Source organism: Tenrec ecaudatus, chromosome X (assembly GCF_050624435.1).
Source record: "Tenrec ecaudatus isolate mTenEca1 chromosome X, mTenEca1.hap1, whole genome shotgun sequence".
In the NCBI taxonomy this organism is placed as follows: Eukaryota; Metazoa; Chordata; class Mammalia; order Afrosoricida; family Tenrecidae; genus Tenrec; species Tenrec ecaudatus.
The window spans coordinates 71,469,299-71,530,274 of NC_134548.1; the positions used below are offsets into that span (position 1 = coordinate 71,469,299).

General features: G+C 45.4%; 1 pseudogene; it reads right to left on the minus strand.

Moving 5' to 3' along the window:
• Nucleotides 1-52,232: 52,232 nt before the first annotated feature.
• On the minus strand, nt 52,233-53,007 carry LOC142433413 (heterogeneous nuclear ribonucleoprotein A1-like; annotated as a pseudogene).
• Between the last annotated feature and the right edge of the window lie 7,969 nt (nt 53,008-60,976).

The window sequence follows — 60,976 nt, forward strand, 5'->3', positions numbered from 1 at the left end:
AAGCGGGTCACTGTTATTGAAGTTATTCAAAACGTCAAGAAGACCTCGAAGATTCCTGAGAATGGCGATTGCTGACTGCTGAGATATTTCTTCCATTGCTGACGCTGTCTAAGAGACACTCTGGGATGCTATCATAATTGAACATTTTATACAATGTGACTGGAATATTACTGCAGACTGCTTTGCTGAAAGATCAAGATTTTGAATTTGTCAATGCTATAATGTGATTGGAATGTAACTGATTTCTGTATAACCACTTATCCTTATAATAAGACATTGCATGATTGGAATTTGATTAGGAAACATTTGCAAGGGTTTAAGGGAAACATTTCATTAGATATTGATCAGCTTAAAAAGGATATTTTCTATACATTCAAAGACAAGCTTGAGGCTTCTCCTGGCTCTGATGTGATTAAGCAATTGATGAGTAGCATGGAAGGGTTGGACCCGCGAGCTTGGGGGCAAAGTATTTCACATAGCTTAAGTTCCAGTCTGACTGTGTTTTTTATCATAATTGTGATGCTTGCAGTCTCATGTCACTTCTATAGGAAGCTAATAGATATGAAAAGAGACCATGTTGCCTCCGTGACACTATTGAATCTTAAACATAATGCAGAGAGGGGAAATGTGGGATACTAGCACCAAGGGAAATAATACTGGGACTTATTCCCTGACTGGTACAGAGGGAATCTGGGAGACTAATGTTCCATGGCTGGAAGACCACCACTCTGTTAGTTGGAGATATACTCCAAGTTCATGTTCCTGCGGTAATCTATCATTTCCACAGATTCTCCCTTAAAGCTGTGCTGCCTTAAAGTGAGCGCATGGCTGATACATTCTCCCTATAGAAGCAGACATTCCTATTTGGCTCTATTTCTTCCCACCGCAGTATCCAATCTCTCTCATACCTTCCTCCAATAACAGATGGGAATAAGGGGACTTTACCCCCAGTGCCTGGATTCTAAATGTTTCTATCAAGCCTGAATTTTTGGCTATATTAATTGGATCATGAAGTTTTGCCTTTACAGCTTTAAATGTATAGAAAATGATTTAAAAACACGTCAGTCACGCCCACCACAGGTTTCCCGCTCCTAAAACTCACTTCCGTGCAAAAAGACACCTGAGTGGCAGGCGGGTTGGGCCGCCCGCGTAGACTCCATGGCGCCAACGCCTCTCTCCGCTGAGGCGCCCTCAGGAGGCGCCCGAACGCGCCCCGCCCCCCCCCCCCCCTGTTGGGGACGTCCGGCGGAGCCTCAGCAAGGCATCCCGAGGGCGGCCAGGCTCGGGCTCGTTCTTCGAGCCGGCAGGAAGCGCAGCACCGGCGCCGGAGCCTCCGGCCGGGATCTCCAAGAGCTAGCCGCCGCGACACCCCGCCCTCGGCCGCCCTCAGCCGCGCCGCATCCGGGTCCGCTGCCGCTCTCACCTGCGCGGCGCCCCGCCCCGCGCAGTGCGCTCCGGATCCGTGTGCCGTCAGTAGCCCCAGCCGCCGCGACCGCCCCGCGCGGTCACCTCCCGCCTGCCAGGCGCCGCACTGCGCCCGCCCGCCGCCTGCCGCCCACGGCCAGGGCCTGTTCAGCCGCCCCCGCCGCCCGGACCGGCGGAGCACGTGCGCCCGCGCCTCCCAGCGAGCTGCACGGCCGGCCGGGGCCTCCAGCTGCCTTTCTGGAGCCTCTCCTGGAGGGTCCTGAGGGACCGCAGAGCCCCCGGACCCCTGCCTTCTGGAGCGGCCCGCAGCCGCCTCGCGGGGACCCCTCTGCCTCGGCGTTCCCTCGCAGCCCTTCGCCCCACTTGTGCCCCGTGGCGCCACAGACCCCAGAACCCCCTTCCTGAGCGTAGGAGTGCGGGGATGTTGCCCCGCACCGTCGATGGCCGTTGAAAGGCTGAAGTTCCCACTTCCAAGTTCAAGAATATTCTGTGTGTTCATTTTTGTGATAACAGCTAACACTTTGCTGCAGTTTCATCGGTTAACCAATTCTTTTCGTATTCTGCTCGCCTGTTCGCTTTTGTCTCAACCAGGAAATGTCACGCCCCTCATTCTTGGATCACAGTTGAATTTTTTATTGATTATAAACCCTAATGTCGACTTACTGTAAAGCACCTGTACGAGGAAGCGTCAAAAATTCATGGGAAATTATCTTCTCTTTTCATTCCTTTCTCCCACGATCTTTCCGAAGCTCCCGCGTGTTGTGGTGCCAGTGTACAATTAGTAAAGCCACTCTGGCAAATAATTCAGTAGTCTGGGATATAATTTAGAACTATATGCTATGCAAAGCAAAGGTGGCAAAACAATCCAGTGGTAAAGGAATACTTTGGTTAATGAGTGGTTGAATTGGCTGAATTTACAAGAAATCAAAGGAAGGAGCATACTACATTCAAAAATAAACTCCAGGAGGATTAGAGCGATAAAATATCCAAAGCATTAAAAACTTAGAGGGATTTATTTTCGAGAGTAGCAATTTAGCTTTAGTGAGGTGGAAACTTTAAGCAAGACACGAAGGTTTATGTCTTTAAAGGAAAGATAAAGCTATTTGACTATATACAGATGTTTTTACCTTTTAGCATGGTATCACAATGACAAGAAAAGTGTTTTAAAAGAACAATTGGCTATGCAAAACGCATGGCAATCTAACATAAAGTTTCTATAAATTATTTTTCCAGACAAATTGCTCGGTTCTATATGTTTTTAATACAGGCAATGCATACACATAGACAACTAACAGAAGAGAGGTTCATAAGCATGATTCATAAACATTGAAAAGATGCCTAATGTCATTGAAAGCCCTGGAAACATAAAGGGTTGAGATATAAATATTAAAGTCATTGGGAGCATGAGAGATAGAAGAGATATTACAATAATGCAGTCACACACATATCATGGTAGCATTGCTCACCTCAGCCCCACTTGGTGGTCCACATGGAGAGAGGGGGAAGGGAAGGAGGACAAGGGGAATTGGAAACGGGAGGGTAAAGACATACATCACAGGAAGGACTTGGACTATGTTATACAGCAGTGAGAAGGGGTGGTCTAGGGGCATACATGCAATAGGAAGAGGAGGGATTGGGGGTATACAGGTGACAAAATGGGCGGATCCTACATTTAGAATGGCAGCTTAACTTTGACCTGTTTTCTGGATCTCCATATGAACCATTATCAGTAGGGTGTGAACTCCACCTACTGGAACCAAGCTAATGGTTCCAAGTTTTAGAGAAAAGCAATCCATTGTCTCCACCAGCAGGGAGCAGAGACTGCAGTCTGGCAGCATTGCCTTGAGGGACCTTGCAAGCATCTGGCCCACACACATTATCCCTCTAGTAGGAATCAACCCAGTTAACTTACATTGGGGCTTTTTATCTCCAGACTATATATTTTTATTGGAGTAGAAAGCCTCATCTTTCTTCCCTGGAGCTGGCTGGTGGTTTTGAAGAGTGAAACCTTGTGGTTCACCGCCCAACCCATAACCTTCTATGGCACTAGAGCTCCATGACTCTGAACTAGCAACGTAAAATGCTTTGCCCTCAGGCAGAGTTTGTTTGCTTCCACCCACTCCTCTGGCCAGCCTGGTGAGGAGTAGTCTAGCCCTCAAGAACTTGCCTGAGTATGCCCTTGATGGGAATTGGGGTACTGAGGTTGCACGTTCATGCCCTGACCAAGATGGTTGGAGGGCCCTGAACCAGTCCTGTAAACTTTTCTAATCTGCAATAATGTATTTACTCCAATCATGGTCCCTTTCCCATTTCTGTAGTCACATTTCCAACTGTGATGGTCTGATCTGCTGGGAACTTGACTTTTAAAGGGGCTTCCTTTGTTTTCCATGTGACCGAGCTGTTGTGAATCCTTCAGTCCCCATTATGGCCTCATGCTTACGGTCTCCCTCAACCAGATGATTTGTTTTTTCTGGACTTTGTCCCATTCAAGATTTAACAAGGGGGTCTCTGTAAATTATATTTGAACTTCGAGTCTTCTCCCTGATCTAAAACAATGCACACAAAAATATATACCAATTCGATCATTTCTACATGTACAATTTGCTAACATTCATTATATTTCTGAAATTATGTAGCCATTCTCACTGTCCTTTTCCAATTCCAAATTTCCATCACACACATAAGCTCACTGCCCCTTAAACTTTTCACCTAACCTTCCAAGTTCCTGTGTCAATCTGATCACAGACAGATTATTCTTTAAAAGAGCACAATGTCTAAAGCAGATCTTCTTCACTGATTCAGCTTTTGGTTGGCTTTAAAAAGACTTTACAAAAATCAAATCTGCTGCTATCAAGTTAATGCTGACTCATAGTGAATACCCCCTATGGGCTTCTGAGACTGTAACTGTTTACAGGAGTAGAAAGGCCCACCTTTCTCCTGCAGAGCGGCTGGTAGTTTCAAACTGCTGAGCTTGTGGATCGCAGCCCAACATGAGTGCCCAGCAAAGAGCACCCAGAGAAACTGAGCCCCACATCCTTAAGCCACATGAGCCATGGAGTCGGGCAGAGTTGAGATGCAGTCCTCCCCAAAGCCTTCAGAAACAACAAGAAGCCTTCAGAGACATCAAGAAGGATCACTAACTCTTTTGGTAGCCAAAAGAACGATCAGCCCCATAGTCAAGAGGCAGGACAAGTATCAGTGGCTCTGGCCAGACTGGAGGGGCTCACTCAAGGCCATTCCAGGCCAGGGCCAGGTACCTGTGTCTGGCTTTGAGTACTCCAGGCACAGAATCTCTGACTCATGGGCCTCCACCTTCAGCATTTCACTCAGGAACTGCAATTCGTGGACCCTGCAAAATGAGAAGAGAGGAGAGGCCGTTCAGTGCCAGGCAGCGGGGGGAAAGAATCATCACCCACCCCCTTCCACCTTTTCCTCTCCATCAAGAGCTGTTTTACTTTACCTTTTGGGTTGAACCTTTAGAAAAATGAGTCAAGATATGTCACATTCAACTCTCTCACCTGGTCTCCCTTCGTATTAATGTTTTATGCACTACAGTACACAGTGATAAGGACCACGGAGGTCACACTGGAACAACATTATTAGACTTTATTTAAATGTCACCAGCGGGGGTTGCTCTGAGTTGGAATCAACCCAATGCCAATGAGTTTGTTTGTTTATCCCACGAATGGACTTCTTCTGCTCCAGGATCCTAGGAGCCCCCACGGCACATGGGTGTCATCTGTCCCAGTCTAGAACGGCTTTCAGTCTTTGCTTGTCTTTCCTACCCTGACACCTGGAAGAGTGTGATAAGTTACTCTGGCAGGTGTACCTCAAATGAAGGTTGCCTGATGTTTCCTCATGACTATCCTAAGTTCCTTATACATTTGGGTCAAGAATACCAGACACAATGCTAGGAGGAGGCTGCATGGAAAAACAGAACTAAAAGAAACTTTCCATCAACGTTTGTTGTTGTTGTTCAACATTTTATTGGGAGTTCTTAAGAGTCATAACATTTTCTGGGAACATTTTGAAACCTCTCAGTGTACCCTCTCACCAGATTCATGCTGCTGCCACGGGATGTTAACCTTAATGACTTGGCTAAGAGTGGGTTTTGCCGTTTCTTCATTGTCAAGTTAGTATCTTTCCCTTGGAGATAATAAATTTTGTCCCCAACCCTTTTCAGCTAAACCCTCCTGAACCTCTGTCCTTGGGGGCCTAAAGTTCCCCCATCCTGTCCCCTGGAGGCAACGGCTTATCCCATAGCAAGCAAGTCATAATGATTAGCTCTTGTCTTTAACAAGTAAAGGAATATACATTAACCAAGCACCTAGTAAGTACTAGGCATTCTAAATATCCCACTTACATTGTCTCCTGTTCGTAAAAATCAAATGCATCAGGTATGTCATTTCACAATTGCAGAAACTAAGGTTTGGTCAAGTTCAGGAACATGTCCAAAGAGGCCAAGCTAAGACTGCACAGGGGCATACTGAAAAACGTCTGAGATGAGTCAGCACTAAAATCCCCTCCCATCCTCAGAGCCAATTAACAGATACGAAGGGACCCAGGGGCACAGCTTGGGGAGCAAGGGTGCTGGAGGAAACAAATTCCACACTTGAGGAACCCCAGCTCCTAATGGTAGGCCAGGAAACACGGTCAGTCTCAGCAGACCTGGCCCACGTACCTCTACACTCCAGACGCAGGAGGAATGATAGAGAGCTGAATACACCTTGCCCACTTTCTTGGGTCCTTCACATCCCAGACATAAGTAATATGGTCATTGTACACACAAGACAGCCACTGATTTGCAGGATCAAAGGTCAAGGTGATGGTGTCCCGATACTTCGCATTGGCCACTCCAGCGAAAAGGCGACTGAGGAAAGAGGGGGTCAGGGTGTCCAGGGCAGACAGGGCAAACTGGTGAGTTAGCGCTAATGAAAAGGGGCACTAAAGGGAGGAGCAGCAGGTTGGCCAGCAGTCACTGGAGAAAGAACGCAGCGGCTGGCCTGGCATTCCTTGCCATGGGGCTCTGCAAAAGAACACAAGCTATTTCATAGCCCCCAACATCAGGCGGGGACAGTGTGTGGCCGTGATGCAGCCAAGCAGATGTCAGGCCCTTCTAGACTCACGTCAGAGGAAAAGGAAGGGCACTGTGCAAACCAGTCATGGTCATATATCATTTCCTGCCATTTGCAGATTTAGCCCACTCCTTCCCTGAATGAGAAATTAATATACCCAACTGCAGAACTGCCCCGCTTCCTGACAGCACTGAAACCAGAGCAAAACTTCACTTCCTGCAATCACCCAACCCAAGGCCCGAGGCTACAATAAGACCCTCCTACCTTAGCTGCTACCCAGGACCACCCTGAGGGAGAAAGGCCTGCTCCGTCAGGTTTCCAGCCTCTCTCAGAAACCCTAAGGAACTGCCCGTCTGTCCTAGCTGTGGTGTTTACAGGACAATGCATTACCACACTGCAGACTCAGATTACCACGGTTGCCCACAGTGAGCAACAAATGCTAAAAGACCCACCTGTGCTTGACTGCAAGGGTCTTCCCAGAGGTCTATGTGTGCCCTCCTCTCCTTGCAGCATGCCAGGGACGGCCTGGCACAGAGTGGGGCTCTGACAGGACTCAGGGGCCCACCCACACCGCTCACCTGGCCTCTGTGATGCTGGCAATGTCTGTGCCCAGGGCATGGGGCCGGGGCAGCGTGCTGAGGAAGTGCAGGTTGAAGGGGTTGAAAAGGCACACGGTGCCGTCAGCACAGCCGCAGAAGATGTAGTCCTGGCTCACCGAGATGCAGTGGGCCACTGTGGTCTGTGAGCACAGAAGCCACAGTCAGCAAGGGCGTCTGTCCACTCCTTCACCCGACACCTCAACAGCCATGAGCCAAGAGGCAAGGACAAGCGCAAGGCAGGCCAGCTGCCCTGGGCAGAGCCCCTCAATGCCCCTCCCTCTAACAGCAGCTGGCCAGAGGGCCCACAGCCCCGTGCAATTAGGGGGAAGGAGTCAGCAAGCCTTATAAGGCACCTGAGGTTTGGGCAAAGACACACCCAGAAAAGGCCGGCCCAGAGAAAGGCAGCAGAGGCAGCGGACAGGGCCAGCACACTTACTGTGATGCTGTCTGTGTGCTGAGCAGAAGAGGAAAGCAGAGGAAGAGGCAGAGACAGAGAGGGCGAGCAAGCAGAGAGGTTCCCAAACACCTTCCTCCGCCTGGGGCCTCCCCCTGCGTGCATGCAGACTCAGGTGCCCTGGAGCCCGGAGGTGACAGACGGGAGGGTGCCGACAAAGCATTCACTTACACTCAGCTCCACCCACTTGTCCAACAGTCTCCGGGTCACTGAACTCGCACAGCTGCCCTGAGGATGTGATACAGAAGGTGCTGTCACTCTTCTTCCCGCGGCCACAGGCTACATCAGTGAACAGGTTGTTCCGCAGGTTCCCCCAGCAGCCCGGAGCGGCCCAGCAGGGGTACAGTGGCATTCACCTGTGGAGACCCACCACAGGTGCCACCCACACACCCTGCAGGCTACCCACTGGAAAGCAGGCCCTGGGGAGGGAGGGAGAAGGCTTCCCTTGCATATTGACATAGCACCTGGCCCAGCTGAGACTTCCAAGGGGCTTTTGAGCATGCAGAAGGGGGCGCAGGTGGAACATATCTGGGCAGACCCCACCCTAGTGGCTACTTGCTGCCTCACCTTTGAGGTCTTGCTGTCATCGAGGTACCAGAACTTGATGTGCCGGTTGCCTGCAGTGACAAAGTAGCTGCAGTCCTCAGAGAAGGATACTGCTGTCACCTGACTGGACACCTTGTTGGAAGCCACTACAATGTTTTTCTGGAGAGAAAGTCAAGGGAAATCAAGGCTCTGCTTCTAGGAGCTGAGGGAAAAGAAACTTACACACTGAAGGTTAGACAAGCTGTGAACTTGACCTCTCCTTCTGCCCCTTCTTCAGCATCCTAGATACCCAGTTGCTCCTTTCTGCTCAGAGTTCTCTAGAAAGGGACTGAGGCCAGCAGGCGGAAGAAAAGGCCACCGGTCAGCAGTTTCTTGGCTCCCCTCCCGGCCCCGCCTGTCCTGAGGCCAGCAGCCCACTCACCTTCCAGGCCCAGACATTGACGATCATGTCATGCTGGTAGCCCACTGAGACAATGTACTTGGCACTGGATGAGAAGGCCACACATGCCATGCCATACTTATGCTCCTGAAGCTCCGCCACCAGGCTGCGCTCCGACACGTCCCATACCCGCACAGCAGGCATGTGTCCACTCTGCAGGGACCGAAGACCCCGAAGTAAAGGCCAGAGGCTATCAAAAGAGATAGTGTCTGGGGTCTTAAAGGCTTGAAGGTGAGCAAACGGCCATCTGGCTCAGAAGCAAAAAAGCCCACATGGAATAAGCACACCAGCCTGTGCGATCACAAGGTGCCAAAGGGACCAGGTATAAGGCATTATGCAATATATATATATATATATATATATATATATATATATATATATATATATATATATATGGTATAAGGCATTATGTGGGGTCCCGTGGTGCTGACCCACACGGCGTCACCGTGAGTTGGAATGGACTCCTTAGAAACGGGTTTAGTAAGCAGCACAAAGAGGAAACTCCTTGGTGAACTGGAGGACACAGTAGCTGAAACCATGGGCTCCAACATACTACCCCTGAGGCTGGCAAAGGACCGGGCAGTGCTGCCTTGTGTTGCAAAGAAGGTCCCTGTGATGTCAGAATGACTGGACAGCACTAACAACAACAAAGGATGTCAGGCCCCTTCACTTCCCCAGACCACTGACCAGGTTCAAAGACCCGCATGCGAGTATAGTTTCACAGTTAGACGTGTTTAGAAAAAATAATGTTTGCAAAAGTAAAATCTTGGTTTACATTTTACAGAGCATGCACAATTAGTAGAACTCTTAAGGTCCACCGGAACCTGTTTAGGGTCCCCTCCACTTGCTCACCACCGATAAGTCGATTCTGACTCATATTGATCCTACAGGAGAGGTTAAAATTTCCCCTGTGGGTATTTCTGAAACTGTAGCTCCTTATGGGAATAGAAAGCCTCCTCTTTCTCTGCAGCTGGTGGGTTCAAACTGCCAACCTTGTCTTTAGCAGCTTAGGACTGACTTGTATCTCTATGAAACCAAAATCTACCTCACTGCCAGGGAGGTGATGCTGACTCATAGTGACCCTATGAGGCAGAGTAGATCTGTCCCTGTGAGTTTCTGAGACTGTAACTCTTTATAGGAGTAGACAGACTCTTCTTCCCACGGAGTGGCTGGTGGTTTCAAAGTGCTGACTTTGGTGTTAGCAGCCCAACATGCAAACACTATGCCACCAAAGCTACTTTTGTACCCCTATAAGTAGATAAATATTTCTCTTATATCTGTGTTTCAACCAAAGGCATGGCTATAAAGGAAAAAAGGCCATGAGTGTCAAGAATGATTTGAAAATGTGGAGTTCTTTTGGGAAAGGATATATATATACTTGTGTAAATAAATAGAATTCTGACGGCAAGAGTGGTCAGGAGTTGGACTGTTAATCTCAAGGTCAGCAGTTTGAATGACCAACCGCTCCTCTGGAGAAAGAGGAGATTTTCTACTCCTCTAAAGAATCACAGTCTCAGAAACCCACGGGGGCCATTTTCCTCAGTCCCATGGGCCTGTGAGTTGGAATGGACTTGATGGCAGTGAGGGCATGTAAATATGCAAACACCCACCTCGGACTTAGGATTTGACCTGCTCCCTCAGCCCCGTGAGCATCTGCAGCCATGGACTTGGCCTTCTGTGAAGAACCCATTAGTGCACCACCACAAAGAGAATGAGTTTCCTCTGTGTCAGTCCATTACCCTGCCAACGTTCAGGATGGAGCCAACACCCTTGGTCTCCCAGAGAAATTGGCTCAACATACCCCTGATGTGGTTGCATGACATAGGACACTCATGCAATGCACTGCATGTGCTCTATTTAATGCACTATCACCAACAAGTCTACATGGGTGGTAACTCTGAAAACCTTGCCCAAACAGCTGGCTTCACCAAAGTATATGGAGTCATGTGGAGTCGTCGACCAGTTCGACTCTGCACTGGCTGTACGTTGGCATTGCCAAGGGGGCTTTCTCACTGACCGTGACCTGAATCCTGCTTCCACTAAGCCTTGCTTCATTGGTCTGGGATGGCGCCAGGCCAATGGGAGGCTTGAAAGCTCCTAAGGGATTCCAAAGTATGACCAAGGGTGAACACTACTGCTTTTGGCCATCACATCCGGGAAGGCCCTTGGGACTTTGCCACTCAAAGTATGATAGGTCAAGGAACCAGCAACATCAGCATTAGCTTCTCCCATGCTAATGCCATCGAGTTGATGCTGACTCATAGTGACCCTACAGGACAGGGTAGAACTGCCCTTGTGGGTTTCCCAGACTGTCACTCTTGCCCGGAGTCTACAGCCTCATATTTCTCCCAAGGAGTGGCTGGTGGTTTAGGACTACTGTCCTTGTGGTTAACAGCCCAAGAGTACCAGGGCCTCTAGAACTGCTGGATCCTAGACCCCCCACCCTGAACCCACAAAATCAGAATCTGCCCCCCAGCCCGATTTCCAGGAACCTGGGTAAGTGCATGCATGTGAAAGTTTAAGAAATACTTCCTTAGAAACCATTACTTTCCAGAACAAACTCCTCCTGCCAGAGGTGCATAAATGGAAGCCCATTAGGCCATGCTCGCCTAGAAGCAATTTGAGGTCTCAGTGCTCCTATATCCTGGCTGTCATCCAGATTTCCTTATTCTCACCTGGACTGTTGTCACTGCAGCAGGTATTGGTGAGTCCTCAGCACGAACAGCCCCAAATTAGGTCTAGAGACACAGCTCCCATTTCAGAGTAGTACAATCCACAGTTTACTGTAGAGTTTCTGGCTTTTACTGGCTTGGGGTAGGGTCTAGTGGGAAACGCATCTTAGCAAGAGCCATTATGTATTCTGGATGTGCACAATGAATTTGTCTTGAGGCATATTTATGTCTGATGTTGTTATGTATTCTCTTTCTATCCCATGCAACGTTATTTTTTTTGAAAATTTATATTTGCTTTTAATTACCCAGACATATAAGTGATTTATAGCTAGGTCTGATCGATTGGAATCAGATGACCACGCCTGGATTAACCATGGGTCCTGGTGACCATTAGGCACTTCTTTCCATGAATGATATTTTCACCTGAGTGAATGCATTCACGACTTTTCTTCTCTTAAGATAAATAAGCAGGTGGGTATCATTTTGCTATGCTGGCCCTTCCTTGTGCTGTTTTAAGTTCACCCAGCAATTTTTAAAAAGAGAAACATATTACAACTGTCCCACACTTGATAATTCATGTGGAAAAATTTGGGGGAGAGCTAAATAGAGGTGACCCGTGGTGCAGTCTTACTTACTGCTTGTTAGAAGGTACTGAAATCTTATATACATAAACACTAGAAACCAGGAGAGAGGAAGTGGTAGTTCCATGGCAGAATTCTCACTAGCCATGCAGGAAATTTGGGTTTGATTCTTGGCCAGTGCGCCTCCTGTTACAGCTACCACCTAACTGCTAGTGGAGGCTGGCATATTGCTATGATGCTGAACAGATTTTAGCGATGTTTTCTGCCTACAGACAGACTAGGAGGAAAGGCCTGGTGAACTCCTTCAAGCCATCAGCCACTGAAAACCCCCCAACTGACAAGGGGTCAAATCTACAACCCATTGAAGGAATGGGGCAGGACCAGTGGGCATTGAGTTCTGTAGCGCATGGAGTCCGCATGAGTCAGGAGCTGGCTGACTTGAAGGCAATTGTCCACAGCACTCTCTAGGAGGGCAGTGGTTGGAGCACATAGGCGTCCTTCATGTGGCCCCATGATCATCAAGCCTTAAGTCATGCAACCAACTCTGGGAAATGAAAGATGCCCGGGGAACCAGGAATATTTGAAGGACCTGGTGTAAATTGGTTCAGCCCAGGGGAGTTCTGGAAACCACCGAGGTAAGCTTCCTGCTGAAACCACTAACTTAGCTCCAGTGCGAGTGAATGGGTGTCTGCACATGTACCCAGCCACCATTAGTGCGTTTGTTGTTGTTGTTGTTGCCGTTCACATCCGTAGAGTCGATGCCGATTCACAGTGACCCTATATGACAGGGTAGAATTCCCCCTGTGAGTTTCTCACACTGTGACTCTTTACGGGAGTAAAAAAGCCTCATCTTTCTCTTGAGGAGTGGCTGGTGGTTTTGAATGGTTGATCTTGCCATTAGTCCATTGCGTAACCAGGTGCTGTCAATTTGGTTCCAACTCATGGCCACTCTATGTACAGCAGAACAAAACAACACGCTGCCCTGCGCATTTCTCACAGCCATTCCTACATTTGAGCCACTGTGTCAACCCATCTTGTGGAGGTTTGTCCTCCTTTTGGCTTGACCAAGCATGCTGCCCAACTCCAGGGACTGGTCCCTCCTGATAACACCCAAAGTACATGAAGCCAAATGTCACCATCCTCGCTTCTAAGAATCAATCTGGCTGTAGTTCTTTCAACATAGATTTGTTTGTTCTCCTAGAAGTTCCTTGGTGTATTCAATATTCCTCACCAGGACCATATTTCAAATGCATCAATTCTTCTCGTGGGACTTCCTTATGCATTTTCCAGCTTCCACATGAAAATAATCATGCGTTGGGATAGGATACTCCTGAGTTTTTAAGGTGACAAAGTCACCTTGGTTCAAAAAAATGTTTAAAAGGCCTTTTGCAGCAAATTCACTGAAAGCAATTTATCCAGTGATTTCTTTACAGATATTTCTATGAGCGTTGGTTGTGGATGGGTCCAAGTAAGATGAAATGCTTCATCATTTAAATCTTTTCTCTGTTTATCATGTTGCTTATTGGTTCAGTGGTGAGGATTCTTGTTCTTTTAACCTCGAGTTGTAATCCATACTGAAGACTATCATCTTTGAACTTCATCAGTAAGTGCTTCAACTCCTCTTCCCTTGCAGCAAGCAAGGCTGGTCGCCTGCATATCTCAGGCTGTTCTCAAATCTTCCTGCAATCCTGAAGTCTCCAATTCAGCCATTCAAAACTCAAAACAGCTCAATGCCATGGAAGTCAAGTCAATTCTGACTCGAGCAACCCTGTAGGTCAGGGAAGAACCTCCCAGAAGGTTTCCAAGGCTGTAATCTTTGTGGCAGCACATGGTCACATCTTTCTCACTCGGGATAGCTGGTGAATTCCAAGTGTTGCTCTTTCGGTTAACAGTGAAGTGCTTAAACATTGCCCTACCTGGATTCCAAGTGTGAGCTAGCAGCCACAATTTTCTTATGAGACCAAAGGGGTTGTTAGGTGTGAATTCTCGACCAAGGGTGGTCCAGCAGACCTGCTCAGTATTCGCCCAGGTGCAAAATCCATCAAGAGGATGCATTGTCATTATTTTTAATCACATAACACACCCAGGTGTAGCAGCAACCCAGCTTTGTAATATCACCCTGGTTTTGATAAATATGTCCCATTCCTTGATAACGCTTCCAAATCCTTTAATATCCTGCAGCTCAGTCCCTGATGTCTGGCTGTAACAAAATGTGTGAAGGGAGACCATATGTCAATAAACTCTCCCCGTCTGCCTCAACTCAGCGCATAATCAGCTCCAAGGTAAAATGCATGGTAAGTCAGTTATGCGCTGGCGGGGAGGGCAAGGGGCCCCTTTCAGGTTTGTCCTCTGATGAAGCTGACCAAAAGGACTTCTTATTTCAGCCTATTAGGAGAGTGAGAGTTGCCCCCCCTCGCCATTTTTCTTTTCTTTTCCCTTTTTGTCCCTTTCCCCTTGGAGGGACAGCCTGCTCTGCTATTCTGAAAGGGTTGTCTGTTTTATGCTGCGCTCTCCACTCCATTAAATCACCTTTCCTCACATTAAATACAGGTCTTCAGGGTGGTCAGAGAGCTTTGCTCTGAGGGATAATGATATAATGAGGATGACGTGCATGAAAAATCATTTTTCAGCTAAATCCCAGGCAGACCACGGGGAAGCATGAAATGGGAAGGGGGAGTGGTGTACCTCACTTTAGACAAGAGCCAGGCTTCTGAGGGGGGCAGTCTCGACCTGGAAGGCTGCAGAAGGCTTCTTTACCTCACTCACTCATTCATTCAACCAGCTTGCTACTTACTTATTAAATGCCAGACCTTGGGGCTCTCTCACTGAACAAAAGAGACAAAAATCCCCCTTCTGTCATGAAGCTTCCATAAACAGAGGCATTCAAACACTTCCTAGAGAATGTGTTTAAAGTCCACTTTACACAAAAGCAGAAGAAGAGACTGATGCGAGGGGTTTCACACACACACATGTTCATATATGACTCCCATTGCAGCGACAAAGTGTAGTACTCTTCCAGGAGACACTGGACATTGGAGTTAAATTGCTCCCCCCAAACCCCTGAGCTCTCTCTCTTTTTTTTTCTTTCTTTCTGAGAGCAATTGCCATCGGAAGGGATTAGCTGTTATCACTCTCTAGCACCTTAGTGTGAACTTATTTATTGGCTCCTTCTCCTGCCTAGATAGGAGGGGCCTCCAGGGCTGCTAAAAGCCAGAAAAATCCCCAAAAAGGCAGCAACAAGAGAGGCAGAGGACAATTGGGGCCAGTGTTTCTCATTTGAGTGGGGGGGGGGGCATTTGTTAAAGATGCAGATTACACACACATACAGCACACACACACACTTCCCTGCCGCCCCACCCAATATGGCCCTACTAAATAAGGATCCTACCCCACCATCTGTCCGGGAGCCCCTGAACTGGCCCTTCCCATGAAACAAGCCAGGGCCATTGAAAGTGACTCTTTAGGCAAAAGACCAGTGACTTAGGTTTTCCAAACCAGGATAAAGCCCATTGGTTAAGCACTTGCACATTAACCAAAAGGTTGATGCTTCAAACCCACCCACAGGTTCCTAGGAAAGCAGGCCTGGTGATCTGTTTCTGAAAGGGCACAGTCTTGAAAAGGATCCCTGGTAACATATTGTCCTGCTAGCCATAAGGTCAGCAGTTCAATACTACCAGCTGCTCTGAGAGAGAAAGCTGAAGCTTTCTACTGTACAGATGTATAGTCTCAGAAACCTACCAGGGCAAGTATACTCCGCTGCCATGAGTCAGAATTGACTCAATGGCAGCAAGTGAGTGGATGGGCAGGGATTGATTGGGCACCAACTAACACTAAGAACAACTATTTTGGGTGGCAGTGACATTCTTCTGCTTTATCTAGAATCTGAACTCTCAGCGTCATTAACAGTGGAGGCAACAGACAAATAATTATAAACTACAGAAGGGTAAAGAAAAGCTAAAGAAGTTACTTCTGTTTGGGGTTTAGTTGTGTGATTTTTTTTAGCAGAAAATATGAACTATGAAGAAGCAGGGACATGCTGGACTTAAATATAAACTGTAAGATCTCTCTCCGGGCTAGAGTTACATCTCAGTTCTTGGCTCTGCATGAGAAAGAATTCACGCCAAAGCCTGGCTCGTGATCCAAGTGAGTTTAATGAAAGTTAAAAGAAGTTTCAGGTTTTACGCGGCACCCCTAGGATTCCTCCCCACCATGCAGCCTGGCAGAGACTGCTCGAGGTCACGCAAAGATCTCTCTCCTAAGTTTTACTCCAAAAAAAGACCTGTCTCAAGTTCTTTCTCAAGTTCTCTCCCCAGTTCCTGTCCCCAGTTTTTCCTTTCTCCCCCTCGCTCCTGCCTTTTCAAGGATTCCCGGGGGGAGGCATGGTGAATGACCCCAGGTCGATCCCATTGGCTGAATTGCAATCACCTGGCCCAGGTGGGCTGATCCAGGTTTAACGCCCATCCGTACCCACCAGCGGGAAAACCTAGGCTTTTGATCTATGCTTGGTTCTCCTGGGCATGCGTCAATGGACATCTCATTCCTGCCTATCTGCCTAACAAAACCTATTTTTCAACCCCAAGTCTTTCTTGCCAAAAAATAATGTCCCATAATAGGAATGGCATGAGCATGGCTTCTGCGTTGGATCAGATCAAGAAGATAGCTTTAATGCTCTGTACTAAGATCACAAAAGAATGTAATCCAGTGCCTTGTAGACAGTCTCGTGTACACAAAAGGTTTTCTAAGAGTCTCCAGAAGGCTGTGCTACAGCCTAAATAGGCTGAATTTCAGCCTAAAACAGAGAGGGACCCATTTCAAAGAGACGTGGGGACATGGTTTTCATAAAATGGAATGCATCATGTAATCCAGTGCAAAGGAAACCCAGTAACTTTGGGAAGGAACTGCATTGGCTTGGACTAAACAGCCAGAGATAGTGCTACATAAAAAGAAAGAAGATGATTGATAAAGCAACCCAGACATTATTGTGGAAAAGGAAAAGGGACTTAGAAGACAATCAAAAGCTACAAGGAACCTCTCTTAGGGAGAAGTCTTGTGGTTTCAACTTGTGTGCTCTGGGGGATATTTGGCAGTCACGTATTAAATTGTGCACTCAATTTAATCCCTTTAAGGGATTTTGTCAATGGGCCTACAGCCCAACTATCCTGACAGAAAAATCTATCTTGAAAATCACCCTGCTGTGAGGAAGCTAAAGGCAAGCACATGATATGATCACATGGAGGGAAATTGGGGAGCCAATGCAACAGCAAGAACCCAGGCCCTAGACCTATGAACCAAAGCAAACCCATCTTGCCGGGTCTTGCTGCTTGAGCTGGTTTGGCCAATGCCACGTGGAGTGGAGATGTGCTGCCCCAGCCAAACCTTCCTCAAATTACAAAATTATGAGCAAATAATACACCGAGAGGGATTGAAAGTCACTAAGCAGCAATAGGTAAGTAAAACATATGGGCCTACCATTACCTATCTGTAAAGAGTCTTTGGCAACTGGCTTATGGAAGACGCAGGCCCTGATTACCTCCCATAACACGTATTCTTTATCATAGCCACGGACACTCGTGGAAACATTAAAGTTGTGCTTGAGAGAGGAAAAGGTGAGTTAAGAACTGAGAAAGATGGTCATGTGGTCTGGATATTGCTCAAACACTCCATTCTCCTTGGTCTCTTGGAAGAAGTAGAGGGATGAGAACCCAAAGCTGTAAACATTGTGTGGATTAGAAACGTGTTAAGTTTGGCATGAGGGCTGAAGGCCCAGGTTGGTAAAATTATTTCTGTGGGATTTTCTAGAACCAGAGCTGCTCTGAGGCCCACCCTGGAGAGAATGCCATGGTCATTACCCTTGTATGCTTTATTTTGGCTGAGTCCCTCCCCCATCATGTGTCAGGGCTTACCCAGTGCCCCTTCTCAGCCCTGATACACGGTGTTGCCAAAATGGCTCAGAGATGTTAAGCAATCTGATCAAGGTCATGTGGCTTAAGGTCAGTTACAGAGCCACACACTGAAATGCAAGAAGACTGACTCCTATGCCCAGACCTGGGACAAATCTCTCTGACAGAGCTGGGTACATGCCCCTAAACATCCGTCTTGTGTGTGTGTGTGTATGTGTGTATCCACATATATATGTTTGGTTTATTTGTCATCAACATAATTAGAGTACTTTCTATCCAATTAAAAAATGAATTAAGCCAAGGTTGGTGGTTTACAATTTGCACAAGTGCCTTTATAAACTATCATGGTTTACTTTCTTTCATTGGGAGGCAGCTCCAAGCTTCGGACATCTTCACTCCCCAGGTGAGGTGCTACATTCAGACCAGAGTCAGAGGAAAGGATTGACCAGAAAGAGTCAATTCACTGAATGAGGTTCCTTTGAAAAGGAAGCCAAAATGGCCCGTAAACTCATGGCCATCAAGTCAATACTAGCTCATAGTGAGGGACCCTATTGAACAGGATCCTATGGTACAGGGTAGCTCTGTCCCTGTGACTCTCCAAGAATAACTCCATGGAAGAAGAAAGCACCATCTTTCTGCCACAGGGCTGATGGTGGTATCAAATTACTGGCCTTTGGGATGTCAGCTCAACTTGTAACCACTATGCCACAAGGGCCCTTAGTCAATCTAACAGGTCTGGCAAAATGTAGAGAAAGACATTATATACTGAAAATGGCTCACCACCACAGGCTGTCTTTCTGGTGGGGTCTTCTGCGGTAAGGGTAAGGGTAGGGGTAGGGGTAGGGGTAGGGGTAGGGGTAGGGGTAGGGGTAGGGGTTGGGGTTGGGGTTGGGGTTGGGGTTGGGGTTGGGGTTGGGGTTGGGGTTGGGGTTAGGGTTAGGGTTAGGGTTAGGTTAAATTGATGTGTGACTTGACAGGGCCACTAGTAAGCCAGCATATATAAAAGACTTCCTCCCTCCCGCAACAGAATGGGTTCTTTTCCCCAAGATTTCAGGAAACATGCCATGACCAGGAAAGACAACCAGTCCAAGTTCCTAAAGCCACCAAAGTGGAGGCCCTCCCTTCCCTCCCCTCCCCATCCCCGTCATCTTTATCCCACTTTTCAGTACGACTCAGGAGCGGGAGAGCTGGCTTAAGACTCTTTGTGACCGCTGCCTGCCTATCAGTTCATGGGGGGCCAAAGAGAGAGAAATACCACCCCTTTTAAAGTCACCCCCCAACACGTGCACTAGGGCTGGCATGTCCTCTCCACCCCCCAAGAAGGATCACTGGGCAGCAGCATTCTCTGCTAAGGCAAGCAGCCCCAACACCTGGGGAAACCCCCCGAGTCCCTTTTTGGGTCTATGTCCCCTTTTATCCCTGGGATTGCATATTTGGAATAAACAAAACCCCCTGTCTGAGAAACCACAAGGTCTGATTTCTTTGCTAGACTAGCTTTTCCACATGCATCAGCCCACCTCAGACAAGTGCCAGCCACTTCTCCAGGTGCTGTTCACAACATAGGAACGGGAGCCCTTCCAGAGAGAGGCCCAGAAAGCAGTCAATAGACCTGATGGTCAGCCAGCGGGCACATCCCAGTGGAGAGAAACTCTTTTTACCACTCCACGAATAATGTGGGACCCAAACTCCCTGTAAGGCCCCGAGGGCTTAGCCAGGTATCACCAGTTTCTCTTGCAGGGCCTCCGTGGGACAGCTAGGAAACCTATGCATTTATCTAAGGTCAGTGAGAATTTTCAGGCACCTACAAGAGAATGTCTGCCTGCCTGCGTCCCTGCCTGCCTGCCTGCCTGCCTGCCTTTTTAGAGTGGCTGATGGAAGCCTGCGTTCTTTGTACCCCCAAGGACCCAGAGGCCCCCGAGAACAAGAGGGAAATAAGTATTGCCTTTATTACTCAGCCTGCCTCAGACATGAAAACGAAATGGGAAGCATTTGAAGGGAACAATCTTCATGATTTGATAGAAGTGTCTTAGTGGGTGTATCACAACACAGATGACCCTACCACGACAGAGACAAAGAAATAGCTAAAATACTAGGAATTGCCATGAGACACACCAGAGACTCAGGAAAAGAGATCATGGCCCACTCACGGAGAGACTGACCTGTGGCACCGCCAAGCCCCGAGGAAGGAAGGATCCAGGTGCCTACTACAGAAGAGACAGACATTGGAAAAACCACTGCATTGAAAACCCCAGGTGAGACGGACAAACCTCCACTAGAGAGGACGGGCCTCATCCTCGCCTAGAAAAACCCAAGCGAGAGACAATAACGCTTGAGGACGCTGAAGGAATGTCTCAGGGCTCTGTTTCACTGGCCCCCAGGATCCCGTGCTAACTGTCCAAGTCGGGGGCCAGCCAGGAAATGTCTTGGAAGACACAGGGGCCATCTTCTCAGGTTCAAAAAAGGGAACAGACACATTGTCAAAGGAAAGATTGGAATTACTGTCAGCCTATGATTGCTTCCAAAGTACTCACACCAGAAGGTTTGCATGGAGATTGGGGGGCTTCCCAAGCCATCAAGGTAAAAAATGTCTCTCTGCCCTATGTCCCAGTTAGCCACATGGTTTTCATGGCACTGGATCCCGGCTCGGCTGTTGAGCCAGTGAAACTCTTTTAGCAGGAGTTGAAGTGGCCATCAGCAGAAGGACAAAACCTCCACAGTGGGCTTCCCGTTTCAATACGAAGCCACCTATATCACCTCTTGGACATTATCATTGTCCTGGGCTCTGAATCGCTACCCCAGATCTAGAATGTGCCTGACATGTGCACATGGTTTGAATCAGGTTCGGGTTAACCTCTATCGATCACTTAGTGACATGGGACACTAGACCATGGAATACCTTTACTTTCCAGATGAGAAAACTCACTCAAAAAGACACAGGTACTGACCCACAGGAACACAACTGGTTAACAACAAAGCCACATTCCCAACCAGTGTCTGGAGCCAGAGCTCAGAGCCCAATATGCCTGTGCCCAGCTGAGCAGTCACCCTCTCCTGGACCCTCGAAAGAACTGAGCAGATCCTACCCTCCCGTGTCCCCCTCCCATGCCCGAATATGTTTTTCCATAGGATGGCACTGAATCTGCAGCTCTGGGAGAGGGCCATAGCTGATGGGAGCACACGGAGTAGACAAAGGGGGGTGGAGGGGAGAGTGGAGCATATCTTGGCCCACCAGGCCTTGAGGATGATGTTCCCACTCAGAGAAGACAGTCCACACAGAAGACCACATGGCCAGCCCAAGATGAGGCACGACGTCCCTCAAAGACCCATAGCCCTAGAAGGGACAACACTGGAGACACTGTGCTGGAACGGATCCCACCACACCGAGGCAGAGCAGTAAGGGGGTGCAACAGAAGAGCAAGGAAGTGGAGCAACAAGGTCCCAGGGAATGCCAAAGGAGGACTTTGGGGGCTGGACTTGGTGCCCGCACAGACTGGACTGGAAAACACTCCTAAGGGCCCACAAACAGTCTGTGAACTAACTACGAGCTTTCCTTTCTTGATGAGTTGTGCTTTCTTTTGTGGTCATTGAATTTTGGCTGATTCCTTTTTTTGGTGCTTGCTTTTGCTCTGTCTTGTGTTTGTGCATGTTATTACATCTACTGTATGTCTAAAAAGAGATGGTGGATGCACAATCTGTAGAAGAGAAACAGGGGACCAACACTTCGGGGGAGGGCCACGGGAAAGAGGGAGTTGGGGGGAAAGGGAGTGGTGTTAAGAAACCCAGAGTCAAGGGAACAATAAGTGGATGCAAGTCCGTGGTGATAGCGATGTAGGAATCCTGGTAGGGCGTGATCAAGGGTAAAGGAACCAAGAGGATTTACTGAAACCCAAATGAAGACTGAGCATGGCAGTGGGCACAAGAGGGAAATGAAAGGGAATAACAGAGTGACCTAGGAAGCATGGGCCACTTATAGAGGTCTAAAGAAAGGCACGAACAGATGTAAATATATTTATCTGTGAGCATGGAGAAATACACCTATGTCCACATATTTATAGGTTTCCAATTAAGGTAGCAGATGGCCTTTGGGCCTCCACTCAAGGACTCTCTCATTGCAAGAATACTTTGCTCTATTACATTGGCATTCTATGATGCTCACCTTCCAGACACGTTCCCTGAAATCTAAGCGGTTGCATAAGCAAATGTGGTCAAGAAAGCTGATGGTGCCCTGCTATCAAAAGATATGGCATCTGAGGTCTTAAAGGCTTGAAGGGTAAGCAAGCGGCCATGTAGCTCAGAAACAACAGAGCCCACATGGAATAAGCATACCAGCCTGTGCGATCACGAGGTTTCAAAGGGATCAGGCATCATCAGCATAAAAAAATCTCATCATTGCGAATGAGCGGGGAATGCTGGGTAGAGAGCCAAAGCCCATTTGCAGTCCACTGGACATTCCCTTAAGAAAGGTCTCAGGGAGGAGACAAGCCTACACAGAGTACTAGACAGCAATGAGGAAACACAACTCTCCTCTAGCTCCTCAATGCTTCCTCTCCCCTCACTATCAAGATCCCAATTATAATTTACAAATTTGGCTAGAACAGAGAATGTACACTGGGACAGATAGGAACTAGAAACACAGGGATTTCAAGGTGGATGAGCCCTTCAGGACCAGTGTTATGAATGGGGATGCTGGGAGGGTGGAGGGTGGGTAGGCTGGCACCAGGGAACCGATGGCAAGGATCTACATAAACCTCAAAAGAAAAGGGGTCGAAGGGGGACATCAGACAGTGCAAGATATGACAAAATAATAATTAGTTAATGATGAAGGATTTATGAGGGAGGGGTAGTGAGAATGGGGGCGGGGGAATGAGGAGCTGAGGCCAGGGGCTTGGGTGGAGAGAAGATATTTTGAGAATAATGAGGGCAATGAATGTAAAAATGTGCTTTATATCAGTTATGTTTGCACGTATTGTGGTTATTGTTCTATGAGCCCCTATAAAAGGAGAGAAAAAAAAGAGACCCTGGCTGAGGGCTGATGCTAGGATGATCTCAGGGTGGATTAGACCAGCAAAAGCAGGTAATGCAGTCGCCTCACCCTGTGTCTATTCCTGTGTGAGGCATGAAGCTTAAGGTCCACAGCCCCTTCAGCTGGACAGTGAGAGAGGCGGGCCTCTGAGGTCATTCCACAGGGGGAATGGCCCTCCGGTTCCTCTAGGGCCCACCCTCATTGGTAGTCCTGCTGTGTAGGGCACCTCTTTCACGGAGCCCACACCAGAGGAGCTCTTCAACTCATGGGGGATTAGCCGGAAGCCTCTGTTCATGAACACACACCACCACCTAGCTGGAGGACCTCGGTGAATAAAGCCTGAGGCAGACAACAAGCCCACAAACTGATACTGTGATAGATATAATCAGGATCCAGAAACCGGCAACTGGGAGTAAGGGGCCGCATACCTGGGTCACAGCCTCTCCCACTGCCCTCTGCAAGGAGTGACATTCCAAAGCACAGTGTTTTCCAAAGGCACTGTCAGGACTTTGGAATGGGCAGCTCATTTGTGGACATGGATACTATGTGATCCAGACATACTGCCTCCTCCGATCCTGTCAGCCAAGGCTAAAAACCCTTCCAAGCAGAAAGCCATGCATCTGAACAGTATCCACCAGCCACTCACGTCCACTCCTGCTGCCTCCAAAGAGCTTTCCTGGGTTGGTCAGATCTCTCTGGGGACAGATATCCCTCGGTCCTTGGTTCTGCGTGAGAAAGAATTCACGCCAAAGCCTGGTTTGTGATCCAAGTGAGGTTTAGGAGAGTTAGGGAGGTGTGGTGGGCAACACTGGTCGATCCCAGTGTCTGAATTGAATATACTTGGCCTAGGTGGGTCGTTGCAGGTGCAGCGCCCACCCAGGGGGACCTGCCCTTCCTGGCCGGAAACCTGGACCTCTGAGCACGCACAGTGTGCCACTCCTTCCTGGGCCGCTACCTGGGCACTCTGAGCATGTGTAATGGACACCCCAGTCCCTATGCTAGCTACCTAACATTTCCACCCTGAAGAGATATGGACCCAAATCTTTGGGGTACTGGGCGACGACATCTCTAGCTACTTCCTGCTGGCAAAGGGGTGAGGTGGGGCTTTGGGTCCACACCCTTCCTGCTCTGCTGGGAGGGGTTATCCATTCAGCGCTAGGATGGATAAGCTTGAAGTGGTCCAGGAGATGGTGGTCCTGGAGCTGGCACACTTGGATTAGGGGCCTTGGTAACTTGAGAACTTCTGGAAAAACCAACAAATGCACAAAAGGGTGAACAGTTTAACTGAGACAAGGCTAGGATTGTGAGGTGGGAGTGCCCTTGAAAGTAGGTGAGTATCCTTCAATTCCTATTTTCGCTAGTGTCTTAAACAGGAATTGGTGTTGGATGTTGTCGAATGCTTTTTCTGCGTCTATTGATATTATCATGTGATTCTTATACTTTTTCATGTCAATGTGACGAATAATACTAATGGTCTTTCGTATGTTGAACCACAAGCTATATATGGAAAACCAACAGCCAAAGTCATAGTCAATGGAGAAAAGACTAACACAATCCCACTGAAAAAGGGAACCAGACAAGGATGCCCCTTGTCTCCACTCCTATTTAATATCGTGCTGGAGGTTTTAGCTAACAGCATAAGGCAAAGAAGTGACATCAAAGGTATTCGTCTGGGGAAGGAAGAGGTGAAACTATCGTTATTTGCAGATGATATGATTTTATATATGGAAAATCCCAAAAGTTCCACAAGGGGAGTACTGAAAGCAATAGAGGAGTTTGGCAGAGTGGCAGGATACAAGATCAACAAACAGAAGTCCATCGGACTGTTATACACATCAGATAAGACCACAGAAGAAGAGATCAAAAAGGTGGTACCCTTCACAATAGCCAAACACAAATTGAAATATCTAGGGATTCACTTGACTGAAAAAACAAAAGATCTATATAGGGAAAACTATAGAACACTATTACAAGAAACCAAGAGCGACCTCAACAAATGGAAGAATATTCCATGCTCTTGGATTGGGAGACTTAATATAGTAAAGATGTCAGTTCTGTCAAAGGCACTATATAAGTTTAATGCTATCCCAATACAATTACCATCATCTTTCTTCAAAGAAATGGAAAAACTGATTACCAACTTCATATGGAGAGGGAAGAAACCCAGAATTAGCAGAGAACTCCTCAAGAAGAAGGACACCGTGGGAAGGCTTGCTTTACCTGACTTTGGCACATACTATGCAGCCACAGTTCTCAAAACTGCATGGTATTGGTACAATGACAGATACTCAGACCAATGGAAAAGAACTGAAAATCCAGAAATAAAAGCATCAGCATACACACAGCTGATCTTTGACAAGGGCCCCAAAAAATCAAATGGGAAGCAGATGCCCTCTTTAACAAGTGGTGCTGGAAAAAATGGATATCAACATGTAGAAAAATGAAGCAAGACCCTTATCTCACTCCATGCACAAGAATAAACTCAAGGTGGATCACAGACCTTGAAGTTAAACCCCAAACTATTAGGGCCATCAATGAGGGAATTGGGACCAACTTGAGAACTTTGGCGCAGGGAATACACAGGCTATCAGAAATAGGGAAGGACACAAACACAGAAGAGGCACAAATCGACAAATGGGATATACTGAAGATAAAACACTTGTGTACATCTAAAGAATTCACCAAGAGAGTAATAAGAGAGTCCACAGACTGGGAAAACATCTTTAGCAATGACACATCAGACAAAGGCCTTATTACTAAAATCTACAGTACTCTGCTAGCTTCCAAAAAGAAAAAAACCAATAGCCCACTTGAAAGGTGGGCAAAGGACTTGAACAGAAGTTTCACAGGGGCAGAAATCCGAATGGCCAAGAAACATATGAGAAAATGTTCCCGATCTTTAGCCATAAGAGAAATGCAAATTAAAACAACAATGAGGTACCACCTGACACCCTCAAAGGTAGCCCAATTCAAAAAATCAGAAAGCAACAAGTGTTGGAGGGGCTGTGGGGAGACAGGAACTCTCATCCACTGCTGGTGGGACTGTAAGTACGTACAGCCACTATGGAAATCAATCTGGCGATACCTAAAACAGATGGAAATAGAGTTACCATATGACCCAGCAATCCCCCTACTGGGCATATACCCAGAAGAGGCAAGAAACAAACCAAGACCAGACATCTGTGCTCCAATGTTCATTGCGGCACAGTTCACAATTGCAAGGAGTTGGAAGCAACCCAAATTTCCATCAACTGACGATTGGATTAAAAAACTGTGGTATATACATACAATGGAATACTACGCATCACTAAAAAGCAGTGATGAACGTATGAGGCACATAGCGGCATGGGAAGAACTGGAGGAAATCATGCTAAGCGAAGTAAGTCAGGCACAAAAGGACAAGTACAACATGAGTCCGCTGAGGTAAGAATTAAAAAAAAATTTTTTTTAAAGCAAAAGTGGCATAGGGAAAAAAGCTACTGTATACAAACATTTTAGGGGTGAAGACGGTGTAGTATGGAAGAGACCAGACCACAACCAGGGATGTACATGGTAGACAATGGTGGAGGAGGTGGGGAAAGGAAAACAAAAGGATGAATACAAGGAAGAAAAGGGTAGTGGGGTCATGGGGCATTAATCCACCCAAGTGGAGGGTATTGTTTATATCTCCACAGGGAAAGTGGGACCAGACTTCAACCCAGTGTCGCAAGGTGTGAATGCAATATCCCGGCGTGGAGGAGGGAACCGGTGGAGAGGTCTGGGAGGCTGGACCCAGCACCATAAATTAAGTGGATTCCTGCCCCTCCCCCGAAAAGAATTTGTTCCAAAGGACGACATTGACTCTGCAGCTATGGGAGATGGACATATTTGATCAGAGCACACGGGAGCAGATGAAGGGGCAGGAGGAGAGAGTGGAGCACAGCCTGGCCCACCAGGCCGTGATGATGATGTTCCTGAGTAGAGCAGCCAGTCCACAGAGAGAACAACATGGCTGGCCCTACTATGAGACATGATGCCCCTCAGTGACTAAGGGCGATACAGGGGACAGCACCGGAAACACAGTGTGGGAATTGCACCTGACCTGATCCCACCACACGGAGGCGAATCACTGGGGGAGTGCAGCGGAACAGCAAGGGAATGGAGTGGCAAGGTCCCCAGGGAATGCTGAAAGTGGACTTTGGGGCCAGGGCGTGGTGCCCCAACAGACTGGACTGGAAAACGCTCCTAAGGGCCAGCAAACGATCCCTGAACTAACTACAAGCTTTTCTCTTGTGAACTGTTTTGTTCCGTTCTTTTTCAGTGGTTTGTTTTGGTTGTTTTGTTGTCTGGTTGTATACTGTTGCTTTGTTTTCCTCTGTCTAGTTTTCGTGCATGTTAGTGACTCCACAGGTCTGTCTGAATAGGACAGGCTGGATGAACTATCTGGATGAAAAACAACGGGACCGACAGTTCCGGGGGGACTTGGGGTGGGGGGGTAGGGGGGGTAAGGAAGTGGTGTTAACAAACCCAGGGACAAGGGAAAAACATGGGACCCCAAATGGTAGAGAAGGGGGAGTGGCAGGCCTGGTGGGAAATGATCAAGGGTAAGTTTGCTTAGACAAGAGGTATACTCTAGCCCAGGTGGCGATGAAGCATGGTAGCAGGGCAGGAGGAAGGTCAAGGGAGATGGAGGAAAGAGCTAGGAGTCAAAGGGCATTCATGGAGGTCTAGACAAAGACATGTACATGCAAATATATATAGGAGGATGGGGAAATAGATCTATGTGTCTATATTTATAGGTCAAGTATTAAGGTGGCGGAAAGATGTTGGGCCTCTACTCAAACACTCCCTCAATGCATGAATACCTTCTTTTATTAAATTGGAACTCTATGATGCTCACTCTCCCAACACAATGGCTGGAGCCAAAGTGGGTGAACAAGTAAATGTGGTGAAGAAAGCTGATGGTGCCCGGCTATCAAAAGAGATAGTGACTGGGGTCTTAAAGGCTTGAAGAGAAACAAGCGGCCATCTAGCTCAGAAGCAACAAAGTCCACATGGAAGAACACACCAGTCTGTGTGATCGAGTGGTCCCAAAGGGATCAGTTACCAGGCATCAAAGAACAAAAAATCATATCATTGACTGCACACCTCCATGATAGGATCGCTGAAGACAAATGGGTGCATAAGCAAATGTGGTGAAGAAAGCTGATGGTGCCCGGCTATCAAAAGAGATAGTGTCTGGGGTCTTAAAGGCTTGAAGGTGAACAAGCGGACATCTAGCTCAGAAGCAAATAAGCCCACATGGAAGAAGCACACCGGCCAGTGCGATCAAGAGGTGCCCAAGGGACCAGGTATAAGGCATCATGCAAAAAAAAAAAGATATAAGTGTGTGTATGTATGTGTATATATGTGTATATGTATATATGTATGTGTATATGTGTATATATATCATATTAAATGAAGGGGGAAGTGCAGAGTGGAGATCCAAGGCCCAAGTGTCGGCCAATGGAGATCCCCTCATAGAGGGGTTTAGGAGAGGAGATGGGTTAATTAGGGTGTGAGGTAGTATCGATGAGGAACACAGCTTTCCCCCAGATCCTGGATGCTTCCTTCCCCCAACTACCATGATCTGAATTCTACCTTGCAGGGCTGGATGGGACAGAGGCTGTACACTGGTACATATGAGGGTTGGAGGTACAGGGAATCCGGGGTGGATGATACCTTCAGGACCAAGGGTGTGAGGGACGATGCTGGGAGAGTGGAGGGTGAGTGGGTTGGAAAGGGGGAACTGATTACAAGGATCCACATGTGACCTCTTCCCTGGGAGACGGACAGCAGAGAAGGGGGGAAGGGAGACTCCGGATAGGGCAAGATATGACAAAATAACGATGTATAAATTACCAAGGGCATATGAGGGAGGGGGGAATGCGGAGGGAGCCGGGGGGGGGGGGAAGAGGACCTGATGCAAGGGGCTTAAGTGGAGGGCGAATGCTTTGAGAGTGATTGGGGCGGGGAATGTGTGGATGTGCTTTATACAATTGATGTATGTATATGTATGGATTGTGGTAAGAGTTGTTTGAGTCCCTAATAAAATGTAAAAGAAGAAAAGAGAAAAAAAATGATTAGGGCAAAGACTTTACAGATGTGCTTTATACAATTGATGTATGTATATGTATGAACTGTGAAAAGAATTGTATCAGCCCCAATAAATTGTTAAAATAAAAAAATTAAAAAAAAAAGAAAGAAAGTAGTTCAATATCACAGGAAGTAAGTAAAAATCTTAGGATTATCAGGCGTGTGTGTTTGTTCATTCTAAGTACCCGCATGGTGGTAAAAGCATTCACAATTTCCCCTAGGGGGGTCCAGGGTTTGGGCACTAGTGGGCACAGTGGGATCACCGCTTCACTTATGATCCTAAGGCATTGGCCCCTCTGATAAGAACCATCCTTCTTTTTAACCCTATAACGCCTCACTTTAAAATTTGGGGGCCAAAAAAAATTTCCTTTTGATTCATTACTTTCACAGTTATAAATATATACACATTTATATTCATTAAATATTAGGAAAAGGTCATGCTTGGCGTTATAGGGTTAAATATTAATGTTGGGATACTACAGGCGGAGTCAACAGGGATCAAAAGTAGAGTAATTGCCTGTGTCATTTTTAATTTTCTCGGGTTCCATTTGAGTACCAGGCTTGTAAATTACCCGGGGACCAAATGCCCATGGTTTCTCTACTAGAGGTAGAATGTTCAGGGAGGGTTCAGGGCTGGGAGAATAGTGACCTGAAGTCCAGGATCCCTTAGGGCAGGGGACCTCAAATTGTTTACATAGGGGGCCAGTTCATTGTCTCTCCGACCGTTGGAGGGCCAGACTATGGTTTTCAAAATATCTATGAACAAATTCCTATGCACACTGCACAAGTCGGCTGCTAAGCAGGACAAGCAGTGGCAGCAAAAACACCCCGAGGGTGGGATAAATGGTATCGCGCCACATGTGCCCCATGGACCACAGTTTGAGGACGCCTGCTTTAGGGGTTCCTGGGTGCACTGCGGATGAAGGTCTCCTACTGCTCCTCGAGAGGAGAAATGCTCTAAGTTCTGGCATCTCTGCCCACTTTCCCGGCACTCTACCGAACTGTTCCAGGTGAATCACGGTTGGAAGGGAAAGCGTACCATTCTCTGCCCAACATTCTCCTTTCTCAAAACCATACTGTGGCCAAATAGAGTTGCAAAGGAAATTTATCAGCTTTTGTTTGCCCAGCTTCTCTGTATCAACTCTATCCAAATTGGACAGGATTCATGCAAGGGGGCAATTCCTGAGCATCAAGCTGCTAAGTCCCATCAAGAAAACTCAAAACAAGGAGGCGATTGAGAGCTTGCTGCGTCCAGGTCAATAACCCTCACTTGAGAGCGCACCCCTGGGTTGCCCTGAATCTCATGCCTCAGCCCGAGGGAAGGGGTCAAGGACCAGTCGCCGACGGCGACCTTTAGGTCCAACCATTTTTCTGGACAATAGGCTAGGAGGACCAGTGCTTGGGATGGCCCCAAGGCCCTCCAAGACGCCTGCTGGCGGGGTTGACGCTCAAATCTCTGAAGGGAAGGGACACGTGGCAGCTCAGGGAACCTTAAGGGAAATTGGAATTTCTGGCTGGAACATCATGGCAGAGGAGCTGTGTATTAAGTTAAGAGCTGTCCTCAAAAGTGCCTGAAGCAGCATCGCTGAAAGCCTAAAGGTAACAGTGACTCCGCCTAGGCTTCCGAACGCCATTGGCCTAAGCGTGGGCAACGGAAAACCAGCCTGTAACAAGGAACAAACCTAAAATGGAAGAACACTAGCCCTATAACGCCTCAGGTTTTAAATTCAGGAAATCAATTTTTTTGGTTTTATTCTTCACTTTCATAATTATCAATATATATGGCATTCAAAATATATTTTAAAAGCATAAAATTTTCAGTGTTTTTGAAATGTGACCAAATAGTCCCATTTATAATTTGGGTACCAGATACGTTTTCATTGAGAATTATGACAATTTTGTGCTTGGCGTTATAGGGCTAGAGCAGCTTGTTTGAAAAACCAGGAGAAAGGCAAAGGGAATGGAGGGGAAAAGGGAAACTTTTGGCTCCCGGGACCAGGCAGGGCTAACTCCCAGGCCTCTTCATCCAGCTCCCTAAGCAGCGCCCTTCCACATGTTTGGACTGGTGGGTGCCATCTTGGCCATGGTCACAGAACCTGTTACCTCTCGGCTACAATGGCAACTGTGTAGGGTCTCTGGGAAAAGCTGAAACAGCTTTGACAAGAGTGAAGCCATTTCGGGCTGACAGAAGCCACCATGAAAAGAAAATAAAGTAGCTAGGAAGTGTAAATCAACTAGCTGATATTGGGGAGGTAGGCTGTGCAGACGTCGCCCAAGGGAATGTCACGAAGGAAATGGATGTTCAGAAGGCTTGCGAGAACGACCAGAGCAGTTTTGGTTCAACTAAGAATGGCTAACCCTAATACCCCTCTTCTCACTCGCCTAGTCCTGAGGAAGTATCCATGTACCTACTATACAAAACAGTGACATTGGAAAAATCAGTGCCTTGAAAACCCCAGGAGAGGTGGACGAGCCACCACTAGAGAGAACGGGCCTAGTCCTCGCCTAGAAAAATCGAAGCTACAGACGATAATGCTTGAAGCTGAATAAAGGTGTCCAGGCTCTGTTTCACTTGACCCCAAAGAGCCCATGCTCACTCTCCATGAAGGGAGCCAGCCAGTAAATTTCTAGGTGGACAAAGGGGTCACCTTCTTGGTTTCAGAAAAGACTACAGGTGCCTTGTCAAAAGGAAAGGCTTTCATTACAGGGGCCCCAGGGCAGACCCAAGCACACCCATGGACAACGGCCAGAATAACAGATTTAGCACAAGAGACAGTTACACGCTCCTTCCTGGTAATGCCTCAATGCCCCTTTCCCCTAATTGATTGTGACTTATTATGAAAAATGGCAGCCATAATTACTTTCTCATCTGCTACAACCACCTTAACCCTTGAACTTGAAAAGCCAAAAGTTTTGCTCACCGCTCCAATGTCAGAGTGATATGTGTTTTATCAAGGAGCAGAAGAGACCTCCTCAAAGGAACTTCTTGATAAACCGCTAAAAGATATTCCTTTTGTTTGGGCAGAGAACAACCTGCCAGACCTTTCTGAACTTCAGGTGCCTGGGGTCGTACAACTTCTGAGCTCAGCTACACTGGTGTGTCAAGCTAACCCTACTCCCTGGATAGCAAAGGTGGATCTTTCTGTTCCCATTTGCAGACTAAAGAGGACAGGCATTTTGGTCCTCTGCAAGTCCACATGGAATGCTCCCCTGCTGCCCATGCAGAAGCCGGGAACTGAGGACTTCCAACCGGTGCAGGATCTCAGAGAGGTAAAGGAGAGGATAGAAACTGGCCACCCCACGTACCAAACCCCGAGACCCTCCTGAGTACTATCCCGTCAAACTGAATTTGTTATACTGTTTTGGACTTAAAGGATGCTTTGTTCTCCATACCCGTGTCCCCTGCACATCAACCCAGTGAAGACTTACAGGAACACAAGGAGGAACACCCCCAAACCACCTTGCTCCAGTGTGCAGATGACCTCCTCCTGGCCTCCGAAACCCTGGAGGACTGCCAACGGGCTACCAAGGACCTGATAATAGTCCTTGGCCCATTGGGGTACAGGGTATCTGCAAGAAAGGCTCAACTGTGTGTCCATAAAGCTGTATACCTAGGCTACCAACTGGAGGAGGGAAAACGGACCTTGTCCCCCAGCCACACTGAGACGATCCCCAAAATCCCAGTCCCTGAGACTAAGAGGCAGGTGGTGCAAGTGTTTCTAGGAGCTGTGGGTACTGTCCATTGTGGAATTTGGGATTTGCAAAAATAACGAAACCCCTATATGCAAGTACTGGGGAAGGAAAAAGAACTTAAATGGACTGAAGTAGAACAACAAGCGTTTGAATCCTTTAAAAAGTCGCTCATATGGGCAACCTCTCTTGCCCTACTAGACATAGTAAAGCCCTTCCAATTGTCTATGTGAGGCCAGAGGCACAGCAAAAGAAGTGCTAACTGAGAACTTGCGGCCATGGAAGAGACCTGTGGCCTATCTTTCAAAGAAACTGGACTCTGTAGCTGCAGGATGGCCGAGCTGCATGCGAGCTGAGGCTGCCACGGCCATCCAAGTCATAGAAGCTAGGAAGCTTACACTGGGACAGGATATTGCTGTGTTAGGGGGACCTATGGTTGAACCACTCCTAACCAGTCCCCCGGACCGGTGGATCTCGAATGCCAGGACTATACCACAAATCCCCAAGGTAGTGGCTGTGACCATGCCATCCCCAGTGTTACAGCCACAACCTACATACTAAGAAAATGATCTAAAGATAAGCCAAGAGCTGGCCTGCCAAAAAGACTGGGAGCATCCAGGGTGGCTGGTCCATCCTGATGGAAGAAGATTCATGCCAGAAGCTCTGGGAGAGATCTGATTCAAGGACTACATGAAGGTATGCATTTGGGATCCTCTCTAAACTGTCTCAGTTGCTTCTCAGGCACTTTTACATACCCAGGCTTGGACACTGGGTGGCAGATGTCACCCACCGTTGATTGCACTGGGCTCGGGTAAACAACCCCAGAAAGAAAAGGAGCAACGCCAACCACGAGCTCGAGGTGGTAGTCCTGGAGAATTCTGGGAGGTGGACTTTATGGATATCAAACTTAGAAAGTATGGCTACTGATATTTGCTGGTGTTCGTAGACGCCTATTCTGGATGGGTGGAAGCCTTCCCAACAAAGAAGGAAACTGCTGCCACTGTGTGTAAATTATTAGTAACTAAAATTGTCCCTAGATTTGGCCTTCCCACCACCTTCGGGTCCAACAATGGCCCAACATTTATTGCTCATATTACTAAAGTCTTAGCAATGCTTCTAAATATTAACTGGAAGCTCTCCTGGGCTTAAAGGCCCCAAAGTTCAGGGCAAGTAGAAAAAATAAACAGAACCCTAAAGGAATTGTTCGTTAAGTTGCATTTAGGACCTGGCGAGACATGGGTTGATCCTTACTTTACCTTTTGCTCTATTTCAAGTCCGATGCACTCCGTATGTGAAAAGCATGACCCCATTTGAATTTAGGTTTGGCAGACCTTCCCCAAATCCTCCCAAGATTGAAGGAAGTAGAAATAATGGACGTCACTAATCGTTCCCTCATCGAGTGCCTGCAGGCTGTGCAACAGGTGAGAGACAAATCATCTGCTCTGACACCTTCATTTTGGGCCTAACCAAGGGAAAGGGAACAGGCAGCCAGCAACGTGCAACCAGGAAACTGGACATGGGTAAAGAAGCACCAACCTGACACCTTAGAACCTAGGTGGACTGGCCCATACCAGGTGATACTTACAACACGAACTGCTGTTAAAATAGTGGGGAGGGGGCCGTGGATTCATCAGTCATACGTTTAAAAAAAAAGCCCTCCCTGAGCATATCCTGAAAAGATGGACACCCAGAAAGACGGAAAATCCCTCAAAATTAAGGCTTTACAGAACTTAATTGTTTTTCTCCGAGTATTGCTGACAGCACCCACTGTTTCCCCCAAGCACAAACACATCTGTGGACTGCTATTCTAACCTCCAGCAGTGAATATGTAACCTCTTATACTGAGTATGACCCCCTGTTTTCATTTTGATTTGTTTGATTTGCTAGGAAAGAATTGGCATTCTGGATCCTTTAAAGGTAAAGGGCACAATGGGCCCTTTACTGGAATCCCGTCCTATGGGTGCGGAATACCCTCTATAGAAAGAAGGCTCCAAACAAACCATTTCTATATATGCCCGGCTCATGGACTCCCTAACTGCCAAGGGGAGGGACATTACCATTGTGCAGCTTGGGGTTGTGAAACTTTCATTTTCAGGGTGGAAACTTGTTAAAGACGACCCTATTATTTTTACAAGAATGAGACTCAAGTCGGAAGGGTTTGATCCCACCACGTGTATGGTTTCCAAAAGTAACCCAATAAGAATTGGATTCAAGCGTTATTGGGTTCACTGGGAAAACATGGGGAATCCAACACTATGTAAATGATAGAGATCCCGGGACAACCTTTTCTATCCAGCAAAGTAAAATATGGCAACCTGCCATCCGTACAAAGGCCCAAACCTCGGGATAAATCCTGAAGAGCCACAGCTGGGTGTCATTAAGATTCCTTTGTCGCACCCTCCAGACTCTCCAGTAACTTTCCCGTTCACTGCCAGCCCAACGCACAGGGCCCTTCTCATTCAGGAGCCACCTCAAGGTTCTGTGATTGATTCTCGGGATGCTGTATTCCAATGTATGAACTCAAATCCTCACCTCACAGCTGATTGTTGGCTTTGTCTGAACCCTGCTTCCCCTGACTATGTAGGCACAGGTACAAATAGCACTATTGGTACAGAGTGTAATCCAATTAGACATGTTAGTAAAAAGGATTACACGAAGCAGCAGTCTATAGGTGATGTTAGTATGGACTCAAGTCTAAGCTCACTTTAAAAGATTTGCAAGGGCAAGGACTGTGTTTTTATTCATCTAATTATCCCTTTAATATATCAAGATATCGAGATTTTTGCCTTCAAGCTGTTCCCATTGAACCAAATGTTGATCCTAATTTGTTATCTGCTCCAATGAGTACTTGCTTTACTTGTTCCACAGGACGAACACCCTGTCTCTTTTCCCTAGTATTAGTAGCGGACCCGGGTATTTGTGTGCTAGTGCATGTTAGTCCTCAAGTGTACCTGTGTTCTGGTGAAGGAGGTGTAGGGATAACTTTGGAATTTCCGGATGAGTTAAAAGAGCCCCACTATTGGTCCCACTGGTAACAGGGCTTGGGATTATGGGATTAGCTGCAGTCGGGTCAGTTGCTTTAATACAAGGAAACTTAAACTATCAGACTCTTAGTCAGCAAATTGCTTTAGATCTACAGGGATTAAAGAAAGCCTGCCTCCCATTTAGAAAGATCCCTAGACTCCCTTGTAGCAGTTGTGTTGCAAAACCGCCGAGGGCTTGACTTGCTCTTTTGGAAACAAGGAATGCTGTGCACAGCATTGGGAGAAACTAATTCTATGCAAAGCATTCGGGAATCAATAAAGATAGATGAGCCCTGGTTAGGAAAAGATTAGAACAAAGAGTCAAGAAAAGAAATGGAGGAACCAATTGGTTTGAAAAGCTACTTAATTGTCAGCCTGGCTAATTACCCTATGAACGGCCCTAGCCGGCCCCTAATCCTCCTCCTGCTAAGCCTCACATTTGGCCCAGTAATAACCAATAAGCTAGTGGCATTCCTTACACAGAAAGTACAAGCCACAAAACTCTTAGTGCTGAGCCCACCATACACTGGGCTGGCTACCGCAGATTCAATGATTTGAACTTGGCTAAGAACAGGAGGGGATGTAGCAGCTCTGGGCAAAGCTTAAATAGCCTTGACAAGAGAAGTCATTTTGAGCTGACAGAAGCCATTATGAACGGTAAATAAACTAGCTATGAACTGCCAATGAACTAGCTGATACTGGGGAGTTAGGCTGTGCAGACGTAGCCCAAGGGAACGTACAGAAGGAAATGGATGTTCAGAAGGCTTACGAGAATGACCAGAGCAGTTTTGGTTCAACTAAGAATGGCTAACCACAATACTCCGCTTCTGAGCTCTGCCTGCTTGCACACCTGCACATTGCAAAAGTATAAAAACCATTGGAAAATTAGACTGGGGGGCCGCTCAGTCTCCCCTCAAGAGAGCTGATTGTCTGGTCCCTGAGCAGGAAATGAAACTTGTTCTGCTGAACTTTCCGGCAGTCTGGGCGGTTTGCTGTCTGGGAATGGAGTGTAGCTACAACAGACACAGGTGGCGCCATTCTGCCTGAGAGTGGAGTCACGTGGCTGGGAAAATGGAGGCCGCAGGTGGCGGCCTAGCCGAAAGCCAGCCTGGAGCCGGCCACCCAGCCAGAGTCCTGCCCAAACCAACAGGGTGGACGCAGGCGCCCCCAGGCCTGCTGCTTGCTGGAGCCGCGGCACAACACTGTGTCCCAGTCTTGGCACAACAGACTCCATTTTGAGTCCTGCACCTCCATCTTAGCTCTCAAGGCTGACCCCTAACTGACCTCCCCTCCCCTGCTCAACCCCAAATTCCTGGAACCAGCTCGTCCCAAAGCCAGAATGTTTTCTGAAGATATGGTCACTCCATCCTTCCTTGACATATAGATAAGATTAATGACCTTCTCCCTTCTGAAGCACCTGTGTGTGCAGATCCTCCCCAGCTCTGCCTGCCAACGGTGGGCATAAAAACGGCGCCAGGATTTTTTCCCCCGGCGCAGCTTCAATAGCTTAATATCCTGAGTTGCTGAACCCGCCCGCAAGCTTCTCAATAAAGCCTGCTTCAAAAACTTCGTTAATTGGGTCTTTCATTCTGTTTTCACATCCAAATAGACCTTGTATTTTGGTGCCAAAAACCCGGGATAGGTGTGTGGCTCCCCCCTTCTTTTGGGGTCCCCTAAGAGCCACCCATCTTCCCCAAATCTCCAGGACCTTTAGGCGCGGCGCTTGCCTACGTTCAAAACCAGTCTACGGCTGTCCTGATGAGTCTCTCCCTCTCACTCAGACCTTGTGAAAGAAAAGACTTGTTTTTCTCTCCCAAGTTGCCTGGCCCCAGTCCCAGCTTAACAACCATGCACATTGGCTTCCGACGGGCATTTTTGATTTCAACGTTCTACAGGACCTGGACAATTTCTGCAGGAGGACTGGTAAGGATTCTGAAGTCCCCTATGTGCAGGCTTTTTGGGACATGCGTTCCTGCCCTGACCTCTGTAGCCATTGTTCCGCCCGCCAAATATGGTTAGCTCTATCTCCTCAGCAGAAAGAACCTGCCATTCAAACCCCAGAAGAGCCAGCCAAGCTCCTCAGCGCGCCTCTCCCGCTGCTCTATCAGTCTACCCCGCCCGCTGCGCCATCCCATCGCTCTCTCCTGTCCTCACCGCTTGCCTCTCATACCCGCTCCCACAACCCTCCATCTGCCCTTTGTCCATTAAGAGAGGTTGCAGGTGTATAGGGACTCGTTCAAGTCCACGTCCCTTTTTCCTTAAAGGACCTGTCGCAGATAGAGACCCCCCTGGGCTCTTTCTCAGCAGAGCCCTCTAAGTTTATTAAAGAATTTACCTACATTTCCCAAACGTATGATTTAACCTGGCATGACATCCAAGTGATCCTTGCTTCTACCCTTACTGCCGAGGAACGTACACAGACAAAAACAACGCTATCGACCCAAATGTCCGCTTGGGGGCGCATGCCATCCCAATAGAGGACCCCAGTTGGAGTTACCAGCCCGGCCGGGCGTCTGATCTTCCTTATAGAAACCTCATGCTCAGGTACCTCATTAGAGGTCAGGAAACAGTCTAAGTTCAAGATATTCTATGGTTCAGTCTCTAGTTTCATTTGCTCCACATTAAAATGACTTAAAGGTTTTATGATTCTAGGATTCATTAGTGTGCTAAGTTAAAAAGGACTATATCAAGACCTTATATTTTGAGGAATTTATGACCACTATCTACTATGTTCTAAGTCAGTGATTCTCAACCTTCCCAATGAATGCCTTGACCCTTTGTGGTGACCCCCCCAATCATAAAATTATTTTTGTTGCCATTTCACAACTGTAATTTGGCTACTGTTATGAATCGGGTGACCAATGTGAAAGGGATCATGATCCACACGTTGAGAATCTGTTCTAAGTAATCAGTGGCCTAAGGTTTCTATGATTCAAAATTCTTAATCCCAGAGACTGTAGGATTCTAACATTGTGAGATTCCAATTCTCTGTGTAGTCAAAGGGTTCTGGCTTCCTAAGTTTTAAGGTTCAGTGGCTTTCTTGGATTTTTCCACATCCAGGTCCCCATAATCTTAACATTTAATGGATCCTAGGGTTAGGTAGCTGGATAGGGATAGGGGTTGTCCCTGTCTAGGCCTGGATTACCCCTACAGGAGGTTGTTGCGAAGAACCAAGCGAGTTTCAGCCAGCCATAAATGTTACCGGGCATGTACCAATTCAAGCCTGAGCCAGGTGGGCAGTACACCTGAGTGGGCCCAAACTAGGCCAGGTGAGTTTGATTCAGCCAAAACCTTCGACCACACTTCCTAGCCAAAGGCCCCAAATACCACGAACACATTTTTTCTGGCTTTCCCCACCATTATCCTCGCCCTTCCGCTCAGCCATGACTCTGGCTCTCTGGCCTCAGGCTACCATGTGTGGGTATGCAGTCTCACAAGGTTGCCCGTGTTCAGTGACTGTAAAACCTGAAACTTCTTTCATCCTTTATAAAAACTCACTTGTATCACAAACCAGGCTTCAGTGTGAATTCTTTGTTTTGTGAAGCCAAGAACAGACGTATTTCCTACCTGAGAAACCTAACACTAGGTCACATAAATTTATATCCCAGGGTACTGGATTGTGGTGGCTTTATGGACCAAGGGCTGGCTACACTGTCACCAGCCCCCACAACCATATCATTTTGGAGCTCCAAACAACTATGGCTTGAATATTCTGCTTTGAGAAGTTTATGTGTTCATAGGCTAATGTCAAAGCCTTTTTGGTTGTTGAACCATAAGGTCAAAAGAATCTATGGCTCCAGTATTCTGATTCACTGGTGTTCTTGAAAGAGGGTTACCCAATTCAAATTCTCTATAACTCCAGAACTCTATGTTTTCCAAACACTGCAATTCTAGTCAGTCTCAAGGATGACTGGGAAGCAGAGTTCTGAGCTCAGCACTCCATTTTTTCAGCTCTCTCTGATTTTTGGATCTCCTATTTTCAGGGTGCTGGAAGACTCTCAGGGTCTTTGTTACCTGCTTCATCTTGGCATCAAACATAAAGCTGCTCACATCTATAATAAAAATAACATTTTTCTCCATAGGTAGGAGGCCTTTAGGGAAAAAGTAATGAATTAAAAAGCCATCATAAACCTAGACAAAAAGAAGTAAAACAACGAAGGGCTGTGAAAGCCAATCTAAATGAGGGCCTTTCTTATTTTCCTTCAAAAAAAACCCTATTCTTAATTAGGCTTTTGTGCAATTGTTTGTTCAATATTCCAGCTCCTTGACCAAAAACCTCCTTTAAATTTTTTTAATAAATCATTTTATTGGTGATCTTACAACAATCTATACATCAGTTGTATCAAACACATTTGTACATATGTTGCCATCATCATTTCCAAAAGAGTTTCTTTCTATTGAGCCCTTGGTTCCACCAAAATTCTTATTTTAGCTTTCTTCAGAATTCAGCCCAACAGTGTGCCCAGAACTGTGGTGGAATAACATCTACTGATGGTCTAGGGCTCCAAGGTTCATTAATTTTGTAATATATGAGTTCCTGTCTGTGAGAAAGCTGGGCTTGGACAATCTTCGGAGTCTCCAGGGACATTTTTTCCTGGCTCCAGGAACTCTTAAGTATTGTTTTAACCTCCCACTATAGAGTGAGCATGAGGCCTAACTCCAATCCCTGCCAGAGTCTGCCCCTCCTCCTTAACCTTCTTTCTGTTGTTACTGGGCAGAGCAGGGAGGTAAAAGCGAGCAGGGTCTGAGGGAGTTGTCTGTTTAGAGGGGATTGGTTAGATCAGCTATTGATGTTTTGGGATATGATTGGCTGATGATCACCTTCACCGCCTTTCTCAGGTCATTTCTCCCACTTGAGAGGGGGCTAAGATAGGCAGAAAAGTGGAGGGGGAGGTGGGAGGGCACAGATCCTGAAGCCTGACACTTGCTTTGCTTAGGTGCAACTAGATTATCTACCTATCTGCCCACAAGACTGGACACTGCCTCCTCCCTGAAGGGAAAAGGGGAAGTAGGAGAACATGGTGTCCTTTCCTCCATCTGATTTTCAATTAATTCACAAGTGCTTGAGCAGTTTCTGCTTTCTTTCTCCTGACATTAATAGTTTCCAAAGGTCTAGGTCATCCACTCAGTAATAGCTGTTCTCATATCTAAGTAGGTAAGAGCTTCTGGGAAAATCATATGCCTACCCATATAGGGTCCCAACCTCTTATTCTATTGGGGCCCTAACCTCCTATTCTTTGAGCCACAACATACTCTGATTCATCAAACTCACATTCCCTTCTAGAGTCATCTCAAACCTTTACCTCATCCCTTCATTGAAGCCATGACCTAGGTCTCATGTATTCCCCCACCTCTTGTCTCATTAAGAAATCCAACAGCACCAGCCTAAAGGCACTTTGACAACTCATCCCCACCCCTTGCATGGGGCACACATCCCATGTAACTCTTTCTCGTGTTTAAAGCCTACAGAGTGCTTCCCTGTTCCCAGTGCACTCCCGCACCCAGAACCTACTCTACCAATCAGGGGCATTCTCTTCACCACCCCACCCCACCACAAAGGAAAAAATAAAAACACGAAAACCAACACATTCAAACACACACACACACAACTGGGCTTTCCAGTTTGATTAAAGTTTTTTTCACCCACTAAAGCCATCCATTTTTTCCCCACTCAAATATTCAACCAACCTCTCTCTTTTCCTTAGTATCTATCCCTCCTTGGACCATCACTTATGTTTTCTTCAGAATTCATTTTCCTGGGATTCTGATATTATGAACTTGCCTTGTGATCCTACCACTTCTCTAGCTCATTTCATAAGTCCCTTTCACACTTCCCTTCCTATACCTGTCCCTAACTAGTGCTCCCCACTATTTTTCAAGCCAGGGCACAGTCAAACAAGATTATATTGGTATAGAACAAAGGGGTAAACCATGAAGATTAACTGTGGCCTCTTGTGGAGCTGTTGGCAGTCACTATGGGTGCTCAGGGACTGAGGGGATCAGTAGCCCTATGATTTGAGAAGCTCTTGTTCAAGTACTGGCACCATGTATCTTCCTTTTTATTCTGCATATTCTCATTCATGCTCTTGGTTTAAACCACTGAGTTTCCTCTTCTCCTGGTGCCCATGCCTCTTTCTTCAATTCTTAGACACTCTCCTTCTATAGAAATGCATGCTCATTAAATACTGGATAAGGAGATGTCTCCAGACAATTTTACCAAACAAGGAACTAATCATTTTTCTTCCTTCCTTCCCCTATACTATCCTTGTATCCCTTTCTCACTTGAGGGACTACTAGCTACCTGGTTACCTCAGATGGAAAGTAGTGTTGTCACTAACTCTCCTGTGCACCAGTCTCCTGATATTCAGTCAGCCACCAAATCCTGCTGAGTTTACCTACTGGATACGTCTCAGATCCACTTCTCTTTCTTAAACCTTCATGACTCAAGTTCAAGCTTCAGTTCTCTCAGGTCTCCCATCTTCAAATATGGGTCGCCTTTGCATCCATGTATATTCCTATGAGCTTCTGAATATTTCTAAATACAAACCTTATGATGCCATTTCATTGCATGAGTCCCTGGGCACTGAAGGACAAATCCCATATTCCTTATGATTCATCCATAATACTCACCTGCCTTCAGCCTCATCTCTGGCCATTTCTTATGATTCAAATTGATGTTCCAGGAATGACCACCTATTTTTACTTCCCTACATAAACCTAGATGTTTTTCATCACTATTTCTACTGTCTTGCAGGCCCCACATTGCTAAAATACCTTCCCTTTCCTGCTGGGCCTCTTTACTGATCAGGGTAAACTTCTTTTCATTATTGGACACCTGTGCAAGCCTTTGACTCCTTCAAGAAGGTTTCCCTTACTACCCTGTCCCTTGTTTATGGCTTCCATCATAACTTGTATTGTCATTGAAAGAGCACTTCTCTGTTTTAACTGTATACAGTAAGTAGGATCTGCCTGTGTGTCTTTAGAGGGTTCTCAATATCAGACAGCACTGGGCAAGTCTACATAAAATGTGAAAGCCTGTGAGTGTGTGAGAGAAATTGCTGATCAATGGCTCACTGTGAAAAAGTAGTCAATAAGATGGGCTTGATTTAATTGAGAATGGTCTCATTTGGAGCATGAATCAATGGATACAGTTACAGGTCTCCAACCTTTTCAGAGGAGAAGATGCAAAGCAAGGTGTAAAGATGTGTCTCTTAACACCATCATATCAGTGTTCCCAAGTCCTCAGGTGTTCCTGGGGCGAAACTCATAGAAGCCTGTTGGACTCCAAATCCTAATCTCTTCCCACCCTGCTAGGTGCCTCACCTGCACTTCTCCAATAATGTTCTCTATGACCACATCATACTGTACCATGAAGTCTGACACAATGCCTGAGCAGGAGAGAGCTGACTGATCTTTCAGTGATACTGTGGAGGCTCATTGGACAAACCAGAGAAAGGGGAAGCAAAATGAGCACTTTCGGTGGAGGGTGAGAAGTCTGACCCTCACCATTGCTGCTACCAGTTGCTTCTCCCTCAGACTACCAAGTTTCATTTCATCTATCTAAGTCTAACAAAGAGCTCCTTACCTGCCTCCTCTAGGAAGCCCAGTTTCACAGACCCAACCCTTCCTCTAGTCCCCTGCCTAATGCAGTCAGACCCTCACTCATATTCTTTCTGTATCTCATAAAATAACAGGTTAACTGCAGAGAAACACACAGATTTTTTTTCAGGGACTGAATATTTGCTGAAATGGCCACATAGTCAATTCCTCTGGAGATTATGGTTTTAGAAAAGTGTCTAATTAGGCATGCATATGTGCATTCTTTTTACCCAGAAATTAGAAACTGAGATTTCTGCTCTCCCCTTCCCCTTCCTGCTACAGTTGTCAGGAAGCTTAGGGGCAAATGTGCCCGATTATTCTCTGCCTTGCCTGTTTACATACATTCCCTGGATTTCCTTGCTTTCTTTCAAAGGTCTTTGTTTTCTTTTATTTTATCACCACCAGATTGCCTCTAAAGAGAAGGTGGGAGAGAGCTGCTATTTTTAACATAAAATTTAAGAGTGTGGGCCCCAGTCTCTGCTAGTGACAACTTGACCCTGAATAAATTAATTACTCACTTTCCTTATCCATAATATTGAATTCTAAAAATATATTGAATTCTAAGAACTCCTATCTCATACCTGGTGGCTGTTGGAGATTAAATGAGTCCATGTCTATAGAGCATTTGGCACCATACCTAGCTCTGATTAAGTGTTTAATCATGTTACTTAAAACAATTATCACCAAATACTCATTATTCTGCACCCAGCGACTTGGTGGGAGGCAACCAACCAACAAACCAAACAAACAACCAAACAACCAAACAAACAAAAAACCTTACTATTGAATAGTAGCAACCCTATAAAAGAGAGTAGAACTGCTCCCTAGTGTTTCCAAGGCTTAAATCTTCAGTGAAGACAGCTTCATCTTTTTTTTTTAGCTTGTTTTCTTTTTAACTTTTTAAATAATCATTTTATTAGGCTCTCATACAACTCTTTTCACAATCAATACATACATCATTTGTGCCCAGCACATTCATATGTATGTTGCCTTCATCATTCTCAAAACACCTGCTTTCTACTTGAGCCCTTGGTATCAGCTCCTCATTTTCCCCTCCCTCCCTGCTCCCCCCTCGGCTTCCCCCTTGATAATTTATAAATTATTATTATTTTATCATATCTTACACCATCTGACGTCTTCCTCACCCAGTTCTCCGCTGTCTGTCCTCCTGGGAGGTGGTTATATGTAGACCTTGTCATCTGTTCCCCCTTTCTCCCTCACCCTCCTTACACCCACCCGATACCACCACTCTCACCACTGATCCTAAGGAGTTCACCTGTCCCGGAGTCCCTGTATTTCCAGTTACTATCTGTGCCAGTGTATATCCTCCAGTCCAGCTGGATATGTAAGGTAGAATTGGGATCATGATAATGGGGGGGGGGAGGAAGCACTTAAGAACGAGAGGAAAATTGTATGTTTCACCAATGCTACATTGCACTCTGAGTGGCTCTTCACCTCTCCACAGCCCTTCTGCAAGGGGATGCCCACTTTCCCCCAGATGGGCCATGGATACCCACACTGCACGCCCCCTCATTCACAATGCTATAATTTTTTTTGCCTTTGATGCCTGATACCTTATCCCTTCGACGCCTTGTCATCTCACAGGCTGGTGTGCATTTTCCATGTGGGCTTTGTTGTTTCTCAGTTAGATGACCCCTTGTTTATCTTCCAGCCTATGGGACCCCAGATTCTATATATTTTGACAACTGGGCACCATCAGCTTTCTTCATCACATTTGCCTATGCACCCACTTTGTCTTCAGCGTTCATTTCAGAGTAGACTGGTGGGCTTCTTCCGTGTGGGCTTTGTTATTTCTTAGCTAGATGACCACCTGATTGTCTTCAAGCCTTTAAGACCCCAGATGCTATATCATTTGATAGCTAGGCACCATCATCTTTCTTCACAACTTTTGTTTATGCACCCACTTTGTCCTTAGCAATCAAGATGGGACAGGCCGGTGCGCTTCTTACATGTGGGTTTCGTTGTCCCACAGCTAGATGGCTGCTTGTTTATCTTCAGGTCTTTAAGACTTCAGGTGCTATATATTTTGATAGCTGGGCACTATCAGCTTTCTTCACCACATTTGCTTGTGCGCCCATTGTCTTCAGCGACTTCAGGTGCTATATCTTTTGGTAGCCAGGCACCATCAGTTTTCTTCAGCACATTTGCCTGTGCACCCATTGTCATCAGTGATCGCGCCAGGCAGGTGAGGATCTCAGACTGCTGAATTGTTAGAACAAAGTGTTCTTGTGTTGAGGGAATACTTGAGCAGGGGCCCACTGTCCATCTGTTTCCTTACTACTAAACCTATAAATATATGCACATAGATCTATTCCCCCTCGTCATATATAAATATATTTACATCTTTCTATGTCTGTATTTAAATCTCTATGACTACCCTTTGTCCCCTAGTTCTTTCCTCTGTTTCTTTGTACTTTCCTCTTGTCCCACTATCATGTTCTGCCTTCATTTGGGTTTTATGAATTCCTCTCGGTTACATTGCCCTTGACCCCTCCCTGGCAGACCTCCCACACCTTCCTTGACACTGATTTTGGATCACTTGTTATTCCCTTGTCGCCTTCCCTACCCCCATGTCCCCCCGGAACTGCCATCCCGTTGTTCTCTCTTCTGGCTAGTTTATTCTGCCTCTCCCTTCCAGGTAAATATTCTATGTACTATCACAAGACTGAGTACCATGAAGCAACAACAGAAAGTAAAATAATAGCTATTACAACAACAACACACACGCGCATATACACATAAACATATCAATAGTTCAGGGTCTGTTTGTTTTCCTTCACAGGTGCTTTCCAGTCAAGTCAGATGGGGTGCCATGCCCTGGCACTGCCTCTATCCGTGGGGACTTAATTGCTCTGCTTCCCCCGCTGCTCCTGCTGCATGCCCCCAGAGACTGGCTTCGGCATGGTGAGCTCATGGCGACCACAATTCCTGCCATGTGTCTCTAGTGTTGTCTCCAATGGTGCTATGGGTCAATGAGGAACATTGAGTCCCATGGTGGGGCCGGCCCTGTGGTCATCTCTGTGCATTGCTTTTCTGAGCAGGAACATTGTCCTCAGGACTTGGTGAGCCAGGATGTGCATCACTCTTTTCCTTTTTTCCCCCTACGGTCCCTCATTGGCTCGTGTGTGTTCTGACCAAACCAGTCCCTCTTTCCCTCTTCTTGAGCTGTAGCACCCGTGCTGTCCTCTGAAGTGAATTTTTCTTGGGGGGAGGGTGGTGCTGTCCACTTAGTTGCTAATTGGGCCGGCCCCTCATGCCTCTCTATTGGTTCCCTGCTTCATGTCAGTGTAAATCTTGTCTCTCTTTCCCTGTGGAAACACAATCAACACCCTCCCCTTGTATGGGTTAATGCCATCTTTCCCCAGCTACCCATCTTTATCTATCTCACGGTGAGCTGAAACTGCTGATTTTGATATTAGCAGCCCAATATGTAACCCGTCAGGGCTCCCTCTTGTTTGGTGGAGTTATCTCAATTCTCACAATGGCCCTGGGCCATAGATGGCATTTCCCTCATTGTATAAGATGGAAGATAAAATGAAACAGACTAATTCAATATTTTGTCTAACATCTCGTGTTAGGGAAAGGTCAAAACTTATGTTTGAACACAGGTCTGTGTATTGGTATCTCTCCGTTACATACTTATACTGTCTACATTTGTCAGCAGCAGAGTCAAATTAGTCATGATCTCCAATGTTAAATAGCTTTGTAAAGGTGGTCACATGAAGTGGGTGATTTTCCTGTAGGTGTCCACTTGTTTCTCAGATGAAGTGAATAAGTCTTATTGGGCTTCAAGATCAACTAGAAAGTATTTAAAAACACAGATTCCTGAGTCCTACCTCAATTCATTGAACGAGACGCCACAAGGGTAGGGCCCATGAATATGTGTTTTCTAAGTTCACACAGTGATTTTAATGAAGCTACTCTCTAGTATTGGCCTTTGAGAACTTCTCAATGAATTGTGAAGAAGGTCTGGCATTCAGGACAGCAATCTGTCTACAAGGCCTGAGACTGATCTTCAAATGTTCTCCTTACTACACATTCTCTTCTTATCCTTTTTTTATCCTTCTCCATTCACAGTGGTGATTCAGGAAAATATAAGGTTTGGAAATATGGCTACTACCAACCCCATCATTGTTAATACATAATTTCTTTATGCTCACCCAACACCCAATAATTCTACCCCTGCAGTTTACTTCCCTTGTCTTGTTTAAATTACAGAGACCCTGTAATTCAAGTCTCTGGAATGTTATGTGACATACCAGATTCACAACACCTGAAAAGGCCATACCAATGTTGGACCCCAAATACTTCCAACTACAAACATGTTCTTTTCTTGTTCTTGTGTAGGGATAGGACTTAGTAGTGAGCACAGGGTAGAGGGGAACTAGAGTGAGAACAAGATGAAAGAAAAATATTCTCATTATGGAAGGATATTTCTGGTGATTGATCATGGTGCTGCTCACATATTTGTGTGGGTATTTGTTAATAGATGTCTGGTTCACAGGGGTGTCACATTCACATAGACAATGCCTGACCTTTCTGACTGTGGATTCTATGATTATCCTTATCATAATGTAGTCAGGTCTCAAGCTCACCACCAGCTGGTGCCACTGCATCATGAACTTATAGGCTAAGGAAAATGTCACAATCATGCCTACTGCCAGCCTGGTGGATATGTGAAACTACTCTGACTCCTGGTCCCTGGGCAAGAAAGTGAGGAGATCAGGATGGGCATGACATCTTATAAATTTTAGAGGAATTGTTAGATGATCTGGCTCTGCCCTTTTCAATCCTGCTCTCAAAAAGTATGACCAAACCTCTTTTTCAATGTCTCATAGACAATCTATCCCTAAGTCATTTGTCTAGCCGGTCACCCATACATTGATCCAATCATCATCATTCATCCTTGTAAATATTCTGCTGGAGAAATTACATCACAGGCAGCTCACCTTTAAGGAATCCCAGTTTCAAGAAGATAGGTTTGAAATGAATTATTTTAATAAGGTTTTGCATTTATTCATTATGCCTATTCCTCCTCAAAGAGTCATTCACATCTTCCACTTCTCCCTGTCTTAGCCTGAGCTTGTTTATAAGGCACTAACTATTCCATATGAAGTAGGCAAAGCCTAAAGTTTGCATGTTTAATTAAACTCTTTTGGAACCTTGGAGGAAATATTTAAGGAGGCGAATATATTTATTCCAGCAGACTGGAACTTAGTTAAAAAAAAAACAGCATTCAAGTAAGAAAAATCTCATTTGTACATAACCTTGCTTGTTGTTGTTAAGTGCCATCAAGTTGGTTCCAACCTCCAGCGACCTCAGACACAACAGAATAAAACACTGCTTGGTCCTCTGTTGCATCCTCACAATTATTCTTATATTTAAGCCCATTGTTGCAGTGACTGGGTCAATCCATCTTGTCAGGGATCTTCCTCTTTATTTTGCTTCCATGCTATCAAACATGATGTCCTTAAGCTTTCTGGAAGATGGCAATTCTTAAGTAAGACATTCTATGGTAGGAAGAAAGTGGAAATGGGGAAATTAGCTCCCATTTGTTGAACATTTATTCTATTTCAATGTTTGTATTAATTAGATCATATATATGCAATCACATGAAAAGGAACATTGTTTCCATATTACAAAGACATAATCTGAGACACAGAGCTCATGACCTTTTGCCCTTGATCAGTCAAAATCAATTATCCAGGTTTCAAACTGTTGTAAGCATTACCTTATGCCTATGTGAGCAGCTGCTGATGAACTTCCTCATAGGTATTCTTTGCCTGGTACTTCTGTGTGATTTCTGCAAGGTAGATTTTATTATCGATGGATTAATGGGACAAGAAATAGGAAGGGTCAAACTGGGATAAAGAAAGAAAGAAGAGATTGTCAGGAACATAGAGAAAAAGGTGGGGAGTTGACGATTTGGAAAGAGAAAGAATAAAATAGCAGGAGCAAGCAGAGAGAGAAGAAAAGAAAATCAGGTGACCTGGTTTCATTAACTCCATTTGTCAAACTGGGAAATAAGGACTATATAGTAGGTGTGTTAGTCCAGGTACACTAGAGAAACAAATTCATTGACATGCATATATGTGTAAGAGATGACTTTGTATCGAAGAGTAATTAACTATTAAGAAAACTCCCCAACCCAGTCCAGATCAAATCCATACGTCTGATATTAGCCCATTTATCCAATACCAGTCTATAATTTCCTCTTCAGACTAATGCAACACATATAATGACTCCGAGTCCAGGAAGATCACAGGGTAGTGGATGGAAAGTGTGATAGATGCACTGGCAGTGGAAGCATGTCAGTGTTGCCGTGGGTTTCCAGATGGCTCCTCTAGATCCAGGGCTCCGGCTGTCATCAGTATATCCCCATGTGGCTTGTCAGCAAGAAGATAAAACAAAGAGAGTGTGTTCTACCTCCAGGGAAGAAGACAGGAGAAAGCCATGCCCACACTGAGGCCTCATTGGCTATGACCTGATGGACAGGCTAGACTACACCCCTTTACTTAAATTGACAGATTATGTAACTGCCACAGTAGGCATATGATGGACCTAGTGTTAGGATTTAGTGTTTGACAACTAGTTGAATGAATTCCATGTTTTGACACAAATTAATTTTAGGTGGGACACAACTGGATATTTTTGTTGTAATTGTATTTACTGTGATGTGTATTCAATATAGTGAGCATATTGAGCTCATTTTAGGTATTGCTGGTTAGGTTAAAGCTAATGCATATTACCTTAAAGCTAATGCATATTAACTTATTATCTGTTTGAAGTAACATATTAAGTAAATAATTTGAAGAATGATACAGGAGATAAAAGCCTCTGGGTCTAACTGGGAAAGTAGCCTTGTCCTCAAGAAGCTCAAAGACTGGTGAGACAGAAATTTAGACTTGATCCTCCCATTTCTATAAGGAGGGTTATAAAAGATATAGTCACTTTGGGCCAAATCTTCAAGAAATATTTCTAGAAAAGTTAACTTTGGAGCTAAGCCTGCAAGACAGAACAGTTAGATAAATAATACTCAGGACCAAGTCTTCTCTGCTTCATGAGGGTCTCCTTTTCTATCTGACTTTAAATTCTCTGGAACACTCCAAGGCTGTTTGTGGTAGTTACATAATTTAGTGCCAACTTGAAGTGTAGGGGTGGAATCTAGCCTGTCAATAAAGTCACAGCTTGATGGTGCCCCTTTGTGGGTGTGGCCTCCTCATAAGGAGGGTCTTAGCAGCTACACACCCTTTCACCTTCCTGCTGACACCATTGGATTCACATGACTTTTAACCTACTGGCCTGTGATCTTCCTGCATTTTTGCATCATTGCATGTGGCTGTGTGAGTCTGAAGAGTGACTGATGTGCTAGTATTGGACTTAGGGACTTTCTCTGGACTGGGCTTGCATCTTTGCTTGATATATAATTACTTCTTGATATAAAGCTCTCTCTTGCACAAATATGACTGTCACTGGATTTGTTTGGTTCTCTAATCAACCCAGCCTACCACATTATGGTACCTTGGGATTGGGGTACTAAAAGAAACAAATCATGAAGATGGAGAATGGATGCTTGTCTGATCTCTGCCTTATGGTAGTTTTTCTTCTTTGGCTCACCAGAGTTCAGATAGGCCCAAACTGTTTACTCGATTGTTTTCTGGAAAGTACATGGGAAGTTGTCATTTTTTTCTGTGCTTGTTGTCTAAGGTTATATCTGTCTGAAGTGTTGAGAATGAATTTGATTAATATAAATTTTGAGCTCAGGGGGAAAGTGGCCCCTTGAACTTCTCCTCTGAGATTATGATGTCAAAATGGTGGCAGAAGACCAAAATGGCTGACAGAAGGTCCCCACCCTGGCTTGATGTAGCCAGAGGTCTAAAAACCATATTGCATGTGAATTGGATAGTTTAGATAAGATAAGATTGAATTTCACTGTTTTCAGAATGTGTTTAGGATCTGACTCTTCTGTGTTTATACTGATTTCTTCTGTCTATTTTTATTGAGATTATGTGTGATAGAAATGATTATTTGGAAGTATGAAAATAGTTTTTAAACCCACTGCCTTCACCATTAAATTGGATCTTGAAATAGGTTTAGGAGTTGCCTTCAAAGAAGGCTCTGGAAAGATAAGCCCCACACAGTGCCTTGAGTAATCAGTACATTTGCATTTGAAAAGATTTGCTGAGAGAGCTGGTGACAGGCTGAAGAGAGAAAAAGGAACATTTTGGCTTTTGGGGATTTTGATTTGTGCCTGCAGCTGGAAAAGTTGGGGCCATAAAGAAACTCTCCTCTCTAGGACTGAAAGTTAAAGAAGGCCATGGAAAGCCTGTGGCTTGCTAGGTAGTCACCAGGATCAACATGTTCAGTGAAAGTGGGATAAATGCAGCAATAGAGAGCTGGGTTGAATCTTGCCACTGACACCTGTAGACCTGTTTCACAGGGGCTAGAGGAGAAGATGAGAGTAGATTGGCTGGTCTGAATTTTATAGAGTTGTGCGAAATCAGAGTCCTATGGTTGTTGACAATTTGTGACCTAACCCTATGGTTGTTGACAATTTGTGAAGGGACCTGTGGTTGAAAAGGGAGGCAGCCAATGGGCACCCTGGTGAAGAGGCTAAGTGAGGCAGGCCACATTGAGTTGACTACAACCTGAGCAGATGAAGATAGATATTTTTTGCACATTTAAAAACTATATTTATTTAGTGTCATGATCAGACTATTACATTTAGCAATCAACAGCATGGATGCAGAGAGAGAGAGAGAGAGAGAGAGAGAGAGAGAGAGAGAGAGAGAGAGAGAGAGAGAGAGAAACTACATTAAAAACCCTTGTTAGAATGCTTTACAGTTTCCACAGAACAGAAACTAAAATAACACGTTATACAGTTAGTCACAAATACAATCCCCAAGTTCTTTTGACCATACACATGAGTCTTGTCTAAAACATGTATTCTTTGTAGCAGCTAGGCCCTGCCCCCACTGTGCTTGGCTGAGGTCACAAATCTGCTGTAACCAGTAGCTTCCCCGTTAATTCTGCCTCTCCTCTCCTGCTAAGCTTTGTTTCCTGGTAGTCATTTAAGATCTTCTGCCACTGCCATAAAGACTGCTACTGTTTGAACCACCATAGACACCTTGGTTTCATGGTTTGGCAAAGTATTGACCTCCACCACCATAAGGGCTAGAGCTTCTGCCTCCAAAGATCCCTCCCTTCATTGGTACAAAATTTGAAGGTTGATTGTTGTAGTTGCCAAATAATTGTAGCTTCCACTACCTCCAAAGTTACTTCCATCATTCCTAAATCCATTATAACCATCCCCATTGCCTCCATATCCACTCTCACCATGGCTGCCACCAAAGCCGCCACATCCGCTGAAGTTTCCGCGCTGACAAAAGTTGTCATTCCCACCAACACCACCACCTCAGCCAACACCGAAGTTTCCAGAACCGCTTCGACCTCTTTGGCTGGAGAAGGCACTGGCCATCTCTTGTTTCTATGGGGCTTTCGTACTTCACAGTTGTGGCCATTCACGATGTGGTATTTCTGAATGACAATCTTATCTATGGAGTCATGGTCATCCAAAGTCACAAAAGCAAAGCCTCTCTTCTTGCTACTGCCTTGATCAGTCATGATTTCAATCACTTCAATTTCCCCATATTTGTCTGTAGGTGACAAACTCAAAGCCTCTGAAGCGCTTGGTGTTTGGATATCTCATCACCACACAGGTGATGTAAGGGTCCCCCCTTGCTCAAAATGGCTCCACAGACTCTCATATGTTGTTTCCAAGCTCAATCCTCGGATAAAGAGCTTCCACAGCTGTTCAGGCTCTTTAGGAGACTCTGACTTAGACATGACGGCGGTGGGGAGAAAAATCCCAAACCATGCTTTCTCTGCGGAGTCCACAAGCAGAAAGTGAAGAGAAATTTATGGACTAGTATCAGACTTATGGACTTGCTCTGAACTGAGCTCAGACCTTTACTTGTTGTATAATTACTTCTTGATATAAAGCTCTCTCTTACACAAACATGATTGTCACTGGATATGTTTCTCTAGTCAACTCGGCTCAACACACTGTTTTCAATTTTTTCTTCCCTCCCTTTCAATTCTTCCCTCCCCTTTTTCTTATACCCTTTCCTTCTCTGCTCTTTCTACATTCATTCTGTTTGTGATGCTATCTAGCCTCGTGATTTTAAATACCATTTAGACACAGATGACTCCCCAACCTCTATTTCCACCCATTGAATTTACACTGAATATTTACACTGAATACCCAATGAAATTGAACAATTATTTACATTGAATATCTAATAAAAGTCTTAAGCTTAGGTATGTCAAACTGAGCTCCTGATAGCTCCTCTTCCAAATTTGTTCTTCCTTGATTTCTTTTATCTCAATAAATCATTTCTCATGTAAGAAATTTTTAAGGGTCATGATTGACTCCCTTTTTTTCACTCACAATCCACGTTATCTCACCAGGGATTTTCAGCTCTATCTTTAGAATGCATCTATAATCTGATCACTTCTCAGCAATCCTACAACTACTGCCCTGATCCAGACTACTAAAATATCTTGCTTGTATAAATACAATGACCTACAAACTCTTTCAATGCTTACCTCCTTATAGTCTGTTCTCAACAGCAATAAGAGGGATCCTGTTAAATCCTAAGTCAGGCCATGTCCATTCTCTGCTTAAAGTTCTCTGTGACTCTCATTTAGAATAAAAGCCAAAGACTCTATAAGTGCCCAAAAGTTCATAGAAATATGACCCAATGCTATATTTTAAGCCAGACTCACTTATCTCCCCTTCACTTACTCTGCGCTAGCCACACTGACCTCTGCTATTCCTTAAAATTTTTAAGCACAATCTCAGAGTACTGTTCCCTTTGTTTGAAACACTCTTCATCCAGAACTTTGCAAATCTTGAAAACTCTTGTCTTTGATCTCTGTTCAACTAACATTTCCCTAGAAAGACATCCTTGGTTATTCTATCTAAAAAAGCACTTTCATGCTGTCTCCAATGTTTTATTTCTCTTTCTTTGTAACATGTCTCATTCCCAAACTAACATATACTTGATTGGTTTTTCTTGTGTGTCTTCTCCACTAGACTGGCCTACTTAAAGGCAAGGAATTTTGTCTAAGTCACTGCAGTAAATTCAGAGCCTAGAATATGGCCTAGCATACAATAGGTGCTCAATAATTATTTGTGAAATGGACATTTCAGACAGTGTTTCCAAAAACAGCAGGTGGTTAGTTAGATTTGATCGGTATAGAGAGTAAGGGAAAGTAAGCAGGAGGAAAAGTTTCTGTGGTTGGGTAGGCCTAGATAATAAATGGGTTTGAATACCAGACTCAACGAGTCTACAAGGAAGGCAGCAAGGACTTCTTACTATATAGAATGTGAAGTCATAGATAATTCTTTAAAGGGGAGGGATTGGTCAGGGCTGACATTTTAAGAAGTGATAGTTTGGTATTCTGGAACGTCATAATGCAACTCTGTAGGAAGTTAGATGTGACAGTCTCTATTTTACAAATGGGAATGCATACAGATATAAAGGTGGTAGCTTCCAGGAACTTTTAGGGAACCTATGCAGGTTTTATAAAATGGAAATTGGTTCTAGGTAGCTGAAACATACTATTTCTATTGCTGGGCTTAGTGGGGGTGGGCCAAGATGGCAATGACCTAAGGTTTCCTGGGAGTTCTGGGATGAGGAGGGTGGAGCTAGTCTGGCAAGGGAACACTGAGGCCTCTGTGTGTGTTTTTGCATCAAGACATGATACTTTCCACAGAGTTTGCCCGGGAACATTTCTGCCAGCCTGCGTTGCTTAAATAAAAAAAAATCCTTTTGGTGTTTTGTTTTGTTTTTTAAAACTGAAGCCAAAAGCCAAATTTTGTCTGACTGTTTAACTCTTGGACAATTTGATCACTAACTTCTCTAGTTAGTTCTCATTCCCCAGACTCATGCTTGTTTTTTTTTGCTTTGGATTACCATGGGTCCTCAATATGGAATGACATTTGTCCCTACCTGTATTGAAATTTTGTTTCCAGGTACCCCTCCTTTACAACCTCAGCATCTATTCCCTGAAATCTTTGACCTTGTCTCCACACCTATGAAATCTGAGCTATCTCTTCTCCAGGGGAGTGCCATCCAGGCTCTTGATGGCAAGGTCTAGGCTCCAGGGTTGTTGTTTGAGTTCTTACAGGTTGAACAGGACCTCCTTCACTGGCAGTGGTGATAGTGGTGATATTTATAGGAGCTGCAATTCAGAATGTGCAGGATTCATTCATCTACTAAATCTGAGAGTCTCTATATAAAGCATAACATAGCAAAGCTTTCCCCCACAAATTAACATTGATATATTATATGGGTTAATTATTTGCTGCTAAACTTTCTCTTTGCCACATTCTACTTCTTCTCCATTGTGGCAGTTACATAATCTACTCTCAACTTGAGGAAGGGGTTGTCTAGCTTGTCAACTAGATTGCAGCTTGATGACCTCATTTGGAGGAGTGACAGAGATAATTAGCTCATAGGAGGTAAGACACACTCTGTTTCATATTCCTGATGACAAGCCACATGGAGTTACATTGATGGAGTCAGAGCCCTGGATCTGGAGGAGCCATGGAGACCCATGCCACCATTGAAATGCTTCCATTGACACTGGATACACAAGACTTTCCACCCACTGGCCTGTGATCTTCCTGTATTTGGCATCATTACATGTGTTCTGTGAGTCTGAAGAGGAATTTGTAGACTAGTATCAGACATATAGGCTAATATTGGACTTATGTATTCGATCTGGACTGACTGAGCTGGGATGTTTTCTCATTATAGAATGGCTCTTTTATATAATCCTCTTTCATCTTTTAAACGTTTTATTAGGGGCTCATACAACTCTTATCACACTTCATACATACATCAATTGTGTAAAGCACATCTGTACATTCATTGTCCTCATCATTTCAAAGCATTTGCTCTCCACTCAAGCCCTTGGCATAAGGTCCTCTTTTTCTCCTCTCTCCCCGCTCCTCCCTCCCTCAAGAGTCCCTGATAATTTATAAATTACTATTTTTGTAATATCTTGCCCTGTCTGACGTGTACCTTCACCCCCTTTTCTGTTGTCCATCCCCCAGAGAGGAGGTCACATGTAGATCCTTGTAATCGGTTCCCTCTTTCCAACCCACTCTTCGCTGCCCTCCCAGTATTGCCATTCACACTCCTGGTCCTGAAGGTATCATCTGGCCTGGATTCCCTGTGCCTCCAACTCCTATCTGTACCAGTGTACTTCCTCTGGTCTAGCCAGACTTGCAAGGTAGAATTCGGACCATGATAATTTGGGGGCGGGGGGGGGGCGCGGGGGAGGAAGAAGCATTTAGAAACTAGAGGAAAGCTGTCTTCTTCACCAGTGCTACATCACACCCTGACTGGTTCATCTCCTCCCCTAGCCCCCTCTGCAAGGGGATCTCCAGTGGCCGACAAATGGGCTTTGGGTCTCCACTCCGCACTTCCCCCTTCATTCACTATGGTAAGATTTTTTTTGTTCTGGTAATGCCTATACTTGATCCCTTCTACATCTCATGATCTCCAAGGCTGGTGTGCTTCCTCCATGTGGGCTTTGTTGCTTCTGAGTTAGATGGCCGCTTGTTTACCTTCAAGCCTTTAAGACCCCAGACGCTATACCTTTTGACAGCCGGGCACCATCAACTTCCTTCACCATATTTGCTTATGCACCCGTTTGTCCTCAGAGATCATATCATGGAGGTGTGCACCCAATGATATGAGTTTTTGTTCTTTGATGCCTGATAACTGATCCCTTCAGAACCTCGTGATCACACAGGCTGGTGTGTTCTTCTATGTGGACTTTGTTGCTTCTTAGCTACATGGCCGCTTGATTATCTTCAAGCCTTTAAGACACCAGACGCTATATCTTTTGATAGCCAGGCATCATCAGCTTTCTTCACCACATTTGCAAATTCACCCGCTTTATCTTCAGCGGTTGTGTTGGGAGGGTGAGCATCATAGAATGCCAATTTAATAGAAGAAAGTATTCTTGCATCGAGGGAGTACTTGAGTGGAGGCCCAATGTCCTTCTGCCACCTTAATACTAAACCCGTAAATATATGCACACAGATCTATTTCCCCATCCTCATATATATATTTGCATATGTACATGTCTTTGTCTAGACTTCTATAAATGCCCTTTGCCTCCCAGTTCTTTTCTCTATTTCCCTTGACTTTCCTCCTGTCCCACGATCCTGCTTCCTCCCCACCTGGGTTTCAGCCATACTTCTTCGTTACATTACCCTTGATCATGCCCTACCACGCCTGCCACACCCACCTCACCACCAATTTGGATCACTTGTTGTTCCCTTTTCCCTGGGCTTGTTAACTTACACGCCCCCCCCCCCATCTCTCCCTATCCCATTTCCCCCTGGAACTGTCGGTCCTGTTGTTTTTCCTCCAGATTGTTCATTCAGCCTATCTTATTTAGACAGACCTGCAGAGATAATAACATGCACAAAACAAGACAGAATAATGCTATTTCTTATACACATATGTGTTTCCCTGGATTTGTTTCTCTAGTCCACCCAGACTATCACATCTATCGTTCATCATCAAAATGAAGTCTCCATCTTTCACAGGTTGAACAAGCAGTACAAGATGAAATCAGGAAAGCATTTTTTTATATTTACTTATGCTCCATATGCAATCAGCTGTTTGCTGCTCCTTAAAATCAAACCAAATCTACATCAATCAAGTCAATCTCTTCTCATAGCTACTGTATATAGGGTTCTTGACTGCATCTTTTAAAAAATCATTTTATTAGGGGCTCATACAACTCTTATCACAATCCATACATACATCAATTGTGTAAAGCACATCTGTACATTCATTCCCTCATCATGCTCAAAACATTTGCTCTCTACTTAAGCCTCTGGCAGCAGGTCCACATTTTCCCCTCCCTCCCCTCTTCCCCCTCTGTCATGAGCCTTTGATAATTTATAAATTATTAGATTGTCATATCTTGCCCTGTCCGCCGTCTCCCTTCAACCACTTTTCTGTTGTCCATCCCCCAGGGAGGAGGTCACATGTAGATCCTTGTAATCCGTTCCCCCTTTACAACCCACCCTCCCTCTGCCCTCCCAGTATCACCACTCACACCACTGGTTCTGAAGGGATCATCTGCCCTGGATTCCCTGTGTTTCCAGTTCCTATCTATACCAGTGTACTTCCTCTGGTCTAGCCAGACTTGCAAGGTAGAATTCGGATCATGATTAGTGGAGGGGGGAAGGGAAGAATTTAGGAACTAGAAGAAAGTTGTATTTTTCATCGCTGCTACATCACACCCTGACTGGCTCGTCTCCTCTCCAAGACCACTCTGCAAGGGTATCTCCAGTGGCTGACTAATGGGCTTTGGGTCTCCACTCCGCACTCCTCCCCTCATTCACTATGGTAAGATTTTTTATTCTGATGATGCCTGATACCTGATCCATTCTACATCTCATGATTGCACTGGCTGGTGTGCTTCTTCCATGTGGGCTTTGTTGCTTCTGAGCTAGATGGCCACTTGTTTACCTTCAAACCTTTAAGACCCCAGACCCTCTATCTTTTGATATCCGGGCACCATCAGGTTTCTTCACTACATTTGATTATTCACCTACTTTCTCTTCAGCAGTTGTGTCAGGAAGGTGAGCATCATAGAATGCCAATTTAATAGAAAACAGTATTCTTGCATTGAGGGAGTACTTGAGTGGAGGCCCAATGTCCTTCTGCTAGCTTAATACTAAACCTATAAATATATGCATCTTTTACAGGAGCAGATGGATTCATATTTTCCCTCAGAGAAGCTGATGTCCTTGAATCTCCTCCTTTGTTATTATCAGTCCAAAAACCAACTCATGGCATCACCAGGGCTTCTTTATTTCTCCTTTAAACCAAAAATTACTGCTACTGAGTGGATTCTGACTCATAACAACTCTTATAAGTCAGAGTAGAACTGTGACAGAGGGTTTCAGAGACTAAATATTTATGACAGTGGCCTGTATACCATTAAACTATTTTTGTCTCATTTCTCTTATGGATCTCACTGCTTTGTAGCCGTGCCACTCCAATCCACCTCATTTGCACTATCATTATCTTTTATTAAAACCATGCTGCACCTCCTGATTATGGCCTCAATTATGTGCAAAGCAGGATATACATGCCTCAGGGCATGCTAGAGAAAATTCATGAGAGAGTGAGAAAACAATATACAAATATAGATTTTTTTCATTAAGATTTATATTTTTCTACATGCTTCTTGGTGTGTTTAATATATTTCCTCAGTAGTATATTGATATAGGAGCCCTGGTATTGCTATAAGATAAACCTTGGGCTGCTTACTGCAAGATCAGCTGTGTTATGCAGTGCCCTGTAGGGAAACAAACCCAGGACACAAACATATATATATATATATATATATATATATATATATATATATATATATACACACTTATGTATGTATGTATATGTGTATATGTGTGTATACTTATGTATATATATAATAGATAGGTTTATACAGCAAGAAGGAACATAAGAGCTAATTAGTTCCCACAACAAGTCACTTTTGTGGAAAAGTTAATATACAGAAAGTCCAACTCACAGAGGGGTTTTGGTTCATGGTCAAGGTAGCATACAGTGAATTCTTCCCTTAGGAAAAACAGGTAGAGTTTTTCCATAGGCAGCAGACAGGAGGGTGGGTCAGCAACAGTCAGCAAAAATCAGTAGTATGGGAGCTTACTGAAGTAGGCCCTATGGGATATTGAACACAAGCAATGCAAGGTGACAGGATCCACCAGCCTCAAGCTCAAGTGATGTATGCACCAGCAGTGTGGCAAAGCAGGTCTTCAAGGAGACTCAAGCACTAGTGACGCACCCATTGATTGGCTTGGCACACAGGTAGTGTACCATACAGGTCAAGGCAGAGAACTAGCTAAAGTAGCAGCACGCTGTGTGAGGGACTGTGATATGTGTATATTGTTTTCCTCTTTAGGAGCTCAAGTATGCCAAATTGCACTAGATACATGTAGTCATGCATTGCAAACATGAGAAGCACTTGACATTTTATTTATTCCTCATATCAGACCTATAAGTATTATTATTTTCCATATTTTATACATATGTTAGCTGAGATACAGATACTGAGGACAAATAGAAAATAAAATCAATTTTCTTTTTAATTTTTCTGATAGTCTGACATATTTACATCTACTCATACATAAATTTGCAACTAATTTATTCCCAGTGTGGAACCGTGGGACATGAGGGTAATTAGGGCCAGATGGATCCGGGTTCAAATTCTGGTTCTGCCACTTCCTGTGGCTTAACATTTCAGCCTCTGTTTTCTCCTCTATATAATGGAGAGAACAATAGAGCCTAAACCATAGGGTTGTTTTGAGGACTAAATAAAATAATAACTTTAAAGGGTTTGGTGCAGCACCTGACACGCTCAGTAAAGAGCAACTCTTTTTTCTGACCACAAAGGACTTAGGAAACACAAAAATACCTTTCCCCTTACCCTCCAAGGAGATTATTTTCTCACAACTCCCAGATATATGTTCCTTCATTGAAGAACTTACCTTTGTGCTTGATAAGGGGATTCCAGTGGGTACCTGGTTTTAGTCTCTGGAGAATGGTGAGCAAAAAAAGCTGACAAAGAAGAGGCACTTCTACTCAAACGTGATGCTACCTCTGATCTGGGTCTGTTGCTAACAGAAGGTCTGAGCTCACTCTCCGAAAACTTGCTCTTTTAAACCTCCAGGTATTTCTTCTCTTGAGAGGTT